The following is a 72,089-nucleotide window of genomic DNA, read 5'->3' as shown; positions in this document are numbered from 1 at the left end:
AAAAGGGGACAGAGCCTGACAGTAAAAGCGAAAAAGGGGACAGAGCCTGACAGTAAAAGAGAAAAAGGGGACAGAGCCTGACAGTAAAAGAAAAAAGGGGACAGAGCCTGACAGTAAAAGAAAAAAGGGGACAGAGCCTGACAGTAAAATGAAAAAAGGGGACAGAGCCCGACAGTAAAAGAAAAAAGGGGAGAGAGGCACAAAGAAAAAAAGAAGGGGGGAGAGCAGCATGGAGGGCGCAGTGTGAGCATAAGGGGGCACAGTGTAGTTGTGATGAAGGGGCACAGTAATGTGTGAGTAATGGCACAGGGGGCTTGTTGCAATGTAGTGTGTGAGGTAGGTGGTGGCTAATTAATGGGCGCTATTTTGTTTGTAGGGTTATGGTGAGGCAATTTAATAGTGGGGACTATTAATTTAAGAAGGGGTGGTTTGGGGGCTATTGAATATGGGGGTGAGTTTGGGAAGAATGAGGTCTATTTATTAAATGTGACTATGACTTATTTAATGGCAGTGATGGTTGCGGGAAATAGGTATTGCTGTTTGCAGGAAGGAAATAGGTTTATTTATTAAATGTGAATAGTATAATTTTAATGTTGGGGCTGGAGGAAGGCCTAATTATTAATCGTGGGTGCTATTGATTTAACGCTGGGGCTGGCTGTAATTTTCTAAATGTAGCCATTTTTTTTTTCCAAATAGGTCCTTGAACATTCCAGGATCCGGACAAGCTGCAACTAAAGAAAGCAGCAGTCACAGGTGGTGAAAGTGAGAAGAACAGGTAGGAGAGAGCAGCACAGTGTGTGAAATGTTGTGATACTAGTAGGGACAATGGCAATTTTTGGTGAGTGTTGTGCCCAATGTAAGGTGCGGGCAAAGACTGAACTCTTTGTTTACACACTGCATTCTTTGTATACTACACTGTGGTGCTAGATGTCTTAAAAGTCAGGAGTGCTGGGACATATGTGATGCTCTGGTGGATTCGGGACCTAATTATTTTGATGTGCTAGCCACGCCCCAACGGTGCATTGCCATGCCCCCAAATGTATGACCACACCCCCGTAATTTTTGGCGCCCCTGTTAGGCTAGCCACGCCCCAATGGCACATTGCCACGCCCCTGAATGTATGACCACACCCCCGAAATTTTTGGGGGCTTACTCGACTATGAGGGGGGGCCCCATGAATTTGTTGTACCCGGGCCCTGAATTCCTCTTGGCAGCCCTGCTTATAGGTCTGGTTTTAGAGCAGCTGACCAAATTATATTCCACCTCTCCCTTATAGTGTTAACTGACCTGTCTGTGCAGTCATGTTATTCCACCCACGGTCTCCATTTATTTTAATTGATTTGACAGATGTCCGCACAGTAATTCACCTCCTTGCCTTGTGTTATCAAAGTTTATAAACAATTGTAAACGTTTTTGTTTTTTATATATATTTGTATCTGGTGAAGTTAGAGTATTTGTGTTTGGTGCATTTTAGAAAATAGGATTCGTTGCTTGTCGTCTTGTGAGATTTTCTTCCAGCAATCAAACAATTGTTCACACCCAAAAATATTATGTTTTCAATATTTGTTGCCACAAATATACTGGCTGCATGCCATGATCGGCTACATACAGAAGTGAACACTGACATCTAGTGGTTATGGGCGGAAATGCTATATGGTTTCTTGAACAGCAACTACTTCCACAGCTGACTAATAAGGAAGAGCAGTGTCGGACTGGGGCATGAAGGGCCCACCGGGAGACTGCAACACTAGGGGCCCACCAGAGGGGGTGTGGTCAGCCATCATAGAGGCGGGACTAGACACTAGAGGGGGAGTGGTCAGTCCACAAAGGACAGCTAGCACCATAGTGTATGATATAAAGAATGCAGTGTGTGTATAAAGAATACACAGTCTTGACCTGCCCCTTAGATTGGGCAGAACAGTCAGCAAAAATCAGGATTGTCCCACTAGACCAGGTTTGGCTAACCTGTGGCACTCCAGGTGTTGTGAAACTACAAGCCCCAGCATGCTTTGCCAATATATAGCAGCTTATTGCTGGAAGGATATGCTGGGACTTGTAGTTTCACAACACCTGGAGTGCCACAGGTTAGCCAAGCCTGCACTAGACTCAGAACATTTGACAGACTGTCCTACCTGTTCTTGTCACTTTTACCACCGGTGGCTACTGGTTTCTTTAGTTGCGACTTTTCTGGATCCTGGAATGTTGAGGGCCCTATTTGGAAAAAATAATGGGTACATTTAGAAATGACAACCATCCCTTCCATTAAATCAACAGCACCCACATTTAATAATTAGGCCTCTCTCCAGATTTGTCTGATGTTGTCAGTGGGGGAAAAGTTCCTCCCCTCTAAATTGTAACTAAATAGCAATGTTAATTTAGGCACCAGTATACTAGCAAATGTTTTCTAGTATTGGGCGGGTCGGCCATCTGAACCTTGGACGGAGGCCACTTTCAAGGAATGAAGATTGTCAACCGTCTCTTCTTCCAAGATTGTGGTGTCTACGAAGGTGGTTGCAAGGGAGAGTTTGTGAAGATTATATGAGTGCAGGTGATCATCAATCATGGCCTCTTGGTGATGGATTAAAGTTTGTTAAGAATTAAGGTTGTTCAACATGGAGCAGAAGTTTGAAATTCCTTGATAATCAATTCTGGATTGTAAACCAGTTGACTAGCTGAATTTGATGGGAGATGACATTCCGAGTTAGCTGTTGACTGAGTTTTTTCGTCTTTTAAAAAAAAAGAAAGATTTTTTGGCTGTATTTTTTGGACAGCACCACGTTGAGTTGACCCTGTAAAGCAGAGAGCTGTTCTATATGTTCTGTTCAAAGAGAGCAATAATGCCTGGAAAACATTGATTGTATTTGACAATAAGCTCCTCCTCCTCTCCCTGCCTGATGGCAGCATACTGATAGATTTACCTCTCATGTGACAGTCTGCACTTCCCATAATACTACACACTGTAGGGTATTCATTAAACAAGAAATACACTGTAGGGGCATCAGCTATTGTATAAACAATATGAGGGACTGATAAATAGTGACCAGGAGAACTGTCTGCTAGACAGATTAGAGAGGTCCAGCTGAAGGGTGACATCGCAGTGATTGGTCCAGGAGAATCCCTGCACACCCGCCCTACTTGCTTCAGCAGAGGAATATAAAACCGATATAAAAATATTCTCTGTGAGGATGAGTAAAAAGCGAGTCACTTACCTGTGACTGTGAACTGCTCCGGCATCCTGCTCCGACATCCTGCTCCTCTGGGCGGCCGACGCTGGTGACAGGAAGTCAATTCCTCTTCCCCTGCTGAAGTTAAAAACACACTACCTGCGCAGGTGCAGAGAGCTCTCTGCACCTGCGCGGTAGTGTGTTTGTTACAGACACTGCCACCGCCGTCAATCAGTCAGCTGTTCCCTGCAAGCTCCGCCCTAATACCGGAGGGGGTGGAGCTTAAATGTGGCTGGGCCTACCGGTGGAGAGTCTGGCTGGCCGGCAGGCCAGTCTGAGGCTGAGGAAGAGATTCATAAGAACTCTCAAATATCCATAAAGACTTGTATCTCTATTGAAGTAGCACACAGATTAAATATTATGGACATTATACGTCCACACGCAACTTGCATGAAGCGGCACATTCTGACATAACCTAGACTTGAGGCAAAAGAGCAACAACCCTGGAATGGGTGTCTGTAATTTGTGAAGATATAAGTCAAACTCTCCTCTTCTCTGGCTATAAGAGGTGGGCTTATTTCTGCTTGTTTGTATTGGCAGAACCTTTTGGTGTCTGCATGGTGTCAGGAACGATGGTCGTCCTCCTCTGATCCCCAATTAGCAGCACAGAAAGTCTTTAGTTGTAAATCCCAACATTAAAGAACTTGCACCTTTCAGATATCTTAAAATTCTTTTCACTGCAATCCAGTGTGCTTCCCAGGGTTGATTGCAAACTGTCTCACGTGGCTCACAGCATGTGTGATGTAGGAGCGGGTCACAATACTTACGTACATTAAGCTCCCAACAACACTTTGATATGGAACTTTCTTCATCTCCTCGTCGCTTGTTGGTTACATGACTTTTATTATTTATATGCTTTTAGCAATCGGAGTGCTGAATGTCTTTGCATAGGATTTCTTAAGAAGGCAGACTTTTTCTTTTTGGAACATACTATCATCATAGTGTTCAAGTGGTTCCATGTAAATCTCCTCAACAAACTCCCCATTAAAGAATACTGAACCAAAATCAAGTTGTACCGCAATAAATCATGAATTGTACAAATGGCAATGAATAACCTCAAGGTGCTGTATCCTGCAACAGGCAAGAAGACCTCCCTGTAGTTGAGCCCGAACTTTTAGGTGTAACCCTTGGCAACAAGGCAAGCTTTGTAGCGGGCAATGGTCCCATCCGCATTCAGCTTTTTACAAATGACCCACATGTTCTTGATCGCCTTACGGTGACTTGGTCTGTAAACTACAGTCCATGTATTGTTGTCATCCCGAGCTATGAGCTCTGAGCCTATTACCAACTTCCACTCTTCCCAGTCGCTGCTTGATTTTTCTTTTTGAATGTTTTGCAGTTCACAGAAGGCTATGTTAGCGAATTCCTCGCAATATCTCCTGGGGGAAACTCCTCTGTTGCTCCTTATGGAACTTCGGCTTTCCAATTGTCCACATTAACACCCTCAGCTTCAGACACGCTTCCTGCTGTAGGTATATCCAGCGTTATACATTTTTGCTGTAGTTCTCGTTCCATCATCCTGCTAGGCGGTGCTGTTTCAAGAAACACCACATCTCTGGATTTTGTGAATCGTTTATTTGTAATGTCCCAGAGTCTGTGTCAGGCGCCGTCTTGTTTCTGCCTATAGATGGGCGCCTGTCTCCTTGCAGAATCTGCGTCCCGCTGCCTAAATACGCTTGCCGCTCTATTCGCATGCGTACGCCGAACTTGGCAACCGTTACATAGCAACGTGACGCTATTCCTGTTTGACATCAGTACGCATGCGCAAGACACCACGGTCCGCCGTACGACGACTAGCCAGCGATTGGTTGCGGTTTTCCCGCCGATTGATGCACCTATCAGGGATCCCTCTCCTCTATTTAAGGAATTTACTGAGGCCATTTGCTTGCCAGAGCCTTACTCCAGTGTTTGTTCCTGTGAAACTGTTAATTTTATTCTGACCCCGGCTTGTTCCTGACTTCTCCTTTGGTTCCTGAGTTTAGCTTAGAGTGATTATTGGTACTGACCCGGCTTCCTGACCATTCTCCTGCTTCTGACCCGGCTTGCTGGCTACTCTTCCATCCTACATCCTAGTGGGCCGTCACCGCTGCCTCAATTATTACCTCGCCAGCTGACTGATACTGAGGGCCGCGACCTGCACGTCCCTTGCAGCAAAGTCCATACCTCCTTGCGGGGGTTCCTGGTGAAAACCAGGGGCGTGTTAGACTCCGTGCCTCAGTACTCAGTAGCGTCAACTGCTGGCAGGTATCATCAATTCCACCTAGTGATTCTGACAGTCTGTATCCTTTACTATATTGGCAGTATCCAAGCATGATAAATTCCACTGGCTTTGGATCTAGTTTCCTTCACCTTTCTTTGGGTATATGTGTATACGCCTTACAGCCAAAGACACGGAGACAACCGAAACTTGACTTTTTACCAGACCACACCTCCAGCGGCGTATTTCCTTTCACAGCTATTGTGGGCACACATTTCTTTAGGTATACTACAGTGGACACTGCTTCCGCCCCAAAAGTTTTTTCCAGGCCTGCGTCACTTAACATGGTGCATGCTCTTTCAACAATTGTACGATTTGCTCGCTCAGTCACAACATTTTATTCTGGCATGTAGGCGATCATCAGTTGATGCTGTATGCAAGATTTCTTCAGGAGTGCAGCTAAAGTCTTGTTGTCATACTCTCCACCATTGTCGGATCTCAAGATTTTAAATTTCAGACCTGTTTGAGTATATGTGCGTCATCCTTGTGGTGTCAATGATTGCCATGAACTATTTGTAGCCACTAACCGATTTCCTCTCTATTGGACCACACACGTCGGTGTGCATTAGAGCTAGCAGTACTTCAGCTCTAGTTACTGACTTTGGAAAGGGGCAAAGAGTTTGCTTACCCTTTACGGAGCTGTCACATGACGGTCTCTGAGAATTGCTCACAGTGATTCCTGTCACCATCCCATCACTGAGTTTCTGGACATTGTCGTATACAAGACGACCCAGCCATTTCTGCCACAGCTCCATGGACTGATTTGTATCAAAAGCCGTCATCACACAACACTCCTTGGTGTCTAGAACATAGTTAGTTGCACCGACTACTGTCGCAGTTAGTTACTCTTTTGTTTTGCACCACACACTTGCCCTCTTTGTATCCTTTTCTTTCCAGGACACTTATGGTGATAAGGTTAGGGGCAACATGGTGGTGTCACTCACCGGACCGTGAGTGCCTCTTCCCGGACATTTAGGAACCGTGGCCGTCCTCCATCCTGAGGGTCTGCGCATGCGCAGCCCTTTCCAAACCTTCAGTGTATGTTCCTTTAACTTAATTGGCAGATCAGGCAACCTCCCTATATTAAGCACCTGTGGTCAACACCACGTTGCCTGATCTTGGAGTCTCATTCCCTATGAGTCTCTGAAGGTGTTCCTGTGTTTCCTCGTTATTCAGCCCAGCTGATTCCTGTGGTTTCCAAACCACTTCTACCTCTGTGGTTTCCAAACCACTTCTACTCCTGTGGTTCCCATACCACTTCTACCATCAACTGTATCATCGTGACTGTGAGCTGATTCCTATCCGCTGCCTCCGTGCACTACAGTCTTCTAACCACTTCAACTCTACTATGTATTATTGCGACTGTTAGCTGATTCCTATCCGCTGCCTCCGTGCACTTCAGTCTCCTATTCACTTCCATTCACCTGTTCCTGATTGTGACTGCCAGCTGGTTCCTATCCGCTGCCTCCGTGCACTACAGTCTTCAACCTGCAACTCGTCTGTGTTTCATCATCGTGACTGCTGCTGATTCCTATCCGCTGCCTCCGTGCACTACAGTCTTCAACCTGCAACTCGTCTGTGTTTCATCATCGTGACTGCTGCTGGTTCCTATCCGCTGCCTCCGTGCACTACAGTCTTCAACCTGCAACTCGTCTGTGTTTCATCATCGTGACTGCTGCTGATTCCTATCCGCTGCCTCCGTGCACTACAGTCTTCAACCTGCAACCCGTTTGTGTTTCATCGTGACTGTTTGGCTGATTCCTATCCGCTGCCTCTGGGCGCTTCAGTCTTCAGTCCTTGTCAACTCTCCCGTGTTTCCCTGAGTCTACTGCCTATGGTGCTACCCGCTATTCTCCGTGATCAACAGTTCCAGTTCAACTCTGCTCTCCTGGGTCCCATCGTTACTGCACCTGCTGGTTGCTATTGGCTACCTCCGTGTTCCCGCAGAGACCCGCTGTTACTACTCCTCAGCGCGACTTATTCATCTACTGCTGATCCGCTCTCCACGCTTTCCTGTGTTTCCCTGCTGGTCTACCTACCTGTGCGCTGCACCTACTAGACCACCGCTTCACCCATCCAGGGACTTCGCATCCTGCCGGCCTCCTGCCGTTCAGGTATCTCTGCACTCCTGTCTGACTGCCTTCTCCTGAACCACGGTATGCCTACTTCTCATTGACTGTGCTGTGTATTGCATACCTTGCTGGACTGTGTTGGTTCTCCTCTGGAGTGTGCTATCCGCTGAGTCTTTTGCCATCATTGACTGTGTTAACTTATGCTGGACTACTTCAAGAGACTTTCTATATTGGCAGTGTTGCTCAGTTATCTATACATTAATATTGTGCATATTACTGTGGTTCAAAGTCAAGGTGCCCGTGTATATCTTGTGTTGCAGTTCCTCCCCGTGCACCTCCTCACATATATATTCAGTGGTACAACTTGCTGAAGGCAGACCACTGATCCCTGTTTCCAGTATCACCTGTTCCATTATCCTCTCACATAGCAGTGGTACAACTTGCTATCGCAGACCACTGACTACCCGGATACCTCCACTTGGATTCCATTCCTTCACTCTGACAGCGGTACAACTTGCTATCCGCAGACCGCTGACTCTCATCACTCCCTCGTTTCTGTTGGACATTCCTCCTCACTATAGCAGTGGTACAACTTGCTACCGCAGACCACTGACTACCTTCACGTGTCCTTTGTCCATACAGTTCCTAGTGTATTATCACTTCCATATTGCCAGTGCTGCTAGTCATAGACTTTCCTGAGCATCTCATCAGCTGCTATTTCCTGTTCCGTGATCACCCTGCTACCAGAGTACCATATTACCACCTATACTGCTCTGGTAAGCCTATCACCTGGTGATCCCTGGGTAAAGACTCCTAGTGCCCGTGACAGTAAGATCAGGCCATGACAGACCCAGATACGGAACCTACCGCTAAAGAGATGCTGCAGCATCTGGTCAGCCGTGTGGAGCAACAGGATGCTCGCCAACAGCTGTTACTTCAATGTTACCAATCGTTAACCTCCCAAGGAACATCTGGACAGACTGTTACAGCTAATATTGAAGCTCCTGTGCTTTCCTCCGTTTCCCCAGTGCCATCCCAGGTGTCTACAGCTCCTACGCTTCACCTGCCTACTCCGTCAAAATATGACGGGGACCCCAAAACTTGTAGAGGTTTCCTTAACCAATGTTCAGTCCATTTTGAACTCCAACCTCAAAATTTTTCTACCCATCGTTCCAGAGTGGCCTATCTTATCTCATTGTTTTCCGGACAAGCCCTGGCTTGGGCCTCCCCTCTGTGGGAAAGAAACGATCCAATTCTACAAGATAGTGCCAAATTCATTTCCACGTTCCGAAGTGTGTTCGATGAACCAGGTCGTGTGACCTCCGCTGCTTCCAGCATTCTTCGTTTGCGACAAGGCTCCAATACAGTAGGACAGTATGTCATTCAATTTAGGATCTTAGCCTCTGAACTTCAGTGGAATACTGAAGCATTAGTTGCCGCCTTCTGGCAGGGGCTCTCCGATAAAATTAAAGATGCACTGACTACCCAAGAGCTTCCTTCGTCACTAGAAGATTTGATCTCTCTTTGCCACCGTGTAGATATGAGATTTCGTGAAAGAGAGTCTGAGAAAACAACGGCTGTTAAAGCACCTCTTCGTTCAAATCCTCAATTTCGTCCAGCTCCATCCTCTGTGATTCCCATGGAGATAGGACGTTCCAAATTATCTTCAGAGGAGAGGAAACGAAGAGTAAAGAATAGACTCTGTATCTATTGTGCTGATTCCACGCATACGCTCAGCTCTTGCCCTAAGAGATCGGGAAATACCAGGCCCTAACTAGTTCTGGAGAGGTGAAGTTAGGGTCCCTGGAGTCCTCTCCATTGTCTATGAAATCTAAAGTCTGCGCTTTTGATGTGACTATCTCCGTTGCTACCAAATCCTTTGAGTCACAGGCATTGATTGATTCCGGAGCAGCAGGAAATTTCATTTCTAAATCACTAGTGAATCAATGGTCCCTACCAGTGATCACTTTAAAAACACCCATTACTGTGACGGCTATAGATGGATCACGTCTCATCAATGGTCTCATCACCCAGAGTACATCTCCAGTAACCCTTCAGATTGGTGTACTACACCATGAAGAAATTTCGTTTTTAATTCTTCCAGTTACGACAAGTCCGATTGTCTTAGGCCTTCCATGGCTTCAGTGTCACTCTCCCCAGATTGACTGGCGCACTCCTCAAGTTACGTCTTGGGGGTCTGAATGTCACCATCGTTGTCTTTCTCAAGTGACTCCTCTTAAAGTACAGCAATCTTCCATCACATCTTCCTCCCCGGGACTCCCTCCTCAGTATGCTTCATTTGCCGATGTGTTTGATAAAGCTCAGTCTGAACGTCTTCCTCCTCATCGTTCTTGGGATTGTCCGATCGACCTTCTACCTGGCAAGACTCCTCCCAGGGGCCGGGTCTATCCTCTCTCGTTGCCTGAAACTCAAGCCACATCTGAGTACATACAGGAGAATCTCCAGCGTGGCTTCATTCGACCTTCCACCTCTCCCGCTGGAGCTGGGTTCTTCTTCGTCAAAAAGAAGGATGGATCATTACGCCCTTGTATAGATTTTCGTGGACTCAACGCCATTACTATCAAGAATCGGTATCCCATTCCGCTGATCACTGAGCTATTTGATCGCATCAAGGGAGCTCGGATATTTACTAAGTTGGATCTTCGTGGTGCCTACAATTTAATTAGAATCCGTTCCGGTGATGAATGGAAGACCGCGTTCAACACCAGAGATGGGCATTACGAATATTTAGTAATGCCCTTCGGGCTGTGTAATGCCCCCGCTGTTTTCCAGGGTTTCATCAATGAGATCTTTCGGGACTTATTATATGTATGTGTCGTTGTCTACCTGGACGACATATTGATCTTCTCACAGGACCTGCCTTCTCATCACCAACATGTGGCAGAGGTCCTCTCCAGACTGCGGAAAAACTCATTGTTCTGTAAATTGGAAAAATGTTCATTCGAATTACCCCAGATTCCATTCTTGGGGTATATAGTTTCCGGAGTTGGCCTGAAGATGGATCCAGACAAAGTAAATGCTGTACTACATTGGCCTCAGCCAACTACTCTTCGTGCCATCCAGCGTTTTTTAGGTTTTGCCAATTACTATAGACGCTTCATTCAAGACTTCTCGTCCATTGCATCTCCTATTGTGGCCCTGACTCGTAAAGGGGCTAATACGAAGCAATGGTCATCTGAGGCTCTCCAAGCCTTCCAAATTCTCAAAGAGTCCTTCTCGTCTGCTCCCATTCTTCGACAGCCTGATGTGACACTTCCCTTCTTCCTAGAAGTAGATGCCTCTAATGTGGGCTTAGGAGCCATTCTCTCCCAACGCTCGGAGCAACAAAAATTACATCCTTGTGCCTTCTACTCTCGGGGTCTTCTGCCCGCCGAGAAAAATTATACTATCGGGGACAAGGAGTTGCTGGCCATCAAAGCTGCATTAGAGGAATGGAGATACTTGTTGGAAGGAGCTCGTCATCCGGTGACGATCTTCACAGATCATAAGAACTTGTCATATTTGCAATCTGCTCAATGCTTGAACCCTCGTCAAGCAAGATGGTCTCTTTTCTTTTCCCGTTTTGAATTAATTATAACCTTCAAACCAACCGCTAAGAACAAGAAAGCTGACGCTCTATCTCGAGCTTTTGTGACGTCCTCTGATGTAGAAGAGGTTCCCAACCATACTATTCTAGACCCCAAATGTATTTCTCTGGCTGCTTCATCCACCAAAATGCTACCATTTGGGAAGACCCTCGTGCCTCCTACCCTGAGGAGGAAAATCCTTTCGTGGTTCCATGCCTCTCGTTTTTCTGGACACGCCGGTGAACACAAGACCTTTGAGATGCTCTCTCGAAGTTACTGGTGGCCTTCAATGAGGAGAGACGTCAAAGAGTTTATTGCTTCCTGTGATTTATGTTCTCAGTTCAAATCCTCCCGCAGAACTCCAGCAGGGTTGCTGCGACCACTACCCATTCCGTCCAAGCCTTGGACCCATATTAGTATGGATTTCGTTACTGATTTGCCACCAAGTAAGAATCACAATACTATTTGGGTAGTGGTAGACAGATTTTCGAAGATGGCTCATTTCGTCCCTCTGTCCGGTTTACCTTCTTCGTCTACTTTGGCTGAACACTTCATTAAAGAAATCTTCCGCATCCATGGATGTCCGTCTGAGATTGTGTCAGATAGAGGAGTACAATTCGTTTCCAGATTCTGGCGGGCCCTTTGTAAAACCTTGGGCATACGATTAGCTCTCTCATCGTCTTACCATCCGCAATCTAACGGACAAACGGAACGAGTCAATCAAGATCTTGAGACTTTTATTAGGATGTTTTCTTCAGCCAACCAAGACAACTGGGTAGAATTGCTCCCTTGGGCTGAATTCGCCCATAACAACATGTACCATGAGTCATCATCCAAAACTCCATTCTTTGTGGTCTACGGTCACCATCCGTCTTTTCCGGAATTTCCTGCCCTCCCGCCCACCCAAGTTCCTGCTGTGGAGACTACTTGTCAGACCTTCAAAAATATCTGGTCTCAGGTCAAAACCTGTTTAAAGAAGACATCTAACAAATATAAGTCTTTCGCAGATAAGAAGAGGCGGGCTATTCCACCACTAAAAATTGGAGATCGGGTTTGGTTATCTACCAAAAATATTCGTTTGAAGGTTCCATCTATGAAATTCGCCCCTCGTTTTATTGGTCCATATAGGATCATTCAAGTTATCAATCCAGTATGTGTTAAACTTCTTCTTCCTAAGAATCTTCGGATTTCCAATGCCTTCCATGTGTCCTTGCTCAAACCTCTCATTATCAACCGTTTCTCTACTCCTCCCTCAGCACCGCAGCCAGTTCAAGTTCATCAGGAGGAGGATTTCGAGATTACTGAGGTATTGGATGCAAAAATTTCGCGAGGAGTCCTCCGTTTCCTCGTTCATTGGAAGGGCTTTGGTCCTGAAGAACGTTCATGGATCAAAGCTGAAGATCTTAATGCTCCTGCTCTTCTGAAGAAGTTTTATTCCAAAAATCCGGACAAGCCCGGTTCCAGGCGTTCTGTGCCCACCTTTAAAAGGGGGGGTACTGTCACTCACCGGACCGTGAGTGCCTCTTCCCGGACATTTAGGAACCGTGGCCGTCCTCCATCCTGAGGGTCTGCGCATGCGCAGCCCTTTCCAAACCTTCAGTGTATGTTCCTTTAACTTAATTGGCAGATCAGGCAACCTCCCTATATTAAGCACCTGTGGTCAACACCACGTTGCCTGATCTTGGAGTCTCATTCCCTATGAGTCTCTGAAGGTGTTCCTGTGTTTCCTCGTTATTCAGCCCAGCTGATTCCTGTGGTTTCCAAACCACTTCTACCTCTGTGGTTTCCAAACCACTTCTACTCCTGTGGTTCCCATACCACTTCTACCATCAACTGTATCATCGTGACTGTGAGCTGATTCCTATCCGCTGCCTCCGTGCACTACAGTCTTCTAACCACTTCAACTCTACTATGTATTATTGCGACTGTTAGCTGATTCCTATCCGCTGCCTCCGTGCACTTCAGTCTCCTATTCACTTCCATTCACCTGTTCCTGATTGTGACTGCCAGCTGGTTCCTATCCGCTGCCTCCGTGCACTACAGTCTTCAACCTGCAACTCGTCTGTGTTTCATCATCGTGACTGCTGCTGATTCCTATCCGCTGCCTCCGTGCACTACAGTCTTCAACCTGCAACTCGTCTGTGTTTCATCATCGTGACTGCTGCTGGTTCCTATCCGCTGCCTCCGTGCACTACAGTCTTCAACCTGCAACTCGTCTGTGTTTCATCATCGTGACTGCTGCTGATTCCTATCCGCTGCCTCCGTGCACTACAGTCTTCAACCTGCAACCCGTTTGTGTTTCATCGTGACTGTTTGGCTGATTCCTATCCGCTGCCTCTGGGCGCTTCAGTCTTCAGTCCTTGTCAACTCTCCCGTGTTTCCCTGAGTCTACTGCCTATGGTGCTACCCGCTATTCTCCGTGATCAACAGTTCCAGTTCAACTCTGCTCTCCTGGGTCCCATCGTTACTGCACCTGCTGGTTGCTATTGGCTACCTCCGTGTTCCCGCAGAGACCCGCTGTTACTACTCCTCAGCGCGACTTATTCATCTACTGCTGATCCGCTCTCCACGCTTTCCTGTGTTTCCCTGCTGGTCTACCTACCTGTGCGCTGCACCTACTAGACCACCGCTTCACCCATCCAGGGACTTCGCATCCTGCCGGCCTCCTGCCGTTCAGGTATCTCTGCACTCCTGTCTGACTGCCTTCTCCTGAACCACGGTATGCCTACTTCTCATTGACTGTGCTGTGTATTGCATACCTTGCTGGACTGTGTTGGTTCTCCTCTGGAGTGTGCTATCCGCTGAGTCTTTTGCCATCATTGACTGTGTTAACTTATGCTGGACTACTTCAAGAGACTTTCTATATTGGCAGTGTTGCTCAGTTATCTATACATTAATATTGTGCATATTACTGTGGTTCAAAGTCAAGGTGCCCGTGTATATCTTGTGTTGCAGTTCCTCCCCGTGCACCTCCTCACATATATATTCAGTGGTACAACTTGCTGAAGGCAGACCACTGATCCCTGTTTCCAGTATCACCTGTTCCATTATCCTCTCACATAGCAGTGGTACAACTTGCTATCGCAGACCACTGACTACCCGGATACCTCCACTTGGATTCCATTCCTTCACTCTGACAGCGGTACAACTTGCTATCCGCAGACCGCTGACTCTCATCACTCCCTCGTTTCTGTTGGACATTCCTCCTCACTATAGCAGTGGTACAACTTGCTACCGCAGACCACTGACTACCTTCACGTGTCCTTTGTCCATACAGTTCCTAGTGTATTATCACTTCCATATTGCCAGTGCTGCTAGTCATAGACTTTCCTGAGCATCTCATCAGCTGCTATTTCCTGTTCCGTGATCACCCTGCTACCAGAGTACCATATTACCACCTATACTGCTCTGGTAAGCCTATCACCTGGTGATCCCTGGGTAAAGACTCCTAGTGCCCGTGACAGGTGGCTTAGTGGATAGCACTTCTGCCTCACAGCACTGGGGTCATGAGTTTGATTCCCGACCATGGCCTTATCTGTGTGGAGTTTGTATGGTCTCCCCATGTTTCCATCTTGTGACATATGAAGCACTTCTACTTGGGCCTTTTGGACTTGGTACCTTTAGTGAGCAAAGTAGAACCCTCAGCATTTGTCTCGGCAGGCATGCGTTCCTGGCCCTCATGATTTCTATCGTCAGCTTGGTATCATTTGACTCCAAAAGCTAACACCAAGAAATTAAACTCTGGTGTCACCATTGCCATCGTAACTTCCTCATCATCCACCGGTGCTTTGACAGATGCCAATTGCAGGGCTATTGACAGCAGTTTGTCAATGTACTCATTCATGTCCTTGCAGGCACTTAACTTTGTCCCATACAATGTACACCTCAAGATTATTCTCCTCATCAGACCTTTGTCCTCATATGGACAAGGGCTGTTCACATGTCTTGTGCTGACACTTTCCCGCTGATGAAGGAATACACGTGCAGTTCCACAGCCAAGTCGATGATCCTCATGACTTTATCCACTTCATCAGCGTTTGGACCTGCTCTTGGATCAGTCGTGACCTTCCGCAACTTTTCCCGTTTGAGCTGCGTTTTCATGGCGAAATTCCATAATGCGTAATTCTCTGAGCCTTTTAATCTTGCAAAGATCATACTGGCCCCTATACTGTGATTTTTTCCCTTGTATTAAAGAACTTTTCTGAATAATCAGCTTCCTTGGTTACTTACTACCATTCTTACAGTGTCTCTACCTCTGGTACATATTCCCATCCACTCCCACTATCTGTTGGGTTCCCACAAGACCCTGTCTCTGGCCCTCACCTTTTCTCACTATACACCTTGTCATGGTCCACAAGGAGTCAATTGGATCTTCTTTGACCTGTTGAGATTGGTGCTACTGCCTCTAGATAGAGTCTAACAATGCAGATGGTTTTCGCCAGGGATCCAGCAAGGACATTTGGACTTTGCAGCTTCTGCACTGCAGGTCGTGGCCCTCTAGGTGAGTACCCAAGAGATCTGGCAGAATAGGATAACTGAGAGCTATCTAGCGATAGCACAATAATAGAGTGGAGCAGAACAATCAGTCTGCAACTGGTCCTCGGATGCAATGGTCTGCGGAATGTTACCACTAGACAGTGGAGATAGCACACACGGTGCAAGAGTCTGCAGACCTGTACACAGGTGATGCTAGAGACAGGGTGCAGCGGTCTGCTGAGCGTTACCACTAGAGAGTAGAAATAACTCACAGGTGCGGTAGTCTGCGGACCGATACACAGGAGGTATAGAATATAGGATGCGATGATCTGCTGAAAGTTTACCACTAGACAGTGGAGATGAGAAGCAGGATGCAATAGTCTGTGGAGACTGAAGGTATTGGAGAGACTGGAACCCATGTCCTACAGAGACAGGTAACTGACTAAAAGAACCGGCACATAGAAGAGGTGGGAGTTGATAGTTATAGTGCTGGCAATGAATGGGCGGCCAATCAGCGAGTGGTAAGAGGCACAGAACCGCCAAAAACATGGCCGCCAGGTGAAGCCGCACGGAGGGGAGACAAAAGGGCAGGTAGGCACTTCGGACCCCGGGCTGTAAACCCGAGAGTCCGGCGTGGGACACACCGCTTCTCTTGACAAACTAATTTACTAATTTGGTGTACATTGCCACATCTATATTGACGATACCCAAATCTACCTCTCACTCCCCTGACCCCTCCTCTTCTCTGCAAAATTGTCCCAACGCTACCTATAGCTCAACATGTCCAGAATTAATCATCATCCCTCCTCCCAGAGTTAACACCTCTCCTCAAATATCGCCCCGCACCAACAACACCACAATTTCCTCAGTCTTTCAAGCTTGATGATTCGGTGTCACACTTGACTCTGCCCTCTGCTTTATTCCTCACATCCAGTCTTTCTCCCAATTGTCACCTCTCGATTGGAAATATTGCCACATTACACCCTTTTCTTACCCGAGATGCTACCAAAACTCTTATCCTTTCTCTCATCTTCTCCTGCCTTGACAACTGCAACCTCCTGTTATCTGGTATTCCCCTCACCCATCTATCCCCTCTTCAGTCCATCTTAAATGCTGCAGTAAGGCTGGCTACATACAACAGAATTTTCAGACCAATGTGTTATCTACAACAATTTTACTAATGATTTCTTTCCATAGCTGAATGAGATTTATAGTTCTGCTGAATAATCAAATCAAACGATGGTCGGTGCTTTGGAACTATATTGATCATCGTCTAAGTGCACACTCTAATGCGATATCGGGCTGAACGGTTGTTTATCAGGTGATTGGCTAGTTAATTGGCTGCAAACACTGTAGTGGTCATCTGTACAATTCTGTAAAATATAACGGTGAACTATTATGTTAAATCATGTGTGCAGACCATACTAGGATTGGTCATTATGTCAGACAACGTTTCCAGACTTCAGCATTGTCTGACATGTTTCAGACACCGAAATTCAGGAGCTTTTCGACAGCATCTGGATTTTGAATTGGGAAAGCATCTCAGAGAGAAGTGCGCACTCACCTCTCACATCCGAAAACAAATCATTGCTTAGAAAGGGACGTCCACATTTGGACAATTCCAGGCGGATGGCCCCTTTAATATGCTCTCAACTAATCTCTAGCACAGCAACGATTAACTAGCAGCTCCCATGTCTCTAAGACCTTTCAGGTTGTAAGAAAATGCAGTGATGTTTTAAAGCCTGTTTTTCATATTGGGTCAAATTCTCATATCTTTTTTCTTTATGTTCAGTACGACATAGGTCTTGAATGAGTAAATCCTGAAATATATGTATATGATTACTCTTTGACTCTAAGGGGTAAAACTTAGATGTTAATTTCATACCTGATTTCGAAGATGAATCATGATTATTTTCATAATTTTTAAGACAGGTCATATCCTTCCTCGCAAAATGTCTTTTTAAAGTTAATTTGCGCACAAACTTGTGTACATCTATGTATAACTGAAATTTATTAAGATGTTTAGTAGGAGCGAATGAGAGGCCCTTATTCAATACAGAAATTTCGGGTTTAGACAATACATGTTCTGACAGGTTGAAGATTCCTTTTTTCGTTAATTCAACACTAGAGGTCACAGATACCTTCTTTTGTGAATTCTGGATTCCCCCTCGTCTACCCCGTCGTCTGTATATCTCCTTTTTAGGGGGGAGGCTAGTTTTGTATTTTCCTTGAAATGCGTTTTGTATTGTGACATCCTTTCCCGTTTTGAGGGACCTGGAGATAAAAAATCATCCGTCTCGCTTTCGGATACTGATAGAGTTGAATATCTATTCCTAAGTTGGGGTTCAAAGTGAACTTGTTTATTAGATTTGGGACTAGATGACACTGTCCCCCTTCCCATTGGGACCTTACTCCATTTATTAGAAGTTACAGAAGGCCTTTGGGATAGTTCCCCATACGAGGACTTAAGATCAATTTTAGATTTAGACCATTTTTTTATTTTTGCTTGTGCGTAATCCCTTTTGTCTCTCTGGAATTTGCGCTCTTTAGTTTAATATATGTATATATATATTATAATATGTGGGTGCAGTTTTGTGTATAGACTTGTATGTTAGTAGAAGTATTTAATATTGTTTCCTGTAAAATAGGGGCATTCGTATTTGAAGAACATTTAACAAGATTTAGATTAGATTAGCAGCTGCATTCAAGAGATTGTAGGGTTGATAGTCTGAATAGGGGAAGACCAGTAAGGTTTGGTATATACTACAAGTTTTTCAGCCAACTATTGGGTCAATCGAGCTATAAACGACAATTCGGGCCAATATCTCATTAGTGTGTATACTTGAACGATGAACGATACTCGTTCCAAAGTACCGATCTTCGGTTCATTTGATTGTTCAACAGAACTATAAATCTTCTTTCAATGTCATTCCAATCCTGCAGTGTGTATGTACTTACTCTTTTCAGTCGACGGTTATGACAGTTGAGCACAGATCTGAGGGTAAATCTATATATATATGTATAGTGTGTACTCATGAATCAGCATGCTGATCAGGACTTTAAACCAAAGGCACTTATTAGTTTCCTAAGAGAAGAGGAAGAGATACAGAAGAGGAGAGAGCTTAGGTCTGAGTAGTCCATCTGATAGAGGAGGAGGAGAGGAGGTGGATCCAGAAAAACCAACACTGAAAGAGTGATTTGGTAAATAGGAAGCACCAAGATAGGACAGAGTTCTGAAGCCTAGAGAATGTAATATTTACATGAGAAGTGAGTTGTCAGCAGTGCCAAATGCAGCAGAGAGATCCAGGTGAACTAGAAGCAAGTAATTGTCTATTTGTAGCACAAAGCATGGGGGAACTTAATCTATTTTAGTAAATACATAAGAGTCTGTTTAAAAATAACAAACATCTAAAAACATTGACCAAATGCCTTTAAAAAACAAATGAATGCAATGCAGAACTGCAACTAGACATTTTAAAAGAGAACACTGTCATTGTGTATTACTGTATAGTACTGTATTGTGCCAGAGTACTGTATTGTGTCAGGTTAATGTTTGTGTTTTGTTTTTATAATATTAACTATTTTGTGCTGGTCCCGCCGCTGTACTGGCGATGGATCAGCCTGCTGCTGCTGGCATTGCCCTTAGAGTGTCGACATTCTGACTGTCGACATTACTGCTGTCGACTGTCACAGCGTCACCATTTTAAACATGTCAACAGAATAATTCTGTCGACATTTGCACTGTCACCATTTTGGTGTCAACAGCATAACAGTTGACAGAGTCAATGTCGCCAGATTGTACCCAACCCGTTGCCCACAACTGTTCTAGACGTACCCAACACGCATACAAAGGGGACAACTGCAATGCTAGATGTTGTGTATTCCTTTATTCTGACCACAAGCTCTACAACCAAATCACCAATTCATCGTATCAAGTCACCTCATTGAGTTACAAAGATATGCAGGTATTGAGGATGTCATTAGCGCCAAGAATTGCAGTATTCTTTCTATTTGTAATGTCTGTTATGAATTATATGATATAGCTGTTTTCACTTGTGCTTTTTTTGGGCCAGATACAGTTCATATAACATGGGTGTTTTTGATTACAAAGATTTGAAAATATGCACACACACCCCAACAACACTTATTGATTTCACAGTACAGTCAGTTTTGGGGATCTGTCCCCTTGTACTGATTTTACTTCTAATGATCATAAGACTGTATGAAATTTCACAATCACAAACCTAACCACATAAGTCAGCAAACTAATCTCCTTTATTTTCCTGTACACTCCATTGCCTTTCTGTTTTTAAAGAAGACACATCACATTGACAAGAGCCTCACATCACTATACTGTTCTGTTGGAGTACCCTCCAACAAAGTCACACTGCCACTGTCAAATGCAACCCTTTCCTCACAATATGACAAGAGAGCATACAGGTCACTGCTTCCCACAAGATCAGCAAACTCATCTCAAGAGCCCACTTTCAGCAAACTCATCTATCCCGGCACACTTTCAATATTAGGACAGACATGCAGGAGACAACGATTGAATATAATAAGATGTTCTTACCCTAGTATACAAATCCCTCGAATTATTTTTTATAACATGGAGTAATGTCTACAGTAATGGCAAGTAAATTGGTTTAGTAATGAGTATATGCAATCTGATTTCATTTTCAGGTGGAGTGGAAGCTGTGAGAGACCTGATCTTGGTGAATTCACTTCCTTTAATTTCAAATTCTGATACATCTATGATTTGCATTGCACCTCAATGGAGTTCTCCAGAAACCATTACTATCGTAAGAGACTTTGATGCCATTGCAAATAAGCTTCAAGACCCTTTGGAAGTTACTCAGGATGAAATAAGGAGATCAGCAAAGAAAGTGTTGTGGAAAAAAGAGAAAACAAGCGATGCTATTGGAGCCTATTACTGTGAATGGAAATCTCGAGACACTGTGACAAGGATACGGACAATGAAAATGTCAGCACAAGGTAACTAGTGCCTTTAATTCACTGCGTTGCCAATGTCGTTCTGTAATACTTTCCTAACTGGTAACTTAAATTACTTCTTATTCAGAGCCTCAAGGGTTTGTGCTCTGTAAGTAATTTGAAAAAAACACACACACAATGGTGTTGTTTATGCAGAATGCAGTGCCGTTCAGAAGCTTTTCTTTTGTTTGAAGCATCACTGTGGACCTCAATTTTTGAAGCGTACCTGATATGTATCACAAAACACCATAGTTTCACTGTCAAGTTACTTGGCTTCTCTTTGCACTTGGGAGCAGCCTCTGCAAACTAAAAGTTTGTCTCTATGTGCAGGGAGGCGGAAAAATCTTTAGGAGCTGCACTGTACAACATCAAAGTGCTACCTCATATCTCTCTAGTGCATAAAATGTTCAGATTTGCTAAACTACGGCTTGTTCTAGTCTTATTTATGGCTTAAATAAATCATGAAAGTAAAGGGGCAGCTTGATTGTTTTTATTACATTTGTCACTTTTGTGTTTGTGAAGCTTTTTATTACATTGCTTGGAGTGTCCTAGAAATGCTTTTCATGACCAAAGGCCTATCATTTTAATGGGACCCATTCAGAATGGAAGCGCATCTACAGTCCCCATGTACAGTGCACTATAAGGTAATAATCCAAAAATTGGCAGCATGCCTCCTCACCCACATTTCATCAAATCCTCAACAAGCCCCATCTTTAGAAAGCCTGGGATGTTTTCCACTATAACAAGGTGAACATGAGCATGGGTCACTCTGCTATAATGAAAAACAGTGTAAAGCTAGTAACTCAATGTTGTATTTCATCCCTAACCCAGAGGCTACCAGGTCATGTTAAAAAGCAATGGGGCTCTCCCCAACCCTCCTGGGCTATAGAGGACAGAGTGGAACCCTTGGATTGTTGACTTTGCCTCCCTAGTGGTCCCAGTATAATGGAGAGAATTCAAAAGGATACATAAACTTTTTTTTTCCACTTTTTTTTATAATGGACCCCTATGTGTTATACTGTAATGGGACTACTAGGGTGGCAAATTTGCCCCATGAGGGTCCGTACAGCCCAGGGGGGACAGGAGGAAGATCAGTTGTCTTCAGATTGGGACTGATAACACCTTAGAGAGTGGGCAGCCAAATATGTGCTATTGTGCAAAAGGCATAAATAATCTCCACTGCATTGCTGACCTATGTCTTCTACATTCCTGGCAACCTACGCCATGTTTTTGCTACTTAATAGCAATGGAGTACTAAATGCTTCTCATAGCACAGTGCAGTTTATTATCTACCATGCATTTATTTCACATTTCACTTTTTTTTTGTAGCTTCTTTTATCCCAACCTCATTGACTATCACTGGAAGTATAGGAGAAAATGTTACACTCAGTTTTGTGAAAAAGGTTCTAACAGATGAAGATGCAGTATTCTTCAAGAACAGTGAGTGATGGGAAACATTTACATTTTTATTGCTGGGAGCCTTATAAAATATATCAGTATCTAAAGTCAATATTTCCATTGAATATGATTGTGAGATTTGATATTACTTTATTGAGATACTTTTATTAATCTTGGTCATGTAGTTATTGCTCTTGGTAGATATTTTCTATTATGTGTTTATCAGACACACATTAATGTATCTCAATGTTAAGCAGATGTTTTGCATGAAACCGATTCTCAAGAACAAGCTGCATTAGGGAGGAATTTATATAATACATTATCGATGTCATGGGATTCACAGGACAAGAGATGTTATTTTCAGTGGAACTAAACAGATAAAACTTGCATCTATTCAGAAATAAGAAATTGGAATAAATATGAATACTATACAGATGTCAGTCATACAATTCAAGTGATTGCTGTTGTGTAAAGAGGACTGTAAGCAAGTAAAATAATACCCATTCCATTGTCTGTTTTTTAAAACTAGTATTCTTAATCAGTAAATATATTTCAAACGTTTCTTAAATATGTCCACGTATTTATACCAATAGAATTACTATGTGCTGGATGTTATGTGATCATAGTTTAGATAAATAGCTAAAAAACAGGCTTTGTGAATATAGTGTATCTCAGCTTACAGAACAAGAATAAGAAAAGAAAATAATAGGGTCAGAAGGAAAAAAAGACAATTCTTCTTTATGTGTATATGAACAGTTATTTATAAAGCATCTACATATTACAAATCACTTTACATGGAATATTCAGTCATTCACAACAGTCACTGCACCATTGGAGCTTACAATCTATATTCCCTGTCATGTGATGCAGACACTAGGATTAATTTTGTTGGAAGCCAATTAATCTACTAGTATGTGTTTTTCAGTGCGGGCGGAAACCACACAAACAGGGGGAGAAAATAAAAATTCAGTACAGATAGGACCCCAAATGGATTTGAACCCATGACCTCAGTGCTGTGTGCCAGAAATGTGCATCACCCTTAATGCAAACTCATAATCTGTTTGGAAGAACAAAGAATGCAAATTAGCATATAATTTATCTACCAACAAACACTCAGTGGCCACTATATTAGGACACCTGTACAGCTGCTCGTTAATGCAACTATCTACTCAGCCAATCATGTGACAGGAACTCAATACATAAAAGGATGCAGGATATCTATTTGAATTCCATATCACTAAAGATGCAGATGATATAATAAATTGATATGTAATTCAATCTCTGAAATAAGTATTTCTAATGACTCAAATAATATATTGATTGGAGCTATATCACAGTCTCTGAAATAAACATTTATACTGATGCAGATGATATCTTGAATGGATCTATATAGCACAGTCTCTGAAATAAGCATTTATAATGATGCAGATGATATTTTGAATGGATAAAAATCACAGTCTCTGAAATAAATATTTATTCTGATGCAGATGATATCTTGAATGCATTTATATAGGGGTGTTAAATCTATATCTCCCTTTCAATTCAGGTTTATGTAATATAAGGATTTAATATGCTCTCAAGTTTACTCACAAGAACCAGGGTATGATATACCAATACCACTTTTCCATGGTTTCATTTCCCAGAGGGTTGTTTTTTTTTTAAAAAAAATTGTTTCTTCTCACAGATGCTTTGGCTTCATAGATAATTCTTCTTACATATATTTCTATCATTGTAAGCTTTTTCTAATAAAGGTTGATCTCCAAAAATACAGCCTTTTACATATATATCTCTTAACAGATCAATCTCATTAATATATATCTATCTTCTCACAGTTCTGTTAGTTAGTTTTCTCAGGGCCATCTTAACAACATTATGGGCCCCCGGGCAAATCAGTGCACCGGGGCCCCTAGATATAGATATAGATATAGATGTATACAGATACAGATATAGATATATAGAGATAGAGATAGATAGATGTACTTGCTCAGTGACCCTTGTAGGTTTTTTTTGCAGATTTTTTTCTTTTGCAGGATTATTTATTCTCATTATGAGCCGTGCCAATGGGGCCCCCATGCCCGTGGGGCCCGCGGGCAGCTGCCCATCGTGCCCAATGGAAAAGATGGCCCCGAGTTTTCTCCTCCTCACACATAGGTCTGTCCCTCTCTCCCTCACCATGGTGTCCAGTAAAATCGCTATTACTCTTCTCTCCACTGTAACTGACACACTCCCGTGTCAGTTCTGGTACAATTGCACAATATCTTTCCAGAAGCCAGGCACTTTGGGATATATAGCCCAAGTCAGCGCTGGCTTGGGATGGACTTTCATAGACATACGACAGCGTGCAGTTTGCAGCTTCTGAATGATTTTTTGATTAAACAGAAGCTGACATTCAACACCAACACGTGATAGTACAATTCGGCCTTCTTCTATAGCACATTAAACTATCTTGTCAGGTTTAATTCAACACTAAGTACCATTTATTTAAAATACCACATATTGTCTGTTTGTCAGTAACATCTTTTCTCTTTTTGGGTCTTCATGTATCTAGATTCCTTTTTTCACTCTGTACCAAAGCATGAAGTGTCACGTCTGTTAGAGCACACCATAACCAATGTCCAGCCCAAGGATGCAAGTGTGTACTTAGTACGCTACATCGGAGGCAACCACTTCAATACTGCTATTACCAGGTTAATCGTCAGAAGTAAGTTGTATGTGATATTTGATTGCTTTTTATTTTCTGCCCTGCAGGTGTATGTACTATTCTTAACTAATCAAATATATATTGGTGTATATCAAATCATGAGAGTAATGGGGGTTGTATTTTAACATTGACCAGCTTAGGGTCTTGTCTCACTTTCTGTTTTAAGCAATGTTAAGCCTTTTTGATTATTTGTAAGTCAAAAGGATATGAAGTATAGTTTGGACTTCAACTATGTTATTTGTGTTGTTTTATTTACCCATAAAATTCAAATGACTTTTGCACTTGTATTATCTTAATTTGATTTATGTATCTATTAGCTGAAGTAGCCAGCGCTCCTTGGGTTTAAATCCTCAAGTTATTAAGTTATCAATGAGTTGGAAGTAACTTTCAACCTTTTAAAAAGAATTAGCAGCTTAGCAGCTCTTCCGACACACACATGAGGTGACTGCCCATAGTCGTTTTTGTATTTATATTAAATGTCATCCAAATCCATCCAGTGGAAGACCCAGAACAGACTCCTTGGGTCAAAGTTCTGCCCAGTGTACACCAATGGGAGGTCCAACCGGGACCCTAAACCCCCTAAAACCTGTCCAGGATCCAACTGGACCACCTCGCATTGGTTTCATTCCAATTGGTGCAGGGGTGTCCGAATGCATGCTCAGAACAGGCTCCACAGGTCAAAGTTCTGCCCAGTGTACACCAACAGGAGGTCTGAGTGAGACCATAACCCCCATAAAACCTGATCAGGATGCAATTAGACCACCTCACTTTGGTTTCATCCCAATTGGTGCAGGGGTGTCCAAAAGCAGGCTCAGAACAGGTCAAAGTTCAATATTTTTCGCATTGTCGCTGTAGCTTATTTTTTCAATACTAAATAACTATATAAGATTTGGTAGCTATACCTTGAGAGCTGTGGAATATATTCGCCAACAAACAAACAAAGACACATACTTCTTCTTTTATATATATATAGAAAGATTTTACTACATTTGCCATGGAAGCAAGGGATTGTTTATACCTTATTCTGTGGCTGTTTCTCAGTTTTCTGTTTTTTTAATATGAAAATGTGGGGTCATAAATATAGTAAAAAGGATTAATATAGTTAGTTTTAGATTTGTAAGAGGAAAGGTTGCCATGAACTGACATTATACTGTTAGAGCTACTTGATATTTATAAATGTTTTACATTTTCCATGATAAATTTTACTTTTCAGGATGTGGACCTCAGAAGTGGGGACCACAATGCAATATAACCTGTCCAGAATGCCATAACAGTGGTGTTTGTCATGAGGATACAGGGGAATGCATCTGCCCTCCAGGCTTTATGGGGACAACGTGTGAAATGGGTGAGCCATGGATTATCAGCCACAGCTGAATTGTTATATACACCGTGGTGTTATCAATGGGGATATTAAAAGGTGGGAAGGTTGGAGGAAAGGAAGTAGAGAACCAGGTGGCAAAGTTGTGGCGGGAGTAGGAGTTGCGTTGCAGTCATCTAGCCAAGGGGTAGTTAGATGACTGCAGTGCAGAGTTGGAAAGGGGAGAAGAGACATATGGGGATAAATGTATCAAGCTGACAGTTTTCCGGCAGGTTGAAAAACCAATCCGATTCTAGCTATCATTTAGGTAGTACATTCTACAAAATGGTAGCTAGTATCTGATTGGTTGCTATAGGCAACATCTCCACTTTTCAAACCAGCCGGCAAACTCTCTGCTGGATACATTTAGCCCATGATATCAGTCAGAAATGAAGAGGAGAGGGAGGGTACAGGGGAACAATGTTGAAGGTGTTGTTAGGAGATAAAAGGATGCCTACACTACTATCTAGGTGGCCATCAGGGGAGTGTGTGTGTAATGGATAGACCGCCAAAGGAGAAGGCCTGCAGGGGAGACAGTGTCAGAAAGTTGGATCCAGGTTTCAAGGAAGCTGAAGGATAGAGAGAGGAAAGGGTCATGGATGGAAGTATTTTGTTACAGATGGATCTAGCATTCCAGAGTGCGTAGGTAAAGGAGAGGACCTTAATAGATGGATAATGTTTTTCACACGACAATCCTGATTTCCGGTGGTCAAAAGAGTTGTTGCTAACCAGAAAAGGTATAGCTCTTCACTAAATATGGGTGTGGTGTGGGAGGATGTGTGGGGTAAAAAACTTTCATTAATCTGTTTGAATATTAGACAAAATAAAAAAAAGATTGCTTATGTCTTAACGCAATACAACTCTCACTGACACATTTAAGACTACCCCTCAATGAGTAATAAGGTGGTGTAGCAAATATGCAGCAATCCTAATATTTGAGTTATGCTTAAATGCTAGTGTTTATCTCAATAAAGTCCAGAAAGACTCGGTTCCTTCAAGTTTATAGAGACATAAACTTTGGTGTAGTCCCTCTTCTTAAATATGGTTTGACAGATTGTTTATAGAACATGTATTTAGAAAGGTTCTTCTGAGAAGTCTTGTTGTCACACTACACATTTATGTTCATGGTGTTACTTCCAGCCTTGTACATTTCTTTTTTTTCTAGCATGTGGTGATCACAGATTTGGTACAACCTGTAAAGAGACCTGCGGAGACAAAGAAACCTGCAAGTCCCACATGTTCTGTCTAATGGATCCATATGGCTGCTCTTGTGCCTCTGGCTGGAAAGGACTCATGTGTGATGAAGGTACAATACAGAGTCTGGCATACAAAGCACACCAGTCATAATTTCCATTTTATATATGTATTTCTTCTATACCCAACCCAGTACTGTAGTTGAGACAGAGCACCCAATTGCTGTGGCCTGCAACTATTTTATTAAATACTATTATACAGTACAACACTAATATCTTTTAATCAACAGATGTAAATGTAAAACAAATTATAATTTCATATTCTAAACTCTGTGTTAGACATTGACAAAGTCAGAGAAACATTGGAATAAAGAGATACATCTTACTTGTACTGCTAATTGAGCAGGTTTAATTTCAAACTTTTAAAACTGCTTAGGTTTCTAAGGATGGTATACTATAGACAATCGTCATTCAAGCAATGCCTTGTTTAATCACGGTATAATATAGACAATCGTCACCCACGCAATGCCTTGTTATACAACTAAAATGTGGACACAGTGGCACTTATCTTCCAGCACCATAAGTACTTTGGGCCTGATTCATTAAGGATCTTAACTTGAGAAACTTCTTATTTCAGTCTCCTGGACAAAACCATGTTACAATACAAGGGGTGCAAATTAGCATTCTGTTTTGCACATAAGTAAAATACTGACACAAATACTTGATAGGTTATTTGTACACTGAAATTTAGAGTTCATATTTGTGTGCTACATGAAAAAAACAGTCAGTATTTAACTTATGTGCAAAACAGAATGCTAATTTGCACCCCTTGCATTGTAACATGGTTTTGTCCAGGAGACTGAAATAAGAAGTTTCTCAAGTTAAGATCCTTAATGAATCAGGCCCTTTGTTACTAGAGCAGAATCCCATAGTGTAAATATTCATACTGTAAACTAGGTGTTATATCTCCCTTTAAGCAGTGTTACTGATGCTGTATATATCTCTACTAGCCTGTCCAGATGGTTTTTATGGACCTGACTGCAAGCTGAAGTGTTCCTGCCAAAGGGGAATATGTGATAGGTTCAAAGGTTGCATCTGTCCTCAAGGATGGCGTGGGCTGCAATGTGAAAACAAAGGTAAAGCAAGGTAACACTGTATTGTTATATATTGATGACAAGGCACAGAGGAATATCATATTGCATTATTAATCTTACAGAAATCCACCTTTTTCATTACATTATTGTTCTGCTAATGGGTAACACCACTTAAAGCTGAAACCTGAAATAGAACATCTTCCTGCAATTGCATATTGAATACTCATACACACATTGGGTCTGATTAATCAAAGCACGCGTACTAAGAGCAACCTGCGTTTAGTATTAAACGCATGTATTTAGGCTTTGCGCACTCCTGAATTCATTAAGGCACAGACCCCAAGATACGTGTGCTGTTGAAATCAGGTGAAGGTCTGCTGTGCCCTACTACACAAGACACTGCAGGATACGTCCATTACCTATGTGGAGTATAAATTTGCAAAAGAATGAACAGAAAAAACAAAATTGATTTAATGTCATCTGATAATAATAATATAGTCATTAATGATAAAACAGTTTAAAAAAAGTGTTTGTTTTTTTAACATTTTTACAGTTGCTCGTGACTGCAAACACATGTTATAGCATGCATATGAGACTGTTATCACTAATGATCAGGACTTAGACTAGCCCTGTAGCTGGAGCAAGAGTATCAGCAGAAAAATAAGTAGCGTTGAGATGGCCAGATCTGGATTCAGACATGGCTGTGTGCTTGAGTTTGGCACGTCCTTACTGTACAGTAACACTGACAAAATGTCCCTTCCCTGCCCCATTCACTCACTGAAATAGTAGGCTGTAGTAAATGTTCTTTGTGTTCGAACACAGTGTGAACAAGGCTGCGTTCATGGACGTATCTCCCGGGTTCAGGGCATGCACAGAGTGATACACTCAAAATCGGCAGATACGTGCTTTGATGAATCAGGCCCATTGTTGCTGTGATTTGATAAATAGATTGAGAGAGAGTGTTCACGGATCTAAAATGGTAGAAAAATGAAGTATGGACCTTTCAATAGTGACTGAAACATCAACAACGTCTTCATCATTCTGTTTTGCAAAGATAGATGGACAGATTGTAGTATGGTACAATATAGTATAGTATTAGGACAATATATGATCTATGATCAATTACTTACACTGTATATTTCTCCCAATTGTTCACTGGCTAGCATATTGTACATTCTTACATAACAGTTTACTTTGTGTTGTGTGTACTTGTTCAATACTACAGAACTCTGGTAGTGTCATTTATATAAACAAAAATAATAACAATAATAATACTATGGGTTAAAATACTCCTCTAATAAGGTGCATTGAAGATGAATAGTTTTGTTGGCGTTATATATACTTACACAAATAATAGAGTGGCACTTATCACAAAGTACTTACATGATCCGTGAACACTCTCTCTCAAGATCACATAATGTCCCTGTAGGTAGAATAAAAAGATCAATTGATGGATGCTAATGGCACAATACTACATGGTGCAATGTCTGTGATTTACAAGTAATGTCAGAATGGAAAAAAACGAGGAAAAAATCTTATCAAAGCTAAAATCTTACAAAAATACAAACAAAACATAAAAACTAATTACCAAATTACAAATACATAATAGTCCAATAATAAACTATTAGCGCATTAGGACATTCTCAGTACAGTAAATATATATTTGAGTTATTTTCAATGTGATCTGTACCTTTATTCATTTGCACTCCTTAAATTTCACACATTTTGGTGTCATTTTACACATTTGGATGATTGTACGAAGTGTGAAATTAAGCAGAGCTGCCACATTTCCAGTAGGATGTTCAGTAGTCTGTATCCCAGTCTTCATTGCGCATGTTTATGGTTTTTTTTTAAAAAAAAAAAATACAAGGAAAATAAACCACACCTACATCCTTATTGTTTGTGTATCTGGAATAGGATATAGGACAATGATTAATTTGCTAGAAAATGAATAGCAAATTATTTAATGGAAAATTATTGTTAGAGTCCACACAAGTGTGACATTGTAAATATTCAGCACAAGAAGAGAAAAATGTGCTTGACATAGCTGCTCCTATGTTCTTTGTGTTTCTGAGGTAGCTCTGTAATAACAAATGACCCTCATATTGCAGGTCTGCCATACATCCCACCACAAATACAAGAGATGGAAACAACATTAGAGTTGAACTCTGGAATTGATTTTAAGCCAACATGTAGGGTCAGCGGCTACCCAGCACCTGCTGCGCAAGAATTCCTTCTATTCAAAGTAGATGGCACCACGTTTCAGGTTGTTTTCTATGAATGTGTATCATTGTGAAACACTGTTACGCTAGCTTGGATGAAATATGCATGAATACAGCTTAATTGAGCCACTATTATTAAAGTAAAATAACATTAGCAGTGTTTCATTGCTTAAAGAACTATTCCACTTTAATAAGTGATTGTCCTCCGTCCTTGAATAGTGGGAGATTCTGACCTGGGATCCCCTTCCTATAAGCCGGGAGTCAAATAAGTAGGAAAAAAGAGGGATTTGGTCCACACTTTCAAATTCATTAACTATATGGAAAGGTCTATCACTGTTGTTACTGACTTAATAGAATAGAAGACTAAAAGGCAGAAGCACACGTTAAGCATTAGAGATATACTCATCACAATAGGAAACATATGTGTACCATGCAGTGAAATGGAGAGCAAAACTGGAATTCACTCCTGTTCGAAACAGCTTGTGAAATTCCATCACAGATTTGCCCATCTGTAGTAGATAGCATGAAACAAGTCCTCAAGTTCTTTGATATATTGCTAAAGATGAGGACAGAGGCTCAACTTGTGTTGTTTGCAACATGTGGTCTCAGCCTTATTACACCTCAGTTTTTATTTATTGGTTATGGTAAGAACAATATATACCTATTCCATACTTACCAACTTGATGCTGCTGTCCTCCGGGAGCCTGCCGGGGGAGGTGAGCGCCATGGGGGGCACGGCACCAAAAATCGCGTCAATTTGGACCCCCCCTCCCCTGTGACGTAATGACGCAAATGCGTCATTTTACACCGGGGACGGGGCCAAATGCCGCGATTCACTGAGAATCGTGGCATTTTGGACCAAATTCTGCCCACTTCACTAGGACGTGGGCAGAATTCGGGAGTTTGCCACACTCTCCTGGGAGTCCGGGAGACTATCCCACGCTGTGGGAGTCTCTCGGACATTACGGGAGAGTTGGCAAGTATGACCTATTCCTACTGTGCAGTCCAGCAGCCCATTCTCCTAGATTTTACCGCCTTAAAATAGACATAAATAAATAAGTGACAAATCCAACACTGCTGCTGTGTGAAAAGATCTTTAAAAAACAACTCTGTAGTCCACATGTACCTAGCAACTGGATTCTTCTATTACCATTCTGAATAAAGTTTACTCATTAACTTACTGTGAAATATAGCTATGGGACTCTGAAGCAAAGCATCAATTATATATACTTTTTTATAACGGTTTTCCTGAACTAAATTGTCATTACCTGTTAGGTATTGTAACCTGTTATGGAACATATAAATCCTGTTATGTATTGGAACATGTTATGGAACAAATACATTGCTATTTAGTGACTGTACAACTGACTTTCACTTAAGTGTATCAGTACACCTATTCTGCTTTCTATTGATTCTAAAGGGGTCCTTGTTGCCTAGCAACACACTCTTGCTGAGATAGTTTCTGTTTAAGCCCACATGAACTCATTTGCATGTGATTGTCCAGAAACCTTTGTACTTGACTCATAAAGGACTGTGCTCACTGCTCAGGCATTTGTAAAAAACTGAAAAGCCTCTGTGTGATGAACAGAGAGAGAACAAAAGAGAACTTACACTGCAATTTTAGGCCAGTAATAAATCTAGCTTTGATCTCTGTAAACTATCACAAGTTACATGACATTCAACAAATTCTACTTCATTTTCATGCACAATTATCCTTCCTACCTTCATTTAGATTATTATTATTATTATTATTATTATTATTATTATTATTATTATTATTATCAACAACATTAAATATGCTTTGTATATAAAGGAGATTTCTAGCCAGGAAGACACCCTTAAATATCCCTCACTGGAGCATAATTCTTGTTTATGGAAAAGTCATGAGAATAATGGATTGGAGGCTACCGTCATTTCATGTGTCACATCTGTAGGGATTTTTGTTATCTCTTTATTTAAGGTGTCACAAGAAACATCAATAAGAGCAGAATTATGTATATAGCTCCCACGAGCGCAGCCAAAGGTGATAATAAAACTGTCACATTAGAACATATATTGTCAAAATAGGGTGTTATATTATTAATGTCAAGACAGAACTGTCGTCATATAATTCTCTTTTCAAGTGCAGAAACGTTGCATGCTGAAGTTTTATACAGCAGATCAAGTTGGGTTGAGATTGCAGTTTGTAAAGGGGGAAATAAGAAGAGATCCATGCAGACAACCATCAGGAGGAGAGTTTGCATGGCAGGGAACAGAACTAAGCGAAGCCAAGAGAGACATCATTTTCAATAGATTTCCTGAGACAGGCTAATTGTAAGGAGCGCCAGGGCTCCCATATCTTTTGAAATGATATTGGTCTCTCTCACCCAAGTCACTAATATTTTAGTTATGGCTCTGTAACAGAGTGTTGCAGTACTTGATGGAAGCGACTATAGATCTGGGGGTAAATGTATCAAGCTGAGAGTTTTTCGGCGGGTTTGAAAAGCCAATCAGATTCTAGCTATCATTTATTTAGTACATTTTACAAAATGACAGCTAAAATCTGATTGGTTGCTATAGGCTACATCTCCACTTTTCAAACCCGCTGGGAAACTCTCAGCTTGATACATTTACCCCCAGATCTATAGTCGCTTCCATCAAGTACTGCAACACTCTGTAATGGATAATCTTATATATAAATCATACAGGGACCGGTGAACCAAGTAATCCTCATGGGATGCATGACACTAATGGTACTCATGATTGGACCAAATTTATACCCCTGGGTATAATATACACACAGTCTGAGGTAGCAGACCTCATTGCCTTAAATATACAGGTGAGCCAATCAGAGCCTAGCTCTGCAACTACTCCCAGGAGCTGACTAATAAAATAATTACAGCCTAATAGCCAGCAGGCTATTAGGTCCTTCTGCACACGCGCCCGGCTGTCCCCTCTTGCCAGGACGCGGCGCTACACTGCTGGGCGTCCGGCCATTGCCTCGGCAACGGTCGGGAGTTGAAGGGAAGTGACGTCCCGGTCGTCATGGTGACGGCCGGGACGCTGGGGCAGGCAGGAAGCAGCAAAAGGCCATTCAAGCCTACACAGCCACCTACGATGGGGCACGTGTTTGTGCCGCCCACTTGTGGCGCTTAGCTTAGTCATCCAGCTACCTCGGTGCAACCTTTTGGCCTAAAAACAATATTGTGAGGTGTGAGGTGTTCAGAATAGACTGGAAATTAGTGGAAATGATTGTTATTGAATGCTATTGAGGTTAATAATAGCGTAGGAGTGAAAAAAAAACCAAAAAATGGATTTTAGCACTTTTTATGCTTTTTTAAAAATAAATCAGAACCCAAAACCCTAAATCAGAACCAAAACCTTTCGTCGGGTGTTTTCGCAAAACAAATCAGAACCCAAAACACTAAAAGTGGCCGGTGCACACCCCTAGTTATCACCAACTTTAAGCGTGCTAAAAAGCCCACACTTTACTGGAATATAATCATCTTGCTGTTATGACCAACTTTAAGCGTGCCATAAAGTCCACACTTTATTGGAATATAATCACCTTGCGGTTATCACCAACTTTAAGCGTGCTAAAGACCCAACCACTGGTACTATATTTTCCATATCATTCAATGTATTCAAATTTCAACCTTATTACAACAAACTTTATTAAAACCGTCCAGAAATTCATTGTTCCATCAGGAACTCCTACGGGAAGAAAAACTTCCTATACTTACTAGTGCACAGATGTTAAAAGTTAAATGCTGACATCACAGAGAAGGAAATAGAAGGGCGCGCGGTGATAACTAATAATTAGCGGTCTCCTGGGACCAAATAGGGGGATGTCTGCTCAGCCCTGATTGGTCCTCTTTGGTACATAAGGCAGGCACTAGCCTCCCTGCTGGTTATAGCATTTGTGCCACACATTTGATGACCTGCTACTTGTTTCCTGTGGATACTCTGGCTGTTACAATGGATTCCTGCTGTGACCCTTGGCTTGTTTCTGGAGCCTGCTTGAATGCTGATAGCTCTGATCTTTTACTCTGTCTCTTGGATTTCCCCTGCTTGCTACCAGCCCTGATCTTTGGACGGTCTTTGACTACCTTACTAGCTTCTGACCCGCAACCCTTGACCTGTCCCTGGTTATCCGCGTGCTGTGTCACAATGTTCCTGTGCCTCCTACCTCTGAGCTACAGTGACTGTATATAAGCTTTTACAACACTAGAGTTAAGTCCTGGAGGCATCCGAATACCTGCAAGTGCAAGTAAATATATGGAAAGGTGCATGCTATAGGCAAAGACCTCTACCATCAGTACTTGCAAATTGTGTCAGTTGTTGGTTAGCCGTAACAAATGGCAAATAGATTACAATCCATATTGATGGATTTGTTAACGTCTCATCAATTAGGTTTCACCCATAATATGAATAATATTGCTTAAAACGTGACTAAACAGAAAAAAAGATAACAGACATTTTACTAAGGTTTGATGCTGAAAATACATTTGATTCAGTCTCTTGGATGCACCTCCAACTTGTCTTAGAAGAGATAGGATTTATGTGTGAATTTTCACAATTTATTAGATCTATTTACATGAACCCTGGGACTTCGCTTTTTATTAATGGTCAATTTAGTGCCTCAATTACCATGACTAGAGGCACAAGACAAGGGTGCCCTCTTTCTTCACTCTTATTTCATTTAGCGTTAGACCTTTTTCTTGAAATTTTGACATCTAGTTCTAACCTGTATACAGGGCCGGTGCTAGGGTTCTAGGCGCCCTAGGCAAAAATTCAACGCCCCCCTGCCCCGCCGAAAACACTAAATAAATAAATAAATAATTCGATTTTATTTACCTCGCTCTTTCTTCTCCTGAAGCCTCTTCAGTAGATGCAGGGGGGCTCTTCAAACCTCTTCTCTTTTCTTTTCTTTTCTTCACTTCTCTTCTCTTTTCATTCCTATGGCTGCTCCTCGCCTTCTTCACACAGGAGGCGGAGCGATGCATGCTGGGAGGGGAGGGGGAAAGAACTTTATTCACACTGTCTGTCACTGACAGTGTGATAATGCAGCACAGCACAGGCGCCGCCGGGTAAAGACCTGTCACCTGATCACTATCGTCAGTGACCAGGTGAGCGATGTGCCGGGCAGCCCGGGCGCATCGAAATTAATTGCAAGTGGCGGCGGAAGTTGAAGAAACAGCGGCGGCGCCCTGCAGGTCCCGGCGCCCTAGGCAAGTGCCTAAGGTTGGCTAATGGGAGCGCCGGGCCTGCCTGTATAGAAACCCAGGACATCAGATTGGCCGCGTTTGCGGATGATTTGTTATTATTAATATCTGATCCGCATTGAACAATAGCACCACTATTTAAAAAAAAAAAAAAAATGAGGAATATGGCATAGTTTATGATTGCATGAATCATCAGCCAAAATCTGTGGTGATGTCTTTGGGCCCGGAGGCTAGTAAAAATGTCACTTTAATTTAGGCTAGTAGATCTTTCACTTACTTAGGTATTCAACTTCAGAAGAACATAAACTATGTAAATAAAAATATATGTACTTAATAAGAGGGAAAAAAGGAATATGAAATAAGCAGTAAAGTCCGTGACTGATGATATGAATGGTTGGAAACTTAATTAAACTGGCTTGTCCCAGATATGAAAGTAAGATGATAGTGTTCCCTAATTTGCTGTTTCCTTTACATATTTTACCCATTCTATTATCAGTTACTTAATAAGGAATTTCAGCACTGCATTTATCAATCCAAATGGCCCAGAATTGGACTTACAAATTTCAGCAGAGTCCGTCTGAAGTGGTATTACGGTCACCATTCCTTTACACTTACCTTTTCTAAATCATCCAGATTTGTATAATGGACAAGTATATCCATTTAACCAATAGCAATCAAAGGCGATTACATGTATTAAATCACTGGTTACCGTGTCTTTGAAAGCTTTCACTTCCTTCAGCCCAGATCATTGACAAATTTGAATTGCCTTATACACATACATGGAATCTCTATCATCCGTAGATTGGTCTAACAACCTTAATTCAGTTTTGAATCGACCTCTGTCGAAGTCGTATAATTGGATGAGCGAAAGTATATTAGTTAATATTGTTTTATCGTGCGATTGCACTCAGTATGCCACGGTACACGTGGCATGGCGCGATCATGTGGTAAAATACGCACGCACACAATCGCACTACAACATTTAGTTATTTATATATTTCATATTTATATTGATTCCATTCTACAGTGATTTATGAGCAGACAGTATTTAGTTTATATATTATGATTATATGTACACTTTAGTGTTATTTAAGGTCCAGGTTATAGGAAATGTGTCATGTCTGGTATCATTTTAATCTCCTATTCATCAGCAGTTGTCCGGTTCTTCCGCCGAAGAGATCGCACATTGCATACTCTAGTTAGTGATGTTAGGGAATAAATACTTAAAGTGATACTGACTGTAATGTGTAAATAGACTAGATTATGCAATGTGCGATCTCTTCGGCGGAAGAACCGGACAACTGCTGATGAATAGGAGATTAAAATGATACCAGACATGACACATTTCCTATAACCAGCTCAGTTTCATTATCAAAGCCTAATTATTACAGAAGCAGTCTTGTCATGAGAGATGCCTTTCATTTAATTATGTTATCACTTGTTATAGCAGCTGACACAAGACACAGACTGCTTCTGTAATAATTAGGCTTTGATAATGAAAAATGAGGCCTTAAGCTGAATGCAGATAAACAAATCTGTTGTCACGAATCATGCTTTTACTTTACAGGGTTAAGTCAGGTGACATGCTGCAGCCTATGGATGCAGGTGGTGGGACTCGGCTGAGTTTGCATATTCTTTCCTCACTGGGCGTGTTCTCTCTTGACTTTAAGAATCCTCTCCCACCCTCCCGGTTATAGAATTTTAGTTAATTATATTTCTTTTCCTATGTTTAAGGAGGCACAGTAGGCGGGAAAGCTTTTGCAATCAGCAGCTAATTCATACGGTGCTACCGCTGATTGGCCGCACGTCACTACTCCTTTCGAAGCACCCTGACTCTTGGTACCTCTGTGCGAGGGTCCCTCGACCTGCACGCACGTCCTTGTGAGCCCAGACGGGAGATGACAGCAGTATGAAGGTGGAGAATATAAAATAAACGGATGGTGTAGACTTCAAAGGAGACGAATGGGAAGGAGGGTTCAAAGGGTATGACTTGGAAGGTGCAATTTGGAGAAAGTAGAATGTCTACTCCACCACCTTGTCTGTTTCTGGGTGTGGGAGTGTGGTGAGAGTGAGTTTCCTGTAGGAGAGAGCAGCAGTGAATGTTGTGCCAGAGGAGGTGAGCCAGGTTTCTGTAATGGCAAGGAGGTTGAGGGATTTATAAATGAATAGATCATCGATGGATGTAAGTTTGTTACAAACAGATCTGGTGTTCCATAGTGCACAGGAGAAGGGCAGAGAGGGTAGTGAAGATATGTGGATAAGGTTGGTGGGATTGCAAGTATGGGGTGGATGGAAAGATTTGGGGTGGGGGAGGGGGCATGAACCGATAGTGGGTATTGTACGGAGACCAGGGTTAGATGAGATGTTCCTAGAAGCCATGAGAAGGAGCAGAAGACAAAACAGTTCATGTGTGCAGATTAGTGAGGAGGTGAGTAGTGAGGGACAAATAGGATGATGGAAAGAGAAGAGAAGTTTGGTGATAGTCTCCTCAATACGGGATACCTACTCTTTATTAGTATCATATCTGTAAATAATAAAGACACTCAAAAGAAAGACTTTATTTATTCAGATCTTAAGTTAATATAGATTTATTTAGGAACACTACTGTCTTCTATAGAAAAGAAATGTACAAGTCATCGAAAATGTAACCATAGGAGTCACATTTTACTAAATTTTCTCACTTCAAAAATCATAAAGCCAAGATTCATAAGTACCTGCAAAGAATAGTCTCATTCAGTTTGGGCACATGAGACTTTTTGAAACATTGACTAAGAATCATCCTATTAATACATAGGGATTTTGTTTTGGACAATGTTATGAGAGCTATTTTGGGAAATTGACAAAATCTAACTTGAAATGGCTAGCTTTACTAAATCAACTAAAAACAATAAGATGAAAATGACAAGGAGTCATGGGCTCGTCCGGGATTTGAACCCGGGACCTCCCGCACCCTAAGCGAGAATCATACCCCTAGACCAACGAGCCATTCAGAAGCAAAAATTTAAGTGCGTTTTTCGAATTTTTAAAAGCAAAAAGAAGTAATTATTTTAAAAATTTATTTCTCACAAAAAGAAACTTGTAAAGTATAGAAAATATTCCCTTTAACTAGACATTTTACAATGTAAACCCATTTCAATATTGCAATTTTATTATATATGATGCCTACAGTGTTTGGGTTTTTCTGGGGAATAATCAGAGTATCTATCACACTCTATGTGAGAAGTACGTTTTTAGAGCAATAAGCAACACAAGAGAACATGATTTAGCTGTGTTTTGTGTCAAAATGAGACTGTTCTTTAAATACACTCCAGGTCATCTACGTTGGAGAGATTTGTTTATCTGATATGGTTCCATATGGTTGATTTTCTTACGAAGTATGCACTTATGAAATTGTAAGTTTTTATAAATATAACATATTGTTGATGTTGAGATTTTTCTAAGCATTCACATCTGAAAATTTGAAAGCCAAGAATCACAGTACCTACAAAGTACCTACTCTTTATTAGTATCATATCTGTAAATAATAAAGACACTCAAAAGAAAGACTTTATTTATTCATATCTAAAGTTAATATAGATTTATTTAGGAACACTACTGTCTTCTATAGAAAAGAAATGTACAAGTCATCGAAAATGTAACCATAGGAGTCACATTTTACTAAATTTTCTCACTTCAAAAATCATAAAGCCAAGATTCATAAGTACCTGCAAAGAATAGTCTCATTCAGTTTGGGCACATGAGACTTTTTGAAACATTAACTTAGAATCATCCCATTAATATATAGGGATTTTGTTTTGGACAATGTTATGAGAGCTATTTTTGGAAATTGACAAAATCTAACTTCAAATGGCTAGCTTTACTGAATCAACTAAAAACAATAAGATGAAAATGACAAGGAGTCATGGGCTCATCCGGGATTTGAACCCGGGACCTCTCGCACCCTAAGCAAGAATCAAACCCCTAGACCAACGAGCCATTCAGAAGCAAACATTTAGGTGCTTTTTTCGAATTTTTAAAAGCAAAAAGAAGTAATTATTTTAAAAATTTATTTCTCACAAAAAGAAACTTGTAAAGTATAGAAAATATTCCCTTTAACTAGACATTTTACAATGTAAACCCATTTCAATATTGCAATTTTATTATATATGATGCCTACAGTGTTTGGGTTTTTCTGGGGAATAATCAGAGTATCTATCACACTCTATGTGAGAAGTACGTTTTTAGAGCAATAAGCAACACAAGAGAACATGATTTAGCTGTGTTTTGTGTCAAAATGAGACTGTTCTTTAAATACACTCCAGGTCATCTACGTTGGAGAGATTTGTTTATCTGATATGGTTCCATATGGTTGATTTTCTTACGAAGTATGCACTTATGAAATTGTAAGTTTTTATAAATATAACATATTGTTGATGTTGAGATTTTTCTAAGCATTCACATCTGAAAATTTGAAAGCCAAGAATCACAGTACCTACAAAGTACCTACTCTTTATTAGTATCATATCTGTAAATAATAAAGACACTCAAAAGAAAGACTTTATTTATTCATATCTTAAGTTAATATAGATTTATTTAGGAACACTACTGTCTTCTATAGAAAAGAAATGTACAAGTCATCGAAAATGTAACCATAGGAGTCACATTTTACTAAATTTTCTCACTTCAAAAATCATAAAGCCAAGATTCATAAGTACCTGCAAAGAATAGTCTCATTCAGTTTGGGCACATGAGACTTTTTGAAACATTAACTAAGAATCATCCCATTAATATATAGGGATTTTGTTTTGGACAATGTTATGAGAGCTATTTTTGGAAATTGACAAAATCTAACTTCAAATGGCTAGCTTTACTGAATCAACTAAAAACAATAAGATGAAAATGACAAGGAGTCATGGGCTCATCCAGGATTTGAACCCAGGACCTCTCGCACCCTAAGCGAGAATCATACCCCTAGACCAACGAGCCATTCAGAAGCAAACATTTAGGTGCTTTTTTCGAATTTTTAAAAGCAAAAAGAAGTTATTATTTTAAAAATTTATTTCTCACAAAAAAAACTTGTAAAGTAGAGAAAATATTCCCTTTAACTAGACATTTTACAATGTTAACCCATTTCAATATTGCAATTTTATTATATATAATGCCTACAGTGTTTGGGTTTTTCTGGGGAATAATCAGAGAATCTATCACACTCTATGTGAGAAGTACGTTTTTAGAGCAATAAGCAACACAAGAGAACATGATTTAGCTGTGTTTTGTGTCAAAATGAGACTGTTCTTTAAATACACTCCAGGTCATCTACGTTGGAGAGATTTGTTTATCTAATATGGTTCCATATGGTTGATTTTCTTACAAAGTATGCACTTATGAAAGTGTAAGTTTTTATTAATATAACATATTGTTGATGTTGAGATTTTTCTAAGCATTCACATCTGAAAATTTGAAAGCCAAGAATCACAGTACCTACAAAGTACCGACTCTTTATTAGTATCATATCTGTAAATAATAAAGACACTCAAAAGAAAGACTTTATTTATTCATATCTTAAGTTAATATAGATTTATTTAGGAACACTACTGTCTTCTTTAGAAAAGAAATGTACAAGTCATCGAAAATGTAACCATAGGAGTCACATTTTACTAAATTTTCTCACTTCAAAAATCATAAAGCCAAGATTCATAAGTACCTGCAAAGAATAGTCTCATTCAGTTTGGGCACATGAGACTTTTTGAAACATTAACTAAGAATCATCCCATTAATATATAGGGATTTTGTTTTGGACAATGTTATGAGAGCTATTTTTGGAAATTGACAAAATCTAACTTCAAATGGCTAGCTTTACTGAATCAACTAAAAACAATAAGATGAAAATGACAAGGAGTCATGGGCTCATCCGGGATTTGAACCCGGGACCTCTCGCACCCTAAGCAAGAATCATACCCCTAGACCAACGAGCCATTCAGAAGCAAACATTTAGGTGCTTTTTTCGAATTTTTAAAAGCAAAAAGAAGTAATTATTTTAAAAATTTATTTCTCACAAAAAGAAACTTGTAAAGTATAGAAAATATTCCCTTTAACTAGACATTTTACAATGTAAACCCATTTCAATATTGCAATTTTATTATATATGATGCCTACAGTGTTTGGGTTTTTCTGGGGAATAATCAGAGTATCTATCACACTCTATGTGAGAAGTACGTTTTTAGAGCAATAAGCAACACAAGAGAACATGATTTAGCTGTGTTTTGTGTCAAAATGAGACTATTCTTTAAATACACTCCAGGTCATCTACGTTGGAGAGATTTGTTTATCTGATATGGTTCCATATGGTTGATTTTCTTACGAAGTATGCACTTATGAAATTGTAAGTTTTTATAAATATAACATATTGTTGATGTTGAGATTTTTCTAAGCATTCACATCTGAAAATTTGAAAGCCAAGAATCACAGTACCTACAAAGTACCTACTCTTTATTAGTATCATATCTGTAAATAATAAAGACACTCAAAAGAAAGACTTTATTTATTCATATCTTAAGTTAATATAGATTTATTTAGGAACACTACTGTCTTCTATAGAAAAGAAATGTACAAGTCATCGAAAATGTAACCATAGGAGTCACATTTTACTAAATTTTCTCACTTCAAAAATCATAAAGCCAAGATTCATAAGTACCTGCAAAGAATAGTCTCATTCAGTTTGGGCACATGAGACTTTTTGAAACATTAACTAAGAATCATCCCATTAATATATAGGGATTTTGTTTTGGACAATGTTATGAGAGCTATTTTTGGAAATTGACAAAATCTAACTTCAAATGGCTAGCTTTACTGAATCAACTAAAAACAATAAGATGAAAATGACAAGGAGTCATGGGCTCATCCGGGATTTGAACCCAGGACCTCTCGCACCCTAAGCGAGAATCATACCCCTAGACCAACAAGCCATTCAGAAGCAAACATTTAGGTGCTTTTTTCGAATTTTTAAAAGCAAAAAGAAGTTATTATTTTAAAAATTTATTTCTCACAAAAAAAACTTGTAAAGTAGAGAAAATATTCCCTTTAACTAGACATTTTACAATGTTAACCCATTTCAATATTGCAATTTTATTATATATAATGCCTACAGTGTTTGGGTTTTTCTGGGGAATAATCAGAGAATCTATCACACTCTATGTGAGAAGTACGTTTTTAGAGCAATAAGCAACACAAGAGAACATGATTTAGCTGTGTTTTGTGTCAAAATGAGACTGTTCTTTAAATACACTCCAGGTCATCTACGTTGGAGAGATTTGTTTATCTAATATGGTTCCATATGGTTGATTTTCTTACAAAGTATGCACTTATGAAAGTGTAAGTTTTTATTAATATAACATATTGTTGATGTTGAGATTTTTCTAAGCATTCACATCTGAAAATTTGAAAGCCAAGAATCACAGTACCTACAAAGTACCTACTCTTTATTAGTATCATATCTGTAAATAATAAAGACACTCAAAAGAAAGACTTTATTTATTCATATCTTAAGTTAATATAGATTTATTTAGGAACACTACTGTCTTCTTTAGAAAAGAAATGTACAAGTCATTGAAAATATAACCATAGGAGTCACATTTTACTAAATTTACTCACTTGAAAATCATAAAGCCAAGGTTCATAAGTACCTGCAAAGAATAGTCTCATTCAGTTTGGGCACATGAGACTTTTTAAAACATTAACTAAGAATCATCCCATTAATACATAGGGATTTTGTTTTGGACAATGTTATGAGAGCTATTTTTAGAAATTGACAAAATCTAACTTCAAATGGCTAGCTTTACTGAATCAACTAAAAACAATAAGATGAAAATGACAAGGAGTCATGGGCTCGTCCGGGATTTGAACCCGGGACCTCTCGCACCCTAAGCGAGAATCATACCCCTAGACCAACAAGCCATTCAGAAGCAAAAATTTAAGTGCGTTTTTCGAATTTTTAAAAGCAAAAAGAAGTAATTATTTTAAAAATTTATTTCTCACAAAAAGAAACTTGTAAAGTAGAGAAAATATTCCCTTTAACTAGACATTTTACAATGTAAACCCATTTCAATATTGCAATTTTATTATATATGATGCCTACAGTGTTTGGGTTTTTCTGGGGAATAATCAGAGTATCTATCACACTCTATGTGAGAAGTACGTTTTTAGAGCAATAAGCAACACAAGAGAACATGATTTAGCTGTGTTTTGTGTCAAAATGAGACTGTTCTTTAAATACACTCCAGGTCATCTACGTTGGAGAGATTTGTTTATCTGATATGGTTCCATATGGTTGATTTTCTTACGAAGTATGCACTTATGAAATTGTAAGTTTTTATAAATATAACATATTGTTGATGTTGAGATTTTTCTAAGCATTCACATCTGAAAATTTGAAAGCCAAGAATCACAGTACCTACAAAGTACCTACTCTTTATTAGTATCATATCTGTAAATAATAAAGACACTCAAAAGAAAGACTTTATTTATTCATATCTTAAGTTAATATAGATTTATTTAGGAACACTACTGTCTTCTATAGAAAAGAAATGTACAAGTCATCGAAAATGTAACCATAGGAGTCACATTTTACTAAATTTTCTCACTTCAAAAATCATAAAGCCAAGATTCATAAGTACCTGCAAAGAATAGTCTCATTCAGTTTGGGCACATGAGACTTTTTGAAACATTAACTAAGAATCATCCCATTAATATATAGGGATTTTGTTTTGGACAATGTTATGAGAGCTATTTTTGGAAATTGACAAAATCTAACTTCAAATGGCTAGCTTTACTGAATCAACTAAAAACAATAAGATGAAAATGACAAGGAGTCATGGGCTCATCCGGGATTTGAACCCAGGACCTCTCGCACCCTAAGCGAGAATCATACCCCTAGACCAACGAGCCATTCAGAAGCAAACATTTAGGTGCTTTTTTCGAATTTTTAAAAGCAAAAAGAAGTTATTATTTTAAAAATTTATTTCTCACAAAAAAAACTTGTAAAGTAGAGAAAATATTCCCTTTAACTAGACATTTTACAATGTTAACCCATTTCAATATTGCAATTTTATTATATATAATGCCTACAGTGTTTGGGTTTTACTGGGGAATAATCAGAGAATCTATCACACTCTATGTGAGAAGTACGTTTTTAGAGCAATAAGCAACACAAGAGAACATGATTTAGCTGTGTTTTGTGTCAAAATGAGACTGTTCTTTAAATACACTCCAGGTCATCTACGTTGGAGAGATTTGTTTATCTAATATGGTTCCATATGGTTGATTTTCTTACAAAGTATGCACTTATGAAAGTGTAAGTTTTTATTAATATAACATATTGTTGATGTTGAGATTTTTCTAAGCATTCACATCTGAAAATTTGAAAGCCAAGAATCACAGTACCTACAAAGTACCTACTCTTTATTAGTATCATATCTGTAAATAATAAAGACACTCAAAAGAAAGACTTTATTTATTCATATCTTAAGTTAATATAGATTTATTTAGGAACACTACTGTCTTCTTTAGAAAAGAAATGTACAAGTCATTGAAAATATAACCATAGGAGTCACATTTTACTAAATTTACTCACTTGAAAATCATAAAGCCAAGGTTCATAAGTACCTGCAAAGAATAGTCTCATTCAGTTTGGGCACATGAGACTTTTTAAAACATTAACTAAGAATCATCCCATTAATACATAGGGATTTTGTTTTGGACAATGTTATGAGAGCTATTTTTAGAAATTGACAAAATCTAACTTCAAATGGCTAGCTTTACTGAATCAACTAAAAACAATAAGATGAAAATGACAAGGAGTCATGGGCTCGTCCGGGATTTGAACCCGGGACCTCTCGCACCCTAAGCGAGAATCATACCCCTAGACCAACAAGCCATTCAGAAGCAAAAATTTAAGTGCGTTTTTCGAATTTTTAAAAGCAAAAAGAAGTAATTATTTTAAAAATTTATTTCTCACAAAAAGAAACTTGTAAAGTAGAGAAAATATTCCCTTTAACTAGACATTTTACAATGTAAACCCATTTCAATATTGCAATTTTATTATATATGATGCCTACAGTGTTTGGGTTTTTCTGGGGAATAATCAGAGTATCTATCACACTCTATGTGAGAAGTACGTTTTTAGAGCAATAAGCAACACAAGAGAACATGATTTAGCTGTGTTTTGTGTCAAAATGAGACTGTTCTTTAAATACACTCCAGGTCATCTACGTTGGAGAGATTTGTTTATCTGATATGGTTCCATATGGTTGATTTTCTTACGAAGTATGCACTTATAAAATTGTAAGTTTTTATAAATATAAAATATTGTTGATGTTGAGATTTTTCTAAGCATTCACATCTGAAAATTTGAAAGCCAAGAATCACAGTACCTACAAAGTACCTACTCTTTATTAGTATCATATCTGTAAATAATAAAGACACTCAAAAGAAAGACTTTATTTATTCATATCTTAAGTTAATATAGATTTATTTAGGAACACTACTGTCTTCTATAGAAAAGAAATGTACAAGTCATCGAAAATGTAACCATAGGAGTCACATTTTACTAAATTTTCTCACTTCAAAAATCATAAAGCCAAGATTCATAAGTACCTGCAAAGAATAGTCTCATTCAGTTTGGGCACATGAGACTTTTTGAAACATTGACTAAGAATCATCCTATTAATACATAGGGATTTTGTTTTGGACAATGTTATGAGAGCTATTTTGGGAAATTGACAAAATCTAACTTCAAATGGCTAGCTTTACTGAATCAACTAAAAACAATAAGATGAAAATGACAAGGAGTCATGGGCTCGTCCGGGATTTGAACCCGGGATCTCTTGCATCCTAAGCGAGAATCATACCCCTAGACCAACGAGTCATTCACAAGCAAAAATTTAAGTGCGTTTTTCGAATTTTTAAAAGCAAAAAGAAGTAATTATTTTAAAAATTTATTTCTCACAAAAAGAAACTTGTAAAGTAGAGAAAATATTCCCTTTAACTAGACATTTTACAATGTAAACCAATTTCAATATTGCAATTTTATTATATATGATGCCTACAGTGTTTGAGTTTTTCTGGGGAATAATCAGAGAATCTATCACACTCTATGTGAGAAGTACGTTTTTAGACCAATAAGCAACACAAGAGAACATGATTTAGCTGTGTTTTGTGTCAAAATGAGACTGTTCTTTAAATACACTCCAGGTCATCTACGTTGGAGAGATTTGTTTATCTGATATGGTTCCATATGGTTGATTTTCTTACGAAGTATGCACTTATGAAAGTGTAAGTTTTTATTAATATAACATATTGTTGATGTTGAGCTTTTTCTAAGCATTCACATCTGAAAATTTGAAAGCCAAGAATCACAGTACCTACAAAGTACCTACTCTTTATTAGTATCATATCTGTAAATAATAAAGACACTCAAAAGAAAGACTTTATTTATTCATATCTTAAGTTAATATAGATTTATTTAGGAACACTACTGTCTTCTATAGAAAAGAAATGTACAAGTCATCGAAAATGTAACCATAGGAGTCACATTTTACTAAATTTTCTCACTTCAAAAATCATAAAGCCAAGATTCATAAGTACCTGCAAAGAATAGTCTCATTCAGTTTGGGCACATGAGACTTTTTGAAACATTGACTAAGAATCATCCTATTAATACATAGGGATTTTGTTTTGGACAATGTTATGAGAGCTATTTTGGGAAATTGACAAAATCTAACTTCAAATGGCTAGCTTTACTGAATCAACTAAAAACAATAAGATGAAAATGACAAGGAGTCATGGGCTCATCTGGGATTTGAACCCGGGACCTCTCGCACCCTAAGCGAGAATCATACCCCTGGACCAACGAGCCATTCAGAAGCAAAAATTTAAGTGCGTTTTTCGAATTTTTAAAAGCAAAAAGAAGTAATTTTTTTAAAAATTTATTTCTCACAAAAAGAAACTTGTAAAGTATAGAAAAAATTCCCTTTAACTAGACATTTTACAATGTAAACCCATTTCAATATTGCAATTTTATTATATATGATGCCTACAGTGTTTGGGTTTTTCTGGGGAATAATCAGAGTATCTATCACACTCTATGTGAGAAGTACGTTTTTAGAGAAATAAGCAACACAAGAGAACATGATTTAGCTGTGTTTTCTGTCAAAATGAGACTGTTCTTTAAATACACTCCAGGTCATCTACGTTGGAGAGATTTGTTTATCTGATATGGTTCCATATGGTTAATTTTCTTAAGAAGTATGCACTTATGAAATTGTAAGTTTTTATTAATATAACATATTGTTGATGTTGAGATTTTTCTAAGCATTCACATCTGAAAATTTGAAAGCCAAGAATCACAGTACCTACAAAGTACCTACTCTTTATTAGTATCATATCTGTAAATAATAAAGACACTCAAAAGAAAGACTTTATTTATTAATATCTTAAGTTAATATAGATTTATTTAGGAACACTACTGTCTTCTATAGAAAAGAAATGTACAAGTCATCGAAAATGTAACCATAGGAGTCACATTTTACTAAATTTACTCACTTGAAAATCATAAAGCCAAGATTCATAAGTACCTGCAAAGAATAGTCTCATTCAGTTTGGGCACATGAGACTTTTTGAAACATTAACTAAGAATCATCCCATTAATACATAGGGATTTTGTTTTGGACAATGTTATGAGAGCTATTTTTGGAAATTGACAAAATCTAACTTCAAATGGCTAGCTTTACTGAATCAACTAAAAACAATAAGATGAAAATGACATGGGCTCGTCCGGGATTTGAACCCGTGATCTCTTGCATCCTAAGCGAGAATCATACCCCTACACCAACGAGTCATTCACAAGCAAAAATTTAAGTGCGTTTTTCGAATTTTTAAAAGCAAAAAGAAGTAATTATTTTAAAAATTTATTTCTCACAAAAATAAACTTGTAAAGTAGAGAAAATATTCCCTTTAACTAGACATTTTACAATGTAAACCCATTTCAATATTGCAATTTTATTATATATGATGCCTACAGTGTTTGAGTTTTTCTGGGGAATAATTAGAGAATCTATCACACTCTATGTGAGAAGTACGTTTTTAGACCAATAAGCAACACAAGAGAACATGATTTAGCTGTGTTTTGTGTCAAAATGAGACTGTTCTTTAAATACACTCCAGGTCATCTACGTTGGAGAGATTTGTTTATCTGATATGGTTCCATATGGTTGATTTTCTTACGAAGTATGCACTTATGAAAGTGTAAGTTTTTATTAATATAACATATTGTTGATCTTGAGATTTTTCTAAGCATTCACATCTGAAAATTTGAAAGCCAAGAATCACAGTACCTACAAAGTACTTACTCTTTATTAGTATCATATCTGTAAATAATAAAGACACTCAAAAGAAAGACTTTATTTATTCATATCTTAAGTTAATATAGATTTATTTAGGAACACTACTGTCTTCTATAGAAAAGAAATGTACAAGTCATCGAAAATGTAACCATAGGAGTCACATTTTACTAAATTTACTCACTTGAAAATCATAAAGCCAAGATTCATAAGTACTTGCAAAGAATAGTCTCATTCAGTTTGGGCACATGAGACTTTTTGAAACATTAACTAAGAATCATCCCATTAATACATAGGGATTTTGTTTTGGACAATGTTATGAGAGCTATTTTTGGAAATTGACAAAATCTAACTTCAAATGGCTAGCTTTACTGAATCAACTAAAAACAATAAGATGAAAATGACAAGGAGTCATGGGCTCGTCCGCGATTTGAACCCGGGACCTCTCACACCCTAAGCGAGAATCATACCCCTAGACCAACAAGCTATTCAGAAGCAAAGATTTAAGTGCGTTTTTCGAATTTTTAAAAGCAAAAAGAAGTAATTATTTTAAAAATTTAATTCTGACAAAAAGAAACTTGTAAAGTATAGAAAATATTACCTTTAACTAGACATTTTACAATGTAAACCCATTTCAATATTGCAATTTTATTATATATGATGCCTACAGTGTTTGGGTTTTTCTGGGGAATAATCCAGCTAAAAGATGCAGTTTTGCACCATGGCAGAACCATATTGAGCTGCATGAGGGGAGGGCAAATTTAAATGTGTGGACAAATTAAAGTGGGAATGTGAGACTCCTATCTCAAGCCAAATTTGCAGTGTAAAAATAAACCTCCAGTATTTGTGTGCTACATGCAAAATCAGATAGTAAATACAGGATTCTCAGACAGCACCATGGACAGCTCCTGTAAATGAGGCTCTGAGTGTAGGTAACAGAATACAGGATTCTCGGACAGCACCATGGACAGCTCCTGTAAATAAGGCTCTGAGTGTAGGTAACAGAATACAGGATTCTCGGACAGCACCATGGACAGCTCCTGTAAATAAGGCTCTGAGTGTAGGTAACAGAATACAGGATTCTCGGACAGCACCATGGACAGCTCCTGTAAATGAGGCTCTGAGTGTAGGTAACAGAATACAGGATTCTCGGACAGCACCATGGACAGCTCCTAGTAGCAATAGTCTATTGTGAATTTTATTAAATAACTTTTTCAGATTCAGTGATTGGGTTAAAATAATAATACAACAATATACTTGTGACACTGAGATACAAAAAAAACCTTTTGCTATATGGAGTAATGTCCTCTCTAGTGTAAACACAATGGATATTTTAGATGATCAAACAGTTCTCTGATTATATAATTGTACAAATCAGCAGCACCCCCTCCTCTCTGATATTGAGCCCCCAGTACTTAATCTGCTGAATTTCTTCCAGATATCTCGCATCAGACCTGAATATACAGAAACGATTCTCAATTCTTGATGGAAACTGGACTAGTAACTTCCTTAAACACCAGTAACAAATATTAGTATCGATATGCACCATTAATGAGAATGAGAATCATATTAATGAAAATTACCGTATATTGGATTGTAAGCTCTCTCCTCCTGTTTTCTGGTCTGTTCCCACCTTGTCCACCTTGTGCATCATATTGAATTTTCTGCATTTTGCTTATCGGACCTCTGTGGGGCAGATTCAATTAATGAACATTGTGGCTGTGAAAAGTGAGCGGATATTTCACTAAAACAAATTGTCTCGTGGCCGTTCCGGGACACTATGCTGCCATTTTTTTTTACAATTGAATCTGTCCCTATGTTTTATGTACTACGCTCACTGTACGGCACTGCTGGATTTTGTGTTGCCATATATATAATCGACAATAACAATAAAAATAATATTAATATCCTTAAACTGCATAGCTTATGCTTTCCTTTTAATACATACTTGTTCCTAATGAACAAAAGTGGCTATTTTAAAACTTAACTTTTATAGACATATTACCATCATTTTTATTGTATTTTACTATTATCATCAAGTTGAGTTCCCTGTTGCAAATGTCATTGTTAAATATTGTTTAATGTGCTGTATTACATTGAAAGTGCGATTACTGTGTTACAACTTTAAAGTGCACCTATCACCTGCCTACAGAAGGCAGCGATTATGCAGGACTCACAAAAATGCAGCCAATCAATTCACCCTAAACAATGCCATCGCTAAGGCATGATTCATGATTCAATTAATAATTCATGTTTTAAATCATGATTCAATTCATGATTCATGTTTTAATTCATGATTCATGATTCAATTCATGATTCATGATTCGATTCATGATTCATGATTCTTAATTCATGATTCAATTCATGATTCATGATTCAATTCATGATTCATGATTCAATTCATGATTCATGATTCAATTTGTGATTCATGATTCATTTCATGATTCATTTCATGATTTATGATTCAATACTTGATTCAAATCATGATTCATGATTTATTTCATGATTCATTTCATGATTCATGATTCAATTTATGATTCATGATTCAATTCATGATTCATGATTCAATTCATGATTCATGATTCATGATTCAATTATTGATTCAATTCATGATTCAATTTATGATTCATAATTCATGATTCAATTCATGATTCATGATTCATGATTCAATTCATGGGTCATGATTCATGATTCAATTCATGATTCATGATTCATGATTTGCTTCATGATTCATGATTCATGATTCATGATTCAATTCATGATTCATGATTTGATTCATGATTCATGATTAATGATTCAATTCATGATTCATGATTTGATTCATGATTAATGATTCAATTCATGATTCATGATTCATGATTCAATTCATGATTCATGATTCAATTCATGATTCATGATTCAATTCATGATTCATGATTCATTTCATGATTCATTTCATGATTTATGATTCAATTCATGATTCATGATTCATGATTTCCTTCATGATTCATGATTCATTTTATGATTCACAATTCATGATTTAATTCATGATTTGTGATTCATGATTCGATTCATAATTCATGATTCATAATTCAATTCATGATTTGTGATTCATGATTCGATTCATAATTCATGATTCGATTCATGATTCTTGATTCGAATCATGATTTGAGATTCGATTTATAATTCATGATTCATGATTCGATTCATGATTCATGATTCGATTCATGATTCAAGATTCAATTCATGATTCATGATTCAATTCATAATTCATGTTTTAAATCATGATTCAATTCATGATTCATATTTTAATTCATGATTAATGATTCAATTCATGATTCAATTCCTGATTCATGATTCAATTCATAATTCATGATTCTTAATTCATGATTCATGATTCCTAATTCATGATTCATGATTCATGATTCAATTCATGATTCATGATTCATGATTCAATTCATGATTCATGATTTGATTCATGATTCATGATTCAATTCATGATTCATGATTAATGATTCAATTCATGATTCATGATTTGATTCATGATTCATGATTCAATTCATGATTCATGATTCATGATTCAATTCATGATTCATGATTCATTTCATGATTTAATTCATGATTTGTGATTCATGATTCGATTCATAATTCATGATTCATAATTCAATTCATGATTTGTGATTCATGATTCGATTCATGATTCGATTCATGATTCTTGATTCGAATCATGATTCGAGATTTGATTTATAATTCATGATTCATGATTCGATTCATGATTCATGATTCGATTCATGATTCAAGATTCAATTCATGATTCATGATTCATGATTCAATTCATAATTACTGTTTTAAATCATGATTCAATTCATGATTCATATTTTAATTCATGATTAATGATTCAATTCATGATTCAATTCCTGATTCATGATTCAATTCATGATTCATGATTCTTAATTTATGATTCATGATTCCTAATTCATGATTCAATTCATGATTTATGATTCGATTCATCATTCATGATTCAATTCATGATTCATGATTTTATTCATTATTCAATTCATGATTCATGATTCATAATTCAATTCATGATTCATGATTCGATTCATGATTCATGATTCAATTCTTGATTCATGATTCATGATTCAATTCATGATTCATGTTTCATGATTCAATTCATGATTCATGTTTTATGATTTAATTCATGATTCATGATTTATTTCGTGATTCAATTCATGGTTCATGAATCTTGATTCAATTCATGATTTATTTCATGATTCTTGATTCATGATTCAATTCATGATTCAATTCATGATTCATGATTAAATTAATAATTCATGTTTTAAATCATGATTCAATTCATGATTCATGTTTTAATTCATGATTCATGATTCAATTCATGATTCAATTCATGATTCATGATTCAATTCATGATTCATGATTCTTAATTCATGATTCAATTCATGATTCATGATTCGATTCATGATTCATGATTTGATTCATGATTCATGATTCGATTCATGAAACATGATTCGATTCATGATTCAATTCTTGATTCATGATTTGATTCATGATTCATGATTCAATTCTTGATTCATGATTCATGATTCAATTCATGATTCATGATTCATGATTCAATTCATGATCCATGTTTTATGATTTAATTCATGATTCATGATTTATTTCATGATTCATTTCATGATTCATGATTCAATTTATGATTCATGATTCATGATTCAATTCTTAATTCATGATTCATGATTCAATTCATGATTCATGATTCATGATTCAATTCATGATTCATGTTTTATGATTTAATTCATGATTCATGATTTATTTCATGATTCAATTCATGGTTCATGAATCTTGATTCAATTCATGATTTATTTCCTGATTCTCGATTCATGATTCAATTTATGATTCAATTCATGATTCAATTAATAATTCATGTTTTAAATCATGATTCAATTCATGATTCATGTTTTAATTCATGATTCATGATTCAATTCATGATTCAATTCATGATTCATGATTCGATTCATGATTAATGATTCTTAATTCATGATTCACTTCATGATTCATGATTCGATTCATGATTCATGATTCGATTCATGATTCATGATTCGATTCATCATTCAATTCATGATTCATGATTCAATTCTTGATTCATGATTCATGATTCAATTCATGATTCATGATTCAATTCATGATTCATTATTCATGATTCATGATTTGATTCATGATTCATGATTCAATTTGTGATTCATGATTCATTTCATGATTTATGATTCAATTCTTGATTGAAATCATGATTCATGATTTCTTTCATGATTCATGATTTCTTTCATGATTCATTTCATGATTCATGCTTCAATTTATGATTCATGATTCAATTCATGATTCATGATTCATGATTCATGATTCATGATTCAATTCATGATTCAATTTATGATTCATAATTCATGATTCAATTCATGATTCATGATTCAATTCATGGGTCATGATTCATGATTCATGATTCATGATTCATGATTCATGATTCAATTCATGATTCATGATTCATGATTCATGATTTAATTCATGATTCATGATTTGATTCATGATTCATGATTCATGATTCGCTTCATGATTCATAATTCAATTCATGATTCATGATTCATGATTCAATTCATGATTCATGATTTGATTCATGATTAATGATTCAATTCATGATTCATGATTCAATTCATGATTCATGATTCAATTAGTGATTCATGATTCATGATTTGATTCATGATTAATGATTCAATTCATGATTCATGATTCAATTCATGATTCATGATTCATGATTGAATTCATAATTCATGATTCAATTCATGATTCATGTTTCATGATTTCCTTCATGTTTCCTGATTCATATTATGATTCATGATTCATGATTTAATTCATGATTTGTGATTCATGATTCGATTCATAATTCATGATTCATAATTTAATTCATGATTTGCGATTCATGATTCGATTCATGATTCATGATTCATGATTCAATTCATGATTCATGATTCGATTCATTATTCATGATTCAATTCTTAATTCATGATTCATGATTGAATTCATGATTCATGATTCATGATTCAATTCATGATTCATGTTTTATGATTTAATTCATGATTCATGATTTATTTCATGATTCAATTCATGGTTCATGAATCTTGATTTAATTCATGATTTATTTCATGATTCTTGATTCATGATTCAATTCATGATTCAATTCATGATTCATGATTCAATTAATAATTCATGTTTTAAATCATGATTCAATTCATGATTCATGTTTTAATTCATGATTCATGATTCAATTCATGATTCATGATTCGATTCATGATTCATGATTCTTAATTCATGATTCAATTCATGAATCATGATTCAATTCATGATTCATGATTCAATTCATGATTCATTATTCATGATTCATGATTCGATTCATGATTCATGATTCAATTTGTGATTCATGATTCATTTCATGATTCATTTCATGATTTATGATTCAATTCTTGATTCAAATCATGATTCATGATTTATTTCATGATTCATTTCATGATTCATGATTCAATTTATGATTCATGATTCAATTCATGATTCATGATTCATGATTCACGATTCATGATTCAATTCATGATTCATGATTCATTTCATGATTCATGATTCAATTCATGATTCATGATTCATGATTCAATTAATGATTCAACTCATGATTCAATTTATGATTCATAATTCATGATTCAATTCATGATTCATGATTCATGATTCAATTCATGGGTCATGATTCATGATTCAATTCATGATTCATGATTCATGATTTGCTTCATGATTCATGATTCAATTCATGATTCATGATTCATGATTCAATTCATGATTCATGATTTGATTCATGATTCATGATTCAATTCATGATTCATGATTAATGATTCAATTCATGATTCATGATTTAATTCATGATTAATGATTCAATTCATGATTCATGATTCAATTCATGATTCATGATTCATGATTCAATTCATGATTCATGATTCAATTCATGATTCATGATTCATTTCATGATTCATTTTCATGATTTATGATTCAATTCATGATTCATGATTCATGATTCATGATTCAATTCATGATTCATGATTCAATTCATGATTCATTATTTATGATTCATGATTCGATTCATGATTCATGATTCAATTTGTGATTCATGATTCATTTCATGATTCATTTCATGATTTATGAATCAATTCTTGATTCAAATCATGATTCATGATTTATTTCATGATTCATTTCATGATTCATGATTCAATTTATGATTCATGATTCAATTCATGATTCATGATTCATGATTCACGATTCATGATTCAATTCATGATTCACGATTCATGATTCAATTCATGATTCATGATTCAATTCATGATTCATAATTCAATTAATGATTCAATTCATGATTCAATTTATGATTCATAATTCATGATTCAATTCATGATTCATGATTCATGATTCAATTCATGATTCATGATTCATGATTCAATTCATGATTCATGATTTGATTCATGATTCATGATTCAATTCATGATTCATGATTAATGATTCAATTCATGATTCATGATTTGATTCATGATTAATGATTCAATTCATGATTCATGATTCAATTCATGATTCATGATTCAATTCATGATTCATGATTCATTTCATGATTTAATTCATGATTTGTGATTCATGATTCGATTCATAATTCATGATTCATAATTCAATTCATGATTTGTGATTCATGATTCGATTCATGATTCGATTCATGATTCTTGATTCGAATCATGATTCGAGATTCGATTTATAATTCATGATTCATGATTCGATTCATGATTCATGATTCGATTCATGATTCAAGATTCAATTCATGATTCATGATTCATGATTTAATTCATAATTCATGTTTTAAATCATGATTCAATTCATGATTCATATTTTAATTCATGATTAATGATTCAATTCATGATTCAATTCCTGATTCATGATTCAATTCATGATTCATGATTCTTAATTCATGATTCATGATTCCTAATTCATGATTCAATTCATGATTTATGATTCGATTCATCATTCATGATTCAATTCATGATTCATGATTTTATTCATTATTCAATTCATGATTCATGATTCATAATTCAATTCATGATTCATGATTCGATTCATGATTCATGATTCAATTCTTGATTCATAATTCATGATTCAATTCATGATTCATGATTCATGATTCAATTCATGATTCATGTTTTATGATTTAATTCATGATTCATGATATATTTTGTGATTCAATTCATGGTTCATGAATCTTGATTCAATTCATGATTTATTTCATGATTCTTGATTCATGATTCAATTCATGATTCAATTCATGATTCAATTAATAATTCATGTTTTAAATCATGATTCAATTCATGATTCATGTTTTAATTCATGATTCATGATTCAATTCATGATTCAATTCATGATTCATGATTCAATTCATGATTCATGATTCTTAATTCATGATTCGATTCATGATTCATGATTTGATTCATGATTCATGATTCGATTCATGATTCATGATTCGATTCATGATTCAATTCATGATTCATGATTTGATTCATGATTCATGATTCAATTCTTGATTCACGATTCATGATTCAATTCATGATTCATGATTCATGATTCAATTCATGATCCATGTTTTATGATTTAATTCATGATTCATGATTTATTTCATGATTCATTTCATGATTCATGATTCAATTTATGATTCATGATTCAATTTATGATTCATGATTCATGATTCAATTCTTAATTCATGATTCATGATTCAATTCATGATTCATGATTCATGATTCAATTCATGATTCATGTTTTATGATTCAATTCATGATTCATGATTCAATTCATGGTTCATGAATCTTGATTCAATTCATGATTTATTTCCTGATTCTCGATTCATGATTCAATTTATGATTCAATTCATGATTCATGATTCAATTAATAATTCATGTTTTAAATCATGATTCAATTCATGATTCATGTTTTAATTCATGATTCATGATTCAATTCATGATTCAATTCATGATTCATGATTCGATTCATGATTAATGATTCTTAATTCATGATTCAATTCATGATTCATGATTCGATTCATGATTCATGATTCGATTCAGGATTCATGATTCGATTCATGATTCATGATTCGATTCATGATTCAATTCATGATTCATGATTCGATTCATGATTCATGATTCAATTCTTGATTCATGATTCATGATTCAATTCATGATTCATGATTCAATTCATGATTCATTATTCATGATTCATGATTCGATTCATGATTCATGATTCAATTTGTGATTCATGATTCATTTCATGATTCATTTCATGATTTATGATTCAATTCTTGATTGAAATCATGATTCATGATTTCTTTCATGATTCATTTCATGATTCATGCTTCAATTTATGATTCATGATTCAATTCATGATTCATGATTCATGATTCATGATTCATGATTCAATTCATGATTCATGATTCAATTCATGATTCATGATTCATGATTCAATTAATGATTCAATTCATGATTCAATTTATGATTCATAATTCATGATTCAATTCATGATTCATGATTCATGATTCAATTCATGGGTCATGATTCATGATTCAATTCATGATTCATGATTTATGATTCATGATTTAATTCATGATTCATGATTTGATTCATGATTAATGATTCAATTCATGATTCATGATTCAATTCAAGATTCATGATTCATGATTCGCTTCATGATTCATGATTCAATTCATGATTCATGATTCAATTCATGATTCATGATTTGATTCATGATTAATGATTCAATTCATGATTCATGATTCAATTCATGAATCATGATTCAATTAGTGATTCATGATTCAATTCATGATTCATGATTTGATTCATGATTAATGATTCAATTCATGATTCATTATTCAATTCATGATTCTTGATTCATGATTGAATTCATAATTCATGATTCAATTCATGATTCATGTTTCATGATTTCCTTCATGTTTCCTGATTCATATTATGATTCATGATTCATGATTTAATTCATGATTCATGATTTGATTCATGATTAATGATTCAATTCATGATTCATGATTCAATTCATGATTCATGATTCATGATTCGCTTCATGATTCATGATTCAATTCATGATTAATGATTCAATTCATGATTCATGATTTGATTCATGATTAATGATTCAATTCATGATTCATGATTCAATTCATGAATCATGATTCAATTAAAGATTCATGATTCAATTCATGATTCATGATTTGATTCATGATTAATGATTCAATTCATGATTCATGATTCGATTCATGATTTATGATTCAATTCTTGATTCATAATTCATGATTCAATTCATGATTCATGATTCATGATTCAATTCATGATTCATGTTTTATGATTTAATTCATGATTCATGATTTATTTTGTGATTCAATTCATGGTTCATGAATCTTGATTCAATTCATGATTTATTTTATGATTCTTGATTCATGATTCAATTCATGATTCAATTCATGATTCATGATTCAATTAATAATTCATGTTTTAAATCATGATTCAATTCATGATTCATGTTTTAATTCATGATTCATGATTCAATTCATGATTCAATTCATGATTCATGATTCAATTCATGATTCATGATTCTTAATTCATGATTCGATTCATGATTCATGATTTGATTCATGATTCATGATTCGATTCATGATTCATGATTCGATTCATGATTCAATTCATGATTCATGATTTGATTCATGATTCATGATTCAATTCTTGATTCATGATTCATGATTCAATTCATGATTCATGATTCATGATTCAATTCATGATCCATGTTTTATGATTTAATTCATGATTCATGATTTATTTCATGATTCATTTCATGATTCATGATTCAATTTATGATTCATGATTCAATTTATGATTCATGATTCATGATTCAATTCTTAATTCATGATTCATGATTCAATTCATGATTCATGATTCATGATTCAATTCATGATTCATGTTTTATGATTCAATTCATGATTCATGATTCATGATTCAATTCATGGTTCATGAATCTTGATTCAATTCATGATTTATTTCCTGATTCTCGATTCATGATTCAATTTATGATTCAATTCATGATTCATGATTCAATTAATAATTCATGTTTTAAATCATGATTCAATTCATGATTAATGTTTTAATTACTGATTCATGATTCAATTCATGATTCAATTCATGATTCATGATTCGATTCATGATTAATGATTCTTAATTCATGATTCAATTCATGATTCATGATTCGATTCATGATTCATGATTCGATTCATGATTCATGATTCGATTCATGATTCATGATTCGATTCATGATTCAATTCATGATTCATGATTCGATTCATGATTCATGATTCAATTCTTGATACATGATTCATGATTCAATTCATGATTCATGATTCAATTCATGATTCATTATTCATGATTCATGATTCATGATTCAATTTGTGATTCATGATTCATTTCATGATTCATTTCATGATTTATGATTCAATTCTTGATTGAAATCATGATTCATGATTTCTTTCATGATTCATTTCATGATTCATGCTTCAATTTATGATTCATGATTCAATTCATGATTCATGATTCATGATTCAATTCATGATTCATGATTCATGATTCAATTCATGATCCATGTTTTATGATTTAATTCATGATTCATGATTTATTTCATGATTCATTTCATGATTCATGATTCAATTTATGATTCATGATTCAATTTATGATTCATGATTCATGATTCAATTCTTAATTCATGATTCATGATTCAATTCATGATTCATGATTCATGATTCAATTCATGATTCATGTTTTATGATTCAATTCATGATTCATGATTCATGATTCAATTCATGGTTCATGAATCTTGATTCAATTCATGATTTATTTCCTGATTCTCGATTCATGATTCAATTTATGATTCAATTCATGATTCATGATTCAATTAATAATTCATGTTTTAAATCATGATTCAATTCATGATTCATGTTTTAATTAATGATTCATGATTCAATTCATGATTCAATTCATGATTCATGATTCGATTCATGATTAATGATTCTTAATTCATGATTCAATTCATGATTCATGATTCGATTCATGATTCATGATTCGATTCATGATTCATGATTCGATTCATGATTCATGATTCGATTCATGATTCAATTCATGATTCATGATTCGATTCATGATTCATGATTCAATTCTTGATACATGATTCATGATTCAATTCATGATTCATGATTCAATTCATGATTCATTATTCATGATTCATGATTCATGATTTAATTTGTGATTCATGATTCATTTCATGATTCATTTCATGATTTATGATTCAATTCTTGATTGAAATCATGATTCATGATTTCTTTCATGATTCATTTCATGATTCATGCTTCAATTTATGATTCATGATTCAATTCATGATTCATGATTCATGATTCATGATTCATGATTCAATTCATGATTCATGATTCAATTCATGATTCATGATTCATGATTCAATTCATGATTCATGATTCATGATTCAATTAATGATTCAATTCATGATTCAATTTATGATTCATAATTCATGATTCAATTCATGATTCATGATTCATGATTCAATTCATGGGTCATGATTCATGATTCATGATTCATGATTCATGATTCAATTCATGATTCATGATTCATGATTTAATTCATGATTCATGATTTGATTCATGATTAATGATTCAATTCATGATTCATGATTCAATTCATGATTCATGATTCATGATTCGCTTCATGATTCATGATTCAATTCATGATTCATGATTCAATTCATGATTCATGATTTGATTCATGATTAATGATTCAATTCATGATTCATGATTCAATTCATGAATCATGATTCAATTAGTGATTCATGATTCAATTCATGATTCATGATTTGATTCATGATTAATGATTCAATTCATGATTCATTATTCAATTCATGATTCATGATTCATGATTGAATTCATAATTCATGATTCAATTCATGATTCATGTTTCATGATTTCCTTCATGTTTCCTGATTCATATTATGATTCATGATTCATGATTTAATTCATGATTTGTGATTCATGATTCGATTCATAATTCATGATTCATAATTTAATTCATGATTTGCGATTCATGATTCGATTCATGATTCATGATTCATGATTCAATTCATAATTCATGATTCGATTCATTATTCATGATTCAATTCTTAATTCATGATTCATGATTGAATTCATGATTCATGATTCATGATTTAATTCATGATTCATGTTTTATGATTTAATTCATGATTCGTGATTTATTTCATGATTCAATTCATGGTTCATGAATCTTGATTCAATTCATGATTTATTTCATGATTCTTGATTCATGATTCAATTCATGATTCAATTCATGATTCATGATTCAATTAATAATTCATGTTTTAAATCATGATTCAATTCATGATTCATGTTTTAATTCATGATTCATGATTCAATTCATGATTCAATTCATGATTCATGATTCAATTCATGATTCATGATTCTTAATTCATGATTCGATTCATGATTCAATTCATGATTCATGATTCGATTCATGATTCATGATTCAATTCTTGATACATGATTCATGATTCAATTCATGATTCATGATTCAATTCATGATTCATTATTCATGATTCATGATTCATGATTCAATTTGTGATTCATGATTCATTTCATGATTCATTTCATGATTTATGATTCAATTCTTGATTGAAATCATGATTCATGATTTCTTTCATGATTCATTTCATGATTCATGCTTCAATTTATGATTCATGATTCAATTCATGATTCATGATTCATGATTCATGATTCATGATTCAATTCATGATTCATGATTCAATTCATGATCCATGTTTTATGATTTAATTCATGATTCATGATTTATTTCATGATTCATTTCATGATTCATGATTCAATTTATGATTCATGATTCAATTTATGATTCATGATTCATGATTCAATTCTTAATTCATGATTCATGATTCAATTCATGATTCATGATTCATGATTCAATTCATGATTCATGTTTTATGATTCAATTCATGATTCATGATTCATGATTCAATTCATGGTTCATGAATCTTGATTCAATTCATGATTTATTTCCTGATTCTCGATTCATGATTCAATTTATGATTCAATTCATGATTCATGATTCAATTAATAATTCATGTTTTAAATCATGATTCAATTCATGATTCATGTTTTAATTAATGATTCATGATTCAATTCATGATTCAATTCATGATTCATGATTTCGATTCATGATTAATGATTCTTAATTCATGATTCAATTCATGATTCATGATTCGATTCATGATTCATGATTCGATTCATGATTCATGATTCGATTCATGATTCATGATTCGATTCATGATTCAATTCATGATTCATGATTCGATTCATGATTCATGATTCAATTCTTGATACATGATTCATGATTCAATTCATGATTCATGATTCAATTCATGATTCATTATTCATGATTCATGATTCATGATTTAATTTGTGATTCATGATTCATTTCATGATTCATTTCATGATTTATGATTCAATTCTTGATTGAAATCATGATTCATGATTTCTTTCATGATTCATTTCATGATTCATGCTTCAATTTATGATTCATGATTCAATTCATGATTCATGATTCATGATTCATGATTCATGATTCAATTCATGATTCATGATTCAATTCATGATTCATGATTCATGATTCAATTCATGATTCATGATTCATGATTCAATTAATGATTCAATTCATGATTCAATTTATGATTCATAATTCATGATTCAATTCATGATTCATGATTCATGATTCAATTCATGGGTCATAATTCATGATTCATGATTCATGATTCATGATTCAATTCATGATTCATGATTCATGATTTAATTCATGATTCATGATTTGATTCATGATTAATGATTCAATTCATGATTCATGATTCATGATTCGCTTCATGATTCATGATTCAATTCATGATTCATGATTCAATTCATGATTCATGATTTGATTCATGATTAATGATTCAATTCATGATTCATGATTCAATTCATGAATCATGATTCAATTAGTGATTCATGATTCAATTCATGATTCATGATTTGATTCATGATTAATGATTCAATTCATGATTCATTATTCAATTCATGATTCATGATTCATGATTGAATTCATAATTCATGATTCAATTCATGATTCATGTTTCATGATTTCCTTCATGTTTCCTGATTCATATTATGATTCATGATTCATGATTTAATTCATGATTTGTGATTCATGATTCGATTCATAATTCATGATTCATAATTTAATTCATGATTTGCGATTCATGATTCGATTCATGATTCATGATTCATGATTCAATTCATAATTCATGATTCGATTCATTATTCATGATTCAATTCTTAATTCATGATTCATGATTGAATTCATGATTGATGATTCATGATTTAATTCATGATTCATGTTTTATGATTTAATTCATGATTCGTGATTTATTTCATGATTCAATTCATGGTTCATGAATCTTGATTCAATTCATGATTTATTTCATGATTCTTGATTCATGATTCAATTCATGATTCAATTCATGATTCATGATTCAATTAATAATTCATGTTTTAAATCATGATTCAATTCATGATTCATGTTTTAATTCATGATTCATGATTCAATTCATGATTCAATTCATGATTCATGATTCAATTCATGATTCATGATTCTTAATTCATGATTCGATTCATGATTCATGATTTGATTCATGATTCATGATTCGATTCATGATTCATGATTCGATTCATGATTCAATTCATGATTCATGATTTGATTCATGATTCATGATTCAATTCTTGATTCATGATTCATGATTCAATTCATGATTCATGATTCATGATTCAATTCATGATCCATGTTTTATGATTTAATTCATGATTCATGATTTATTTCATGATTCATTTCATGATTCATGATTCAATTTATGATTCATGATTCAATTTATGATTCATGATTCATGATTCAATTCTTAATTCATGATTCATGATTCAATTCATGATTCATGATTCATGATTCAATTCATGATTCATGTTTTATGATTCAATTCATGATTCATGATTCATGATTCAATTCATGGTTCATGAATCTTGATTCAATTCATGATTTATTTCCTGATTCTCGATTCATGATTCAATTTATGATTCAATTCATGATTCATGATTCAATTAATAATTCATGTTTTAAATCATGATTCAATTCATGATTCATGTTTTAATTAATGATTCATGATTCAATTCATGATTCAATTCATGATTCATGATTCGATTCATGATTAATGATTCTTAATTCATGATTCAATTCATGATTCATGATTCAATTCATGATTCATGATTCGATTCATGATTCATGATTCGATTCATGATTCATGATTCGATTCATGATTCAATTCATGATTCATGATTCGATTCATGATTCATGATTCAATTCTTGATACATGATTCATGATTCAATTCATGATTCATGATTCAATTCATGATTCATTATTCATGATTCATGATTCATGATTCAATTTGTGATTCATGATTCATTTCATGATTCATTTCATGATTTATGATTCAATTCTTGATTGAAATCATGATTCATGATTTCTTTCATGATTCATTTCATGATTCATGCTTCAATTTATGATTCATGATTCAATTCATGATTCATGATTCATGATTCATGATTCATGATTCAATTCATGATTCATGATTCAATTCATGATCCATGTTTTATGATTTAATTCATGATTCATGATTTATTTCATGATTCATTTCATGATTCATGATACAATTTATGATTCATGATTCAATTTATGATTCATGATTCATGATTCAATTCTTAATTCATGATTCATGATTCAATTCATGATTCATGATTCATGATTCAATTCATGATTCATGTTTTATGATTCAATTCATGATTCATGATTCATGATTCAATTCATGGTTCATGAATCTTGATTCAATTCATGATTTATTTCCTGATTCTCGATTCATGATTCAATTTATGATTCAATTCATGATTCATGATTCAATTAATAATTCATGTTTTAAATCATGATTCAATTCATGATTCATGTTTTAATTAATGATTCATGATTCAATTCATGATTCAATTCATGATTCATGATTCGATTCATGATTAATGATTCTTAATTCATGATTCAATTCATGATTCATGATTCGATTCATGATTCATGATTCGATTCATGATTCATGATTCGATTCATGATTCATGATTCGATTCATGATTCAATTCATGATTCATGATTCGATTCATGATTCATGATTCAATTCTTGATACATGATTCATGATTCAATTCATGATTCATGATTCAATTCATGATTCATTATTCATGATTCATGATTCATGATTCAATTTGTGATTCATGATTCATTTCATGATTCATTTCATGATTTATGATTCAATTCTTGATTGAAATCATGATTCATGATTTCTTTCATGATTCATTTCATGATTCATGCTTCAATTTATGATTCATGATTCAATTCATGATTCATGATTCATGATTCATGATTCATGATTCAATTCATGATTCATGATTCAATTCATGATTCATGATTCATGATTCAATTCATGATTCATGATTCATGATTCAATTAATGATTCAATTCATGATTCAATTTATGATTCATAATTCATGATTCAATTCATGGGTCATGATTCATGATTCATGATTCATGATTCATGATTCAATTCATGATTCATGATTCATGATTTAATTCATGATTCATGATTTGATTCATGATTAATGATTCAATTCATGATTCATGATTCAATTCATGATTCATGATTCAATTCATGATTCATGATTCATGATTCGCTTCATGATTCATGATTCAATTCACAATTCATGATTCAATTCATGATTCATGATTTGATTCATGATTAATGATTCAATTCATGATTCATGATTCAATTCATGAATCATGATTCAATTAGTGATTCATGATTCAATTCATGATTCATGATTTGATTCATGATTAATGATTCAATTCATGATTCATTATTCAATTCATGATTCATGATTCATGATTGAATTCATAATTCATGATTCAATTCATGATTCATGTTTCATGATACATATATACATATATACATATATTAAATCATGAATCATGAATCTAGAATCATGAATCGAATCATGAATCATGAATTAAATCATGAATCATGAATCATGAATCATAAATTGAATCAAGAATCATGAATCATGAATTGAATCATGAATTGAATCATGAATCATGAATCATGAATCATGAATTGAATCATTAATTGAATCATGAATCATGAATCATGAATCGAATCATGAATCATGAATTGAATCATGAATCGAATCATGAATTGAATCATGAATCATGAATCGAATCATGAATCATGAATCATGAATTGAATCAAGAATCATGAATTGAATCATGAATCATGAATCATGAATCATGAATTAAATCATAAATCATGAATTATGAATCATAAATTCATTCATGAATCATGAATTATGAATCATGAATTGAATCATGAATCATGAATCATGAATCGAATCATGAATCATGAACCATAATTCATGAATTGAATCATGAATTGAATAATGAATCATGAAGTGAATCATGAATCATGAATAATGAATCGAATCATGAATCATGAATCAAAAATCATTAATCGAATCATGTATCATGAATTGAATCATGAATCATGAATCATGAATTGAATCATGAATCATGAATCATAAATCGAATCATGAATCATGAATCATGAATCATGAATTGAATCATGAATCATGAATCATGAATTGAATCATGAATCATGAATCATAAATCAAATCATGAATCATAAATTGAATCAGGATTCGAATCATGAATTGAATCATGAATCATGAATCATGAATCATGAATTGAATCATGAATCATGAATTAAATCATGAATCATGAATCATGAATCATGACATGAATCATGAATTAAATCATGAATCATAAATCAAATCATGAATCATAAATTGAATTAGGATTGGAATCATGAATTGAATCATGAATCATGTATTAAATCACGAATCACGAATCTTGAATCATGAATCATGAATTGAATCATGAATCATGAATTATGAATCATAAATTGAATCAAGAATCAGGAATTGAATCATGAATCATGAATCATGAATTGAATCACGAATTATGAATTCAATTATGAATCAAATCATGAATCATGAATTAAATCATGAATCATGAATTGATTCATGAATCATGAATTGAATCATGAATCATGAATTGAATCATGAATTGAATCATGAATCATGCATTGAATCATGAATTAAATCATGAATCATGAATCATAAATTGACTCATGAATCATGAATTGAATTATGAATTGAATCATGAATCATGAATCATGAATTGAATCATGAATCATGAATCATGAATCATGAATTGAATCATGAATCATGAATCATGAATCGAATCATGAATCATGAATTGAATCATAAATCATGAATCATGAATCGAATCATGAATCATGAATCATGAATTGAATCATGAATCATGAATTGAATAATGAATCATGAATCATGAATCATAAATCATGAATTGAATCATAAATCATGAATCATGAATCATGAATCATGAATCATGATTCATAAATCAAATCATGAATCATAAATTAAATTAGGATTCGAATCATGAATTGAATCATGAATCATGAATTAAATCATGAATCATGAATTGAATCATGAATCATGAATTAAATCATGAATCATGAATCTTGAATCATGAATCATGAACTGAATCATGAATCATGAATTATGAATCATAAATTGAATCAAGAATCATGAATTGAATCATGAACTATAAATCATGAATTAAATCATGAATCATGAATCATGAATTAAATCATGAATCATGGATCGAATCATGAATCAGGAATTGAATCATGAATCGAATCATGAATTGAATCATGAATCATGAATCGAATCATGAATCATGAATCGAATCATGAATCATGAATCGAATCATGAATCATGAATCGAATCATGAATTGAATCATGAATCATGAATCGAATCATGAATCATGAATCAAATCATGAATCTTGAATCATGAATTGAATCATGAATCATGAATCAAGAATCATGAATTGAATCATGAATCATGAATTGAATCATGAATCATGAATCATTAATTATGAATTGAATCATGAATCATGGATCGAATCATGAATCAGGAATTGAATCATGAATCGAATCATGAATTGAATCATGAATCATGAATCGAATCATGAATCATGAATCGAATCATGAATCATGAATCGAATCATGAATTGAATCATGAATCATGAATCAAATCATGAATCTTGAATCATGAATTGAATCATGAATCATGAATCAAGAATCATGAATTGAATCATGAATCATGAATTGAATCATGAATCATGAATCATTAATTATGAATTGAATCATGAATCATGAATCATGAATCATGAATCATGAATTGAATCATGAATCATGAATCATGAATCATGAATTATGAATCATGAAGTGAATAATGAATCATGAATCATGAATCGAATCATGAATCAAAAATCATTAATCGAATCATGAATCATGAATTAAATCATGAATCATAAATCAAATCATGAATCATAAATTGAATTAGGATTCGAATCATGAATTGAATCATGAATCATGAATTAAATCATGAATCACGAATCTTGAATCATGAATCATGAATTGAATCATGAATCATGAATTATGAATTATAAATTGAATCAAGAATCAGGAATTGAATCATGAATCATGAATCATGAATTGAATCACGAATCATGAATTCAATTATGAATCAAATCATGAATCATGAATTAAATCATGAATCATGAATTGATTCATGAATCATGAATTGAATCATGAATCATGAATTGAATCATGAATCATGCATTGAATCATGAATTAAATCATGAATCATGAATCATAAATTGACTCATGAATCATGAATTGAATTATGAACTGAATCATGATTCATGAATCATGAATTGAATCATGAATCATGAATCATGAATCATGAATTGAATCATGAATCATGAATCATGAATCGAATCATGAATCATGAATTGAATCATAAATCATGAATCATGAATCGAATCATGAATCATGAATCATGAATTGAATCATGAATCATGAATTGAATAATGAATCATGAATCATGAATCATGAATCATGAATTGAATCATAAATCATGAATCATGAATCGAATCATGAATCATGAATCATGAATTGAATCATGAATCATGAATTGAATCATGAATCATGAATCATGAATCATGAATTGAATCATAAATCATGAATTATGAATCATAAATTGAATCATGAATCATGAATCATGAACCATAATTCATAAATTGAATCATGAATTGAATCATGAATTGAATCATGAATCATGAATTGAATCATAAATCATGAATCATGAATCGAATCATGAATCATGAATCATGAATTGAATCATGAATCATGAATTGAATAATGAATCATGAATCATGAATCATGAATCATGAATTGAATCATAAATCATGAATCATGAATCGAATCATGAATCATGAATCATGAATTGAATCATGAATCATGAATTGAATCATGAATCATGAATCATGAATCATGAATTGAATCATAAATCATGAATTATGAATCATAAATTGAATCATGAATCATGAATCATGAACCATAATTCATAAATTGAATCATGAATTGAATCATGAATTGAATCATGAATCAATTAATGAATTGAATCATGAGTCATGAATTGAATCATGAATCATGAATCATGAATTGAATCATGAATCATGAATCATAAATTGAATCATGAATCATGAATTAAATCATGAATTTAATCATGAATCATGAATCGAATCATTAATCATGAATTAAATCATGAATCATGAATCATGAAATGAATCATGAATCGAATCATGAATCATGAATCATGATTTGAATCATGAATCAGGAATTGAATCATGAATCATGAATCAAGAATCATGAATCGAATCATGAATCATAAATTGAATCATGAATCATGAATCATGAATTAAATCATGAATCAGGAATCATGAATCGAATCATGAATCATGAATCATTAATTGAATCATGAATCATGAATGATATCATAATTCATGAATCATTAATTGAATCATAAATCATGAATAATTTATTGAATCATGAATCATGAATCATGAATTAAATCATGAATCATGAATCATGAATTAAATCATGAATCATGAATCATGAATCATGACATGAATCATGAATCATGATTCATAAATCAAATCATGAATCATAAATTGAATTAGGATTCGAATCATGAATTGAATCATGAATCATGAATTAAATCATGAATCATGAATCTTGAATCATGATTAATGAATTGAATCATGAATCATGAATTATGAATCATGAATTGAATCAAGAATCAGGAATTCAATCATGAATATATTCATGAATCATGAATTGAATCATGAATCATGAATTGAATCATGAATTGAATCATGAATCATGAATTGAATCATGAATCATGAATTGAATCATGAATTAAATCATGAATCATGAATCATAAATTGAATCATGAATCATGCATTGAATCATGAATTGAATCATGAATCATGAATCATGAATTGAATCATGAATTGAATCATGAATCATGAATCATGAATCATGAATTGAATCATGAATCATGAATCATGAATCAAATCATAAATCATGAATCATGAATCG

The 72,089-nt window shown here is 35.6% G+C and overlaps 1 protein-coding gene and 8 non-coding genes across 9 annotated transcripts; 1 reads left to right on the top strand and 8 right to left on the bottom strand.

Moving 5' to 3' along the window:
- The first annotated feature begins 15,562 nt into the window (after window positions 1-15,562).
- Window positions 15,563-30,647, top strand: LOC142126966 (angiopoietin-1 receptor-like). The gene is made up of 8 exons (XM_075194295.1): window positions 15,563-15,641; window positions 20,300-20,611; window positions 21,938-22,048; window positions 24,555-24,707; window positions 25,921-26,052; window positions 27,230-27,370; window positions 28,268-28,393; window positions 30,463-30,647. Exons 1-8 carry the CDS (start codon window positions 15,563-15,565, stop codon window positions 30,645-30,647), a joined length of 1,239 nt encoding a protein of 412 aa, XP_075050396.1.
- Window positions 30,648-38,690: 8,043 nt separating this feature from the next.
- Window positions 38,691-38,762, bottom strand: TRNAP-AGG (transfer RNA proline (anticodon AGG)). The gene has a single exon. It is a non-coding gene; the product is annotated as a tRNA-Pro (tRNA).
- A 918-nt stretch (window positions 38,763-39,680) lies between these two features.
- TRNAP-AGG (transfer RNA proline (anticodon AGG)) lies at window positions 39,681-39,752 on the bottom strand. Its single transcript has one exon. It is a non-coding gene; the product is annotated as a tRNA-Pro (tRNA).
- A 918-nt stretch (window positions 39,753-40,670) lies between these two features.
- Window positions 40,671-40,742, bottom strand: TRNAP-AGG (transfer RNA proline (anticodon AGG)). Its single transcript has one exon. It is a non-coding gene; the product is annotated as a tRNA-Pro (tRNA).
- A 917-nt stretch (window positions 40,743-41,659) lies between these two features.
- On the bottom strand, window positions 41,660-41,731 carry TRNAP-AGG (transfer RNA proline (anticodon AGG)). Its single transcript has one exon. It is a non-coding gene; the product is annotated as a tRNA-Pro (tRNA).
- Window positions 41,732-42,649: 918 nt separating this feature from the next.
- TRNAP-AGG (transfer RNA proline (anticodon AGG)) lies at window positions 42,650-42,721 on the bottom strand. Its single transcript has one exon. It is a non-coding gene; the product is annotated as a tRNA-Pro (tRNA).
- Window positions 42,722-43,637: 916 nt separating this feature from the next.
- Window positions 43,638-43,709, bottom strand: TRNAP-AGG (transfer RNA proline (anticodon AGG)). Its single transcript has one exon. It is a non-coding gene; the product is annotated as a tRNA-Pro (tRNA).
- A 918-nt stretch (window positions 43,710-44,627) lies between these two features.
- Window positions 44,628-44,699, bottom strand: TRNAP-AGG (transfer RNA proline (anticodon AGG)). Its single transcript has one exon. It is a non-coding gene; the product is annotated as a tRNA-Pro (tRNA).
- A 916-nt stretch (window positions 44,700-45,615) lies between these two features.
- TRNAP-AGG (transfer RNA proline (anticodon AGG)) lies at window positions 45,616-45,687 on the bottom strand. The gene has a single exon. It is a non-coding gene; the product is annotated as a tRNA-Pro (tRNA).
- Window positions 45,688-72,089: the final 26,402 nt, after the last annotated feature.

The sequence above is a fragment of the Mixophyes fleayi genome, unplaced genomic scaffold, assembly GCF_038048845.1.
Source record: "Mixophyes fleayi isolate aMixFle1 unplaced genomic scaffold, aMixFle1.hap1 Scaffold_28, whole genome shotgun sequence".
NCBI lineage: Eukaryota > Metazoa > Chordata > Amphibia > Anura > Limnodynastidae > Mixophyes > Mixophyes fleayi.
Note: the sequence above shows the minus strand (reverse complement) of the source record. Positions and strands in the feature narration are given on the sequence as shown.

Excerpts from the sequence above, each read along its gene's own strand:
- LOC142126966 (XM_075194295.1), top strand. The coding sequence starts at position 15,563 with ATGCAGATGGTTTTCGCCAGGGATCCAGCAAGGACATTTGGACTTTGC. Across the intron at positions 22,049-24,554 it reads TGCAGTATTCTTCAAGAACA|ATTCCTTTTTTCACTCTGTA; the intron begins GTGAGTGATGGG and ends TCATGTATCTAG. Across the intron at positions 27,371-28,267 it reads AGGACTCATGTGTGATGAAG|CCTGTCCAGATGGTTTTTAT; the intron begins GTACAATACAGA and ends TATCTCTACTAG.